The sequence below is a fragment of the Papaver somniferum genome, unplaced genomic scaffold (genome assembly GCF_003573695.1).
Source record: "Papaver somniferum cultivar HN1 unplaced genomic scaffold, ASM357369v1 unplaced-scaffold_19, whole genome shotgun sequence".
Classification (NCBI taxonomy): domain Eukaryota; kingdom Viridiplantae; phylum Streptophyta; class Magnoliopsida; order Ranunculales; family Papaveraceae; genus Papaver; species Papaver somniferum.
In genome coordinates this window covers 8,472,083-8,538,866 of record NW_020628818.1, presented here as the reverse complement: position 1 = coordinate 8,538,866, position 66,784 = coordinate 8,472,083, and the positions used below count along the sequence as shown (strand labels likewise).

General features: G+C 40.1%; 1 long non-coding RNA gene and 1 pseudogene across 1 annotated transcript; both read left to right on the top strand.

Annotated features, from left to right (window-relative positions):
- Positions 1-23,180: 23,180 nt before the first annotated feature.
- LOC113339113 lies at positions 23,181-23,280 on the top strand (annotated as a pseudogene).
- Positions 23,281-32,435: 9,155 nt separating this feature from the next.
- Positions 32,436-33,714, top strand: LOC113338683. The gene is made up of 3 exons (XR_003354818.1): positions 32,436-32,511; positions 32,594-32,725; positions 33,492-33,714. It is a non-coding gene; the product is annotated as an uncharacterized LOC113338683 (long non-coding RNA).
- The last annotated feature ends 33,070 nt before the right edge of the window (positions 33,715-66,784 follow it).

The window sequence follows — 66,784 nt, the reverse complement described above, 5'->3', positions numbered from 1 at the left end:
TGGTGCGGCAAGTCATGGCGCGAACGGCTTGGCATGGTGGGGCCAAGGCAATGGCGCAGTTTGGTGAGGGAAAGCATGCGCGGACGGCTTGGCATGTGGTGCCAAGGCATGGCACGGTCTTAGCGAGGCAAGCATGGCGGACGACTTGGCGTGGTGGGGCCAAGGCAATGGCACAGATGGTCTTGGCATGGTGATTGGTCTTCGCGGGCCCGATAGCCTCTTTTCCTTACTTGATTCAAATAAGAAGTCCTTTCCTTATTCAAACTCCCAAGTATCATGCCTATAAAAGGAGGCCCGACCTCTCCTTTTACTTCACACTTATATTTTTTTTATTTTGGTCATGTGGTAACAGTAAAGCGGACGAGCGAATCCCAGGTATCTCTTCCAACACTTCCTCTTTAACTTGCTTTTCTTGTTGTTTTTTTGTGTTAGTGCAAACCCTAGCTGTAGGCGTACCTTTTCATGAACTTGTAGAAATGTTGTTCTTCTGCGTTGGTATGAATCCTAGCAGTACGTATGCTTTTCACGAACTTGTAGTAACATTTAGGCGTGAATACCGTAGTGATGTTGGACGCCTCAATTACCGTGCAAAGTAGGCATGAATGAGGTCGTAATTGTCATTCCCTTCCCGTAAAACCTAGATTCTAGGGTTTACTCATTTTTCCTGGTGTGACAGTGTGTATGGTTCCCGTGGTGGGGCGCGCCTCCTCGGCCGGGCGCAAATTTCCCGCTGCAGGGTATGTTCTTGGCATAAGGTGGTGATGCAGGGTCTGTCAGTCCCCATTTCTCTGCCTATGCGCATTATGACTTTGAAACAAATTTTCTTGCGTCCAGGATGGATCTCCTGTGTATGATAAAATAATTTTCATGCACTTTCCATAATAATTTCTCTTCGTATTATTCCATTGTAGTTATTTCGAAGATGGAAGTAGCGTGAGAGAATTTTCGTTAGCATGTCATTTGAGAAAATTTCTTCCGTACCGAAAGATGTTGGCAATTCCAAGCCAAAAATAGATGATGAGTTCTTTACAACATCCGCCACGATTAGGAGAAATCATCCCAAGTATGTGTCAATTCTTCTGACTGGTCCGGAAAGTGAAGGAGAGGCCCGGTCGGTTTGGCCAGGAGGTGTAATAAGGTTTTGTCTTCATAGGAAAGAGTACATGCTTCTCTTATTGACTTTAAAATATCTTTGAGTCTGTTGCGTCCCTTTTATAAATGGATGCGATTCATGATGAGCCAGGAATGTGTAAAAGCCAGTTTGACCAAGGCGCGGATCATTGATGTTGTCGCAGCTTCCACAATACTTCAAATTAGGAAAGATATTCCAGGATTGGTTGATATTATTTCCAGATAGTGTCCAGACACTCACACGGCCATATGCAGGTGGGGTGAAATGACTATCTTCTTAGAGAGCATGGCCGTATTGCTGGACCTTCCTATAATAGAAAACCTCGATGTCAAATTGTATGCAGATGAAGAAGAAATGCGCGCCGCTCTGGTTGCGAAATCAAAATGATTCGTTCGGAAAGAAAACGAGACGAGGTGCTTCTATGGCTGGTGGGTGTCTCAGTGGTTTCCGATGAGTTGGAGCCGAATCAGAAGAATAGTACGCTTCATGTCGTGGCGTTCTTGGCTCTTTAGTTATCCAGAGATATTTTCAATGACGGCTCGGGTAAGAAGGAGATAAGACAGGAACTTATAAAGTTTGCCATAAAATTGGCAAAAGGTGTCGTTCTCTCTATTGGCGGCTTGTTTCTTGGTTCTCTGTACACACACTTGGATCAGCTGGTCGCGTACATGTGTGCTTCAAATGGTTACATGAAAGTGGATTCGTATATTCATGCCGCCTTTCTCCAAGCGTGGATGTGGGAGCACTTCGAAAGGTATGCTCCAAATCCGTTGGTCGTACTTCCCGAGTCTTAGGGTGGCTCTAGGATACTGCGCTGGTCGAATAAGCTCCCAAAGATTGGTTCGAACCTGGTTGAATTCCTTGACAACTCGCACAAGGTCAATTTTCTTCCATGGGTTCCGGTGCATGCGTTCATAACTCAGATCAGTACCTTTTCTCTTGCTCCGAGCATGTCTTTGTCTTCTATTAAAGAGGATATGAGTGTTGGAGAGATGGTGTTCATGTGAAGCTGCACGCCCGGTTATGTGATGTCTTTCTTTTGAGGATCTTGCAAAGCAGTCTCTTACAATATCGATAGGGCGGCTCGGCATATGGGTTTTGACCAAGGGGTCCCACTTGTTCGTCAGCCGGTTGTTCCAGAAGTCTTGTTGCCAACTGTTCTCGATGCTATTGTTCTTGTATCGGGTAAAAGTCTCCTTTTCCTTCTTGCGGAACGAAATCCATCAACAACCTCCAAATATAAAATATTTTGGCAGGATGAGTTTCTCATTTTCCATGGATTCGTGAATGATGTGGTAGAAAACTGTCGCGATAAGCCTTCTCCTGCGGTTTTAGCGGAGCATCCACTACTGAGGGATCCTTCTTCGCCCAAGCGAAAATCCGTTAGCCCGAATGCAGATAGTCCTCAAGTGAAGGAGCGAATATCTAAAAGCCGTGCAGATGGTCCTAGTTATTTTCGACATCCCTACCGACTTTCATCTCGTCCAATGTGTGGGTACGTGTGACTTTCCTCTTGACTTTAGTTAGATCGTGTATATCCTTGTTTCTTTCCTGAGTATCCGCCTTTGTATCTTTCCTAGGGTCTCAGCAGCGTGAACACCTTTACCAAACTTGCAAGCCATCATAAAACATCGCTTCTCGAGACGGAGGGTGGCGGTGTTGAGCCTATCCGTGGCGATGAGGAACTCGAGAAGGATGAAAGCTCAGAGTTCAGTGATGGTGAGAGTAGTTCTTCCGACAACAGTGCTGAATCTTCCTCTAGCCAGTCTGAAAGCGAATCAGTGAGTCTCCCGCATGTTTTTTTTTTGAAAATATCTAATCCGTGATATCATAGGGGGGAACCGTTTCTGAAGATGTCCCTGAGACGGAGTCTGGTGGTGATATAGCTTTGTCTCCAACTGTGGCAGCCACACCGGGCGACCTTGAAATGAATGTTGATCAAGATGAAAACGTCGTTGTGACTCAGACAATGGAGAGTACTCCAGTGTCCGCAGGTGCAATTTTCGTTAGGAATCCCTTGCCGGTTGCTGATGTATACGCGGGCACCACTTTCAACCCTTTGTACCTGGTTCCTTATCCGGATCATGTGTTGATCGGGAGATTTAGTGTGCCAGCCAAACATGCGGCGCTATACACCAAGATATGGGAAAGATACAGACATATTTCCACGACCAAGAAGGTTACTAGTAGATTTACGTTGGTTAAGTGTGTGGAGGAAACATTGTCTTCGATTGACGACATGTGCAACGTGACCGGTAATACTGTTTCCAAGGATGTAATCTCGAGCTGGAGGTTCCATCGTGACATGTGTATAAAATTCGAGTTCAATGTTCCTTGGTTCGTTGAAGGTTTCTCTGAGGTTGAAAAGTTGCTGGTCGAAACAGGCGAAGGATCTTCTGCGGATATGGTAAATAAGCAGGAAGCGGAAGTCAAAAAATTGTCCAGGAAGCTGAAGTTGAAGAGGGCGGATCTCCAAAGCACGAAGGAGACTCTTGCTAAGAAGATCAATCCATTGTTGAAAAACTTCTCTTGAATGTATTTCTGTCTTCTGAACTTCTTATTTTTAGGTTTTTTTTGGGAATGATGTTGTCTTGTTTACCATTGCAAGTGACGCAAACATCCCAGGAAAACCATGGAACCGTGAGCGTTGCGTGTCGGTAGATGACATGGGGTGAAATATAACATGGTTATCGGTTTCATCATTCCCGTGAAAACTTGAAATATCAAACCATGTATTTTGTCTAGGTAAGATTTAACCGGTTTTTCAGGTCTCCTGATGTAAACGGAATCTTCCGGGTGTAAGACCGAGTTTTACGGGAGGCACCGCCGTGATTGTGGAAAGTCCCAGTCGTCTCATCTGATAATCGAGTCGTCGATCCCTGGTTGGATCGTTCGCTTTTAACCTCTAGGGAGTCCCCAGTCATCCCTCGCCGTGTCAAGACTGATAATCAGGTCGTCTAGTAACTGAGTCGTTGATCCCTGAGCGGATCGCCTGCTTCTACCGCCTTGATATCTAGGTCGAAGCATGGGATCGATGGTAGAAAATTGACATTGTAACCGGAAGATCAATCTCCCACTGTGGTCGCCAATTGTTTGAGAGTGAAAACGGTTTCTGCTGATTTTGGTAATTTCAGGTGTGTGGGTGAGAAACGAATTTAAACCCTAAACAATGTACTGCAAGGGAGTACTTTAGATTCGAAAGATCAATCTGTACAAATCCAGCCTAAGCTAATAAATGGTCGTTCCAGACTTGCTTCGGTCACAAAGTGAAGGAGAAGGGTTGGTTTTGGGGAGGGAAGCGAAGAAAGTGTTGAGACCAGAATAGTTGATTCTGGAAGAGTAGTTGTTTCACGACTTGTACAATAAAGTGGGAAGCTAACAGATGGAAAGCTAGAAAATGTTTTCTGATTGTTGTATCCTCCTGACTTGAACTTGTCGTTCGGTGGAAATAGGTAATGCCTATTTATACAAGTCGAAGTGAAACGTACTCTGGTCTCATCAAGAAATGGAAAACGGGTGAGTAAATGGGAGGAGGTGGTAACCGGCAACGCTTGGAATTGATGTTCCATAAAAGAAAGCGTTTCACCATTACTCCCTGTATTACTAACCTCCTCATCCTTATGAAACTTTCTTATAACGAGCGTAATGTACGCCGCACGCTGTAAACCGCTAAACCAATACCGAATGAACATCTCCCAGTTTGTGACATGTGTTGATGTCTCGAGTGTTTTCGTGGAAAACATGTAGCATGTTTTTTTTGTCTGGAAAGTTGATCTTGGGAGACTTTCCGGCTCGGTGGTGACCTTCAACGGCCGAGATTTTGCAACCTTTCGTTTGATATCCAGTGCATGAAAGTATGATCAGTATGGCTTTAATATGGTCCAGTTTAGGCGCGGCCAAAAGTTAGGGTTTTGGCTTTGTTTAGGCGCGACCAAACTAGGGCCAAAGGTTTCCATGTGTTAGCTGGTAACCTTGGACGTCTAAGATGTGCATCTTAGATGAAAAAGTGGTCGTTGATTGTTGAAGGCCTTCGTTTTGGTAGCCGCATAGAGAAGGCCGGCATGGTTTGGCACGGCAAGGTGGTTGACATGCCATTGGCACATGTGGCATGGCATTCCTTGGTGCGGTTTGGCGTGGCCAAAACTAGGGTTTTGGGCCAAAGGTTACCATGCGTTGTTTGGCGACCTTGGACGGCTAGGATTTAAATCTAGGATGGAAGGGTGGTCGTTGATCGTCACACGCATTCGTTTTGGTAGTTGCATGGGGAAGGACGACATGGTATGGCACGACAAGGTGGTTGGCATGCCATTGGCACATGTGGCATGGCATGCCTTGGCGCGGTTTGGCGTGGCCAAACTAGGGTTTTGGGCCAAAGGTTACCATGCGTTGTTTGGCGACCTTGAACAGCTAGGATTTGCATCCAGGATGGAACGGTGGCCGTTGATCGTCGCACGCCTTCGTTTTGGTAGCCGCATGGGGAAGGCCGACATGGTTTGGCGCGGCAAGGTGGTTGGCATGCCATTGGCACATGTGGCATGCCATGCCTTGGCGCGGTTTGGCGTGGCCAAAACTAGGGTTTTGGGCCAAAGGTTACCATATTTTGGCGACCTTGGACGACTAGGATTTGCATCCAGGATTGAAGGGTGGCCGTTGTTCGTCACACGCCGTCGTTTTGGTAGCCACATTGGGAAGGACGGCATGGTATGGCGCAGCAAGGTGGTTGGCATGCCATTGGCATGGCATGCCTTGGCGCGTTTTGGCGTGGCTAAAACTAGGGTTTTGGGACAAAGGTTACCATGCGTTGTTTGGCGACCTTGGACTTCTAGCATTGGCATCTAGGATGGAAGGGTGGCCATTGATCGTCGCATGCCTTCGTTTTGGTAGCCGCATAGGGAAGGCCGACATGGTGGGGCCAAGGCCAATGGCGCGGATGGTTTGGCATAGTGGGGCCAAGGGTTTGGTACGGACGACTTGGCATGGTGGGGCCAAGGCAAGGTGCTGTTGGCTTGGCATGGTGGGCCAAGGGTTTGGCATGCCATTGGCGCATCGTGCGGCTAGCATGGTTGGCATGCCTTGGCGCGGTAGACGTGGCTGGCATGGTTTGCCATTGGCACGGTGGTGCGGATGGTATGGTTGGCATGCCTTGGGCGCGGTTGGCATGCCTGGGCGCGGACATGTGGTTGGCATGCCTTGGCGCGGAGATGTGGCTGGCATGGTTTTCCATTGGCACAGTGGTGCAGCTGGCATGGTTGGCATGCCTTGGCGCGGAGATGTGGCTGGCATGGTTTGCCATTGGCACAGTGGTGCGGCTGGCATGGTTGTTATGCCTTGGCGCGGTAGCATGAGAATTAGGGTTTGGCATAGATGATGTCGGTCAATGTTTAGGGTTCTGCCGTGGAACATGACACATAAAAAAAAGGTCATAGTTATAATGGTCATAGTGACGTCGTGTCAGTTGTACAGTTTTACGATTTTAACCCTAAGCTAAAAACCACCATCAACACCCAGGAATCACAGATCGGGCCCGAGAAAGTAAAGAAAGTATTACCGCCCAAACTCGGAGAAGGAACACCTTTTGGCGGGTTCTCTAACACTTCGTTTTTGGTGCCAGAATTTTTCCCAGAGAACGAATCTTCTGCTTCCTTCGGCTCCTCTTCCCAATCCGAGCTATCGGCCTCACCGTCCGTGCCAAAGATCTCCTCATCATCATCATACATTAACACAACCACATTGGTGTCGGAAATAATAACTCCTTTACCAGTAGGCAGTGCGGCCGATTGCAGTGGCACGTTCTCCCCAGGGGAAGACTATTTCCTTTTACCTTCAACCTTACCACCTACAATGGTAGATGAAACGTCAGAAGACTTCTGGGGAAACTTCTTCAAGAAATGAGATAAGGGTAGCCGATCATCGGGATCCTCACCATCTTTCGCCCAAGTACTTTCAACATCTCCTTTACCATCTTTAGACTTTTGCACAAGAGTCATCGTCAGATCCATTAAAAGCAACAAATATGGGAAAATACATATACTGAGAGTAGAGCAGTATATTTGTTACCCTCCCTGTCTCCTCCTCGACTCTTATGCTAGGACCTTTATCCCTCTTCCGAGTAGCCGGAACCTTAGGTTTCCCACCTTACGACTTGGGCTACAAATAAACGAAACAATTAAAACTTTTTTAAGTCGCCCGACCGCCCGATGAAGCAGAAATGATAAACCCGAATCGAGTAAAGTAAATTATGACCTCACCTGATCGGCGTTAACCATCCAGAACTGATAAGGCTCGGCAGGAAAACAGGGAGGTGGAATTTTTCCACTCAAAATAGGGCCACGAATAGCAAGAGGGACCCGGTCCCAGGCAGAATCACAAGTATGGCGGGCATGTTTTTTAGTATTCGTACCACCTTCAGGATCCTTATCCATCATCAACTTCTTAAAGCCACGAGTAGGAACCTTGTTGCGATGAGGGCTAGCAGCAAAACCGGCAAGGTCGCCATTAGTAGCTGATGAGCAAGAAAGTGCGACGCATTTTCACCCATAAATACATTAGCTGGGACTCATTTTTTCACTAATAAACTTGTTTGTGGGTGTTTTTGCGAAATAAGCTCTTATGGAGAAAGTTGCTCGAAAAGTGGTTTTTGTACCCCGAAGGACACATGCTATTCGAACCCCAATTTTGGATAAGGGGAAACTCAATTACTAAGGTGAACCCAGATGATATTCACATCCCAACTATTGGATAAGGGCTGACCTTCCTCTTCGTTTGAATTTCCTGTTTTGGCGGGAAATAGTGTTCATCACTAGCAGATATTAGGGTTTGTGTTTTGGAGGTGATTTAAACAGACTCAACGGATGAAATTGCTTGTGACGACTTGATTAAGATCAACAGGCAGGGTATGATTAATGGATTGGATTAGATTTGGCCGGAGTTTCAGATTGAAGAAATCAGGGACTTGCGTGTTTCTTAAAAACCCGACTTTACTATCTTGATTATGGACGACTTCTAGGGAGATTAAAACACTATAATATATTGGATTGAGCCTTTTGCATCTGAACAGGACTGGTAAGTCCACCAGAACTGGTAAATTTGGGCTACATCGTCGGAGAGAAGAAATTAAGGGAGTACGTGCTGAGAAGATATTCTTCATTAAACCCGAGCAGAGTTAGTGAGATTTTCTTTCCGTATTTGTTTGAGAACGAGTTGTCACAGTCAACAGAGTATGGTAAGTTGTGTAGAATCGATAAATAAGGAATGGTACGTGGAGTTTTCATTCAACAGATGGCTGGAGTTATTTTCTGTTATTTTTAGAAGACTGGCGTATGCTGTGAAGGAGTTGACTGGTTCTGAAACTTGTAAGAAACGTACTGGAGTGTGCTAGATAAAATGAAGTTGCGTGGAAAGAAATAAAATCCCAAAATTTACAGCTGTAGACACGGAAAATATTACCGAGATAACTATCATTACTGTGAGAATATTTGGGATTATTGTCGTGATATTTTGGCACTGCTGCAATATAAATAGGGGTTGGGAAGTCAGTAAGAGGAGATCGAGTGTTTGGGGGAGGCTACAGAGTGGAGAAAATTGCTGCATAGAAATCAGCAGCAGCAACAGAAAAAATAGTGAAGAACACGAAGAATAGACAGACAAAGATAGTCGTTAAACTCTGTCGTTTATGCTTAAGATATAAGACTGTCCGGTGCGACAGTTTACCCATTATTCTTTGTGACAGTGGGTTTGAAACGCTTATAAACGTTGCAATTCCCTGTTTTAATTGATTTTCTTTTTTCTCTTCTTTGTAAACACCATTTGAGCAATGAAATATTATTTTGAGAGTGTTTTCACCATGTGGAGCTAAACCCCTACACTGGGTCGACGGAGGAAACCAAAATTCGTCATGTACTAAATTCATTTAATTATTTATATGACTATTTGCATTAAATTAAAATTACAAAAAGATTTTTCTTAATTAACTGTCATTTCGTTTGATGGTTTATGCTTAGGATTAATTCTTTTGATATGCCATGCTTAAGATTTACAATTAATATTGTAAGAATCTACCTTAGGCAAAGAAATAGAGTCAAAATTCTTATTGAATGAGCTATAATGGTTTAGAATAAATAGGTGAATCGCATGAATTTGAATATTTGGTGGAATCCTAGTCCCAATAACTCTCGCCTTTGTTAATTATTTTATTTAAACTTTTAAATTTAATCTTCACAAGTCTTAGAGTTCGAATCCTATTTACTACAACAAATGAAAAATCACATCATTTTGGCGCCGCCGACGGGGATTTGTTTTTAGATTAATTTTTAGGTTTATTTTTATTTTGTACAGTTAGTTTTTTTTTCCTTTTTACGCGTTTCTTTTTGTATTTCTTTTCAGGGACTTTTTGTTAATGATGACTTCTTCTGAGGAGACGTCATCTACGATGACGCTGGCGGAATATAAGCTTAGAAAGTCAAACTATCAGGAAACCTCATCTGAGATGATGCTTGCTGAATATAAGCGTAGGAAATGGTATGGAGTTTCTGCTCCATATGAGGTAAGTGAAGAATCTCCTCTAATGATATATGAGAAGTATTACAAATACACACCACCTAGTTTGGAACAAAGATTGAGAATTCTGGAATGCCAAAAATTATTTAATGATGATGATGATCAGTCTTGTAGTAACTCTCCGTTCCAGACAGAATTTTTAGATGATCTTGTGGATGATTGTGTAGATGATTTGCCTAATTCCATAGATGATTCTATCTCACAAGATAATTCACCGAACTTATAGGTTGTTTCTAGACCCCTAGACTTCCAAAAGTTACCTAATTTAGGGTTAGAATTGTGTGCTTCTAAAATTTTATTGGAGTACTTTGCATCTAAATACCCAAAAGACTTGCCTATTCCTGATACAGTGCATGAGACGATTGATAATTCCCTAGTACCAATACTATCCCCATATTATGTTCTTTACACACTTCCTTGTGTTGTAAAAACTTGGTTTGGAGGTAAGTCTCTATTTTTGATAGTTTCAGTGTCTCTGCATCGTGATAACATAAGTGTGAATCTGTCATTTGTAAATGTTGTATTTTGGGTTGATCCCCAAATTTTCAGGTTGTTAGTTTATGGGGATCTTTTTTGTATATTCCAGTAGGTGTATTTTTTTTTGTCGTTTACTTTTTGCATATCCCATCTTAATATTTGCGTTGGATGACTCAATTATATTGAGGAAAATTTAATATTTAAGTGTGGGGGAAAGGTTAACTTTTTACTTTATTTTTTCAAGAAATTCCTTGCAAATCATGACCAGCTGTGTAGCGGGTCTTTTTTTTTCTTACATTATATGACCAGCTGTGTAGTTGGTCTAAAAAAATGATCAGCTGTTGAGCGGGTCTATTGTTGGTTTGGAGGTATATTATGACCTGCTGTGTAGCGTCTAAAAAAATATGAAAAACATAATAAAAAAAAATGAAAAAAGATTGTTAGGGTTATGACCAGCTGTCTTGCGGGTCTTTTTCTTTTCTTGCATGTTATGACCAGCTGTGTAGCGGGTCTTGTGTTTGGTGTTTGTCATGACCAGTTGTGTAGCGGGTCTTTTTCATCATTCTTCAAATTTTCATTGTATGACCAGCTGTGTAGCGGGTCTCTTTCTCTTATTTTATGATCAGCTGTGTAGCGGGTCAGTTTTCTGTTTTGCTCGAGGATTAGTAAAATGTAAGTGTGAGGGAATTTGATGAGAAAGAAAGTGCGACGCATTTTCATACATAAATACATTAGCTGGGACTCATTTTATCACTAATAAACTTGTTTGTAGGTGTTTTTGTGAAATAAGCTCTTATGGAGAAAGTTGCTCGAAAAGTGGTTTTTGTACCCGGAGGACACATGCTATTCGAACCCCAATTTTGGATAAGGGGAACTCAATTACTAAGGGGCACCCAGATGATATTCACACCCCAACTGTTGGATAAGGGAAGACCTTCCTCTTCGTTTGAATTTCCTGTTTTGGCGGGAAATAGTATTCATCATTAGCAAATATTAGGGTTTTTGTTTTGGAGGTGATTTAAGCAGACTCAACGGCTGAAATTACTTGTGACGACTTGATTAAGATCAAAAGGAAGGGTATGATCAATGGATTGGATTAGATTTTGCCGGAGTTTCAGATTGAAGAAATCAGGGACTTGCGTGTTTCTTAAAAACCCGACTTTACTGTCTTGATTTTGGACGACTTCCAGGGAGATTAAAACACTATAATATATTGGATTGGGCCTTTTGCATCTGAACAGAACTGGTAAGTCCACCAGAACTGGTAAATTTGGGCTCCATCGTCGGGGAGAAGAAATCAAGGGAGTACGTGCTGAGAAGATATTCTCCATTAAACCAGAGTAGAGTTGGTGAGATTTTCTTTCCGTATTTGTTTGAGAACGAGCTGTCACAGTCAACAGAGTATGGTAAGTTGTGTAGAATCGATAAATAAGGAATGGTACGTGGAGTTTTCATTCAACAGATGGCTGGAGTTATTTTCTGTTATTTTTAGAAGACTAGCGTATGCTGTGAAGGAGTTGACTGGTTCTGAAACTTGTAAGAAACGTACTGGAGTGTGCTAGATAAAATGAAGTTGCGTGGAAAGAAATAAAATCCCGAAATTTACAGCTGTAGACACGGAAAATATTACCGAGATAACTATCATTACTGTGAGAATATTTGGGATTATTGTCGTGAGATTTTGGCACTGCTGCAATATAAATAGGGGTTGGGAAGTCAGTAAGAGGAGATCGAGTGTTTGGGGGAGGCTACAGAGTGGAGAAAATTGCTGCATAGAAATCAGCAGCAGCAGCAGAAAAAATAGTGAAGAACACGAAGAGCAGACAGACAAAGATAGTCGTTAAACTCTGTCGTTTATGCTTAAGATATAAGACTGTCCAGTGCGACAGTTTACCCATTATTATTTGTGACAGTGGGTTTGAAACGCTTATAAACGTTGCAATTCCCTGTTTTAATTGATTTTCTTTTTTCTCTTCTTTGTAAATACCATTTGAGCAATGAAATATTATTTTGAGAGTGTTTTCACCATGTGGAGCTAAACCCCTACACTGGGTCGACGGAGGAAACCAAAATTCGTCATGTACTAAATTCATTTAATTATTTATATGACTATTTGCATTAAATTAAAATTACAAAAATATTTTTCTTAATTAATTGTCATTTCGTTTGATGGTTTATGCTTAGGATTAATTCTTTTGATATGCCATGCTTAAGATTTACAATTAATATTTTAAGAATCTACCTTAGGCAAAGAAATAGAGTCAAAATTCTTATTGAATGAGCTATAATGGTTTAGAATAAATAGGTGAATCGCATGAATTTGAATATTTGGTGGAATCCTAGTCCCAATAACTCTCGCCTTTGTTAATTATTTTATTTAAACTTTTAAATTTAATCTTCACAAGTCTTAGAGTTCGAATCCTATTTACTACACCAAAGTAAAAATCACATCATTTTTATGACCAGTTGTGTAGCTGTCACAATCAACAGAGTATGGTAAGGTGTGTAGAATCGATAAATAAGGAATGGTACGTGGAGTTTTCATTCAATAGATGGCTAGAGTTATTTTCTGTTATTTTTAGAAGACTGGCGTATGCTGTGAAGGAGTTGACTGGTTCTGAAACTTGTAAGAAACGTACTGGAGTATGCTAGATAAAATGAAGTTTCGTGGAAAGAAATAAAATCCCGAAATTTATAGCTGCAGACACAGAAAATATTAACGAGATAACTATAATTACTGTGAGAAGATTTGGGGTTATTGTCGTGAGATTTTGGCACTGCTGGAATATAAATAGGGGTTCGGAAGTCACTAAGAGGAGATCGAGTGTTTTGAGGAGGCTACAGAGTGGAGAAAATTGCTGCAGAGAAATCAGCAGCAGCAGCAGAAAAAATAGTGAGAACAGACAGGCAAAGACAGTCGTTAAACTCTGTCGTTTATGCTTAAGATATAAGACTGTCCAGTGCGACAGTTTACCGTTATTCTTTGTGACAGTGGGTTTGAAACGCTTATAAACGTTGCAATTCCCTGTTTTAATGATTTTCTTTTTTCTCTTCTTTGTAAACACCATTTGAGCAATGAAATATTATTTTGAGAGTGTTTTCACCATGTGGAGCTAAAGTCCTACACTGGGTCGACGGAGGAAACCAAAATTCGTCATGTGCTAAATTCATTTAATTATTTATATGACTATTTGCATTAAATTAAAATTAGAAAAAGATTTTTCTTAATTAATTGTCATTTCATTTGATGGTTTATGCTTAGGATTAATTCTTTTATATGCCATGCTTAAGATTTACAATTAATATTTTAAGAATCTACCTTAGGCAAAGAAATAGAGTCAAAATTCTTATTGAATGAGCTATAATGGTTTAGAATAAATTGGTGAATCGCATGAATTTGAATATTTGGTGGAATCCTAGTCCCAGTAACTCTCGCCTTTGTTTATTATTTTATTTAAACCTTTAAATTTAATCTTCACAAGTCTTAGAGTTCGAATCCTATTTACTACAACAAATTAAGAATCACATCAGTAGCAGTGCCACTTCGATAATCGCCGACAAAGCTGGCGGAGATATATTCACTTGCTTGAGAAGGATCATAGGTCGGCCAAGGGGTTGGAGAAAACTCACCCTTTCCTCGCTTCTCCCACTCTTCCATAAGGCGATAGGTATTACCATTTCACTGAGCTAAGTCCCTAGGGGGCGAATTTGAGACAATAATTCATAGATGAAAGGACGACTTTCATACAATGAAAAACGGAGCCCGAGCTCAAGTTGTCCCTCAGTAATAATAGTCGCCTTAGCCGAGTGAGAAAACTTTTCAACTTCCTCCTTCTTCAGAGTACCTCTCTGGCCCGATAAGAGTTGTACATCATAATTATGGAGGTTGTAATCTTCTTTCAGTTGGTTGATGAATTGTTTATTAGTTAAGTTCTTAGTGGTTTTCTTGTCATTCCTGCATGAAAACGAAGGAGAATCGTCAGGAAAGATAGAATCAAGAGCACGTTGATTGTGGTAGGAGGGACTGTCAACAATAAACAATGAATCCAAAGAAACACCATCCTCATCAGAAAAAGTATAACTCAAACACCTTTTTTCCGTTATGGAAGGAGTTGAAGAAGCCACTAAAGATTAAAGGAGAAACGTGAATCAGAAAACAGGAGATTAAAAGAAGAAAATGAGAAGCATAGACCGCAACAACAGCAACAACAAAGAAGCAACAGCAAAATCAGGGCAAGATACAAGAGTCTTAGAAAAAGAGAAGGGCAAAAACCGAACAAAAAGATGATAGGTAAAGGAAAATGATAAAAGCGGAGTTGCAAAGAATGTCTGTTCTTGAATGAAGGATGAAAAAAGAAACGAAGGGTTTATGGGTGATATTTATAGCTTGGACGGGTACAACCGGCAAAAGAAGTAACATGTCATAAAAGTGTAGATGATGGGGAACGATATGGTGGAAAAAGCATCATGCTCAGTGACTTGGGAGGAGAAACGATTTCTTCCACTCATGTCGGGCACACGAGTGAAAGAAGGGGAATAAATGTAGGAGTAAATAAATGGAAGGTCCTGGTGGAGAAATATTAGTCATGTATCGCTAAAAATTAAGGAGGGAGCGTAACACCTAATCATCTTTCAAATGCTTGGAACGAAGAAATAGATGCCTGGGAGAACCCGTGAGACAAGCACGTGTAAAGGAGAAGCTCGTATGTGATGTGGAGATGTCTGTCGGACATCAGAGCAATAAATGCACTGACAAAGTAGTTGGAGAAGATAAGAAGAATCTAGTCAAAGTAGGGACGAAGACTAACAACTTCAAGCTCGAGTCGGGGTAGAAGACGATATCGGGTCACATGGTATCAAGATATCAACATCGGGAAGAAGGATATCGGGAATTGCACTTAGCAAGCTCGGGCTAGATATCTCGGGAGAAACGCCACTTGCCATCCGACGGGAACATCAAGAAAGATACGTTCTGACCCACATTGTAACTTGGATGTATCAGCACGTTAGCTTATAAATAAGAGAGTCTTGTAAAGAGAGAAGGCAAGTAATCTGAGTGAGAGGGCGAGAATACTAAGAGCCTATTGGAGAGAATAGAGAGTTTGTTGGAAAGAATCACCATTTGTAACCTTGAATTGAGTAATAAGATCATCCTTTCACCCCCGTGGACGTAGGTAATCATGCCGAACAACGTATATCTTGTGTTCTTATGAGTCTCTTGCTTGTTTACTTATAATACATGTATTTGAGATCTGTTGGATGTAGTAGCAGGATTTTCTACATGTACATGTTTTTAGTAGCTCTTGAATGTAACCATAACAAGCTCACCGAATGTGTCAAATCTTAAGTTTCTCATACCACAGGTCAGGGGCATGATTTTCGTCTCGAGACTACACAAACGAATAGGGACAAGTACGCATACTAGCATGAAGCAAATTGTATTCCTTTGCACAGTCCCTTCAACAACAATCAGATAAGTACAAGATTGACGTCAGCTCGTAAGATAGCTGAGTATCATATATCTTGAGAAACTGTCTTATCGTGTACTTCATTGGTACATTTGCATGATCATAATGACTGTGGTGAACCTAGAATTCAACAATCTAACACGCCATATGATGTGATTTGTAGATAGTGGTAAAAAGTGATTCGATTCTCGAACTTGTGAAAGATAACTTTAGACTTAAATTCAAAACTAAATAGAAAACTCGCTAATAATTATAACAAACGCCGAAAAAGTTGGTATCAATATTAAAAGAACACTGAGGCTAAGATTCCACTATTTTCCAAGTTCAAAGTGATTTGGTCCAAATATTTATATTCATGCAATTTTCTCGTTTAATTTGATTCTAAAATATTGCAACTAATAGATTTTCAAAAGTAATAATTGTAAATACCAAGTATGAAGCATCAAGAGTCTATAAACTAAGAATACTCCATCAAAATAGATCACAATCACTCAAATAAAAATCATATTCAATAATAGTTCAAGGCAAATAATCATAATAATAATTGCAATAAATTAAATTAAATAGATTGTACCGCTTTTTGTTGGAAAAATAGCTTCCTCTATCGCCTCAGCAATGGGGTTTAGCTCCTCATATTAATCATGATCTCAAAATCATTGTTTATGGCTCAAAAGATGATTAAAAAGATAAAAAGTGATAATACAGACGATTCGCAACAGTTTGCTGGTGTTGCAGAATCACTGTTACAGGGAGAAATAGTAGCTAAAGACCTAATGTAACATCTGTGATGAACGACACATAGGTACTGCTGAGAAACAACGATAGTTTTCTGCGACATTTGCTTGTGCGTCAATATTCTTCGTGTTCTTCCTCTTCAGCAGCAACAACAGAATAAGGTATTTTCCTACAACTCGATCTCTGGAGCTCTGTGGTGTTCTCAACTTCTCTGAAAGGATTCATACCCCTTATATGACTTATCCCCTCTCCTTTTATAGGCCACAACTCGATTAAATCTCCCTCAAAATCTTGGTTTATCTCCACAGCAAGTTTCGGAGTTTTCTTTTAGCCAAACTCTCTTCACGCGTATTTGACCTCTCCCAATACTTCCAAACTCTTTATTAGATAACTACGAATGTTGGGGAAGCATTTCTAGCCTTTAATCTCCCTGAATTGTCGAAAAAAATATTCCAACAGCAACCCGTGACCACAACACCTCTGTTTCCTTCTCCCGGTCGATCTAACCCAATTCATTCGATCCAATCACATATACCGACCCTGTTATGCTCTAGGAAGTCCATCCCAACAAAACTCAGCCATTAAATCTCGTTATTTCACGTCAAACTGATGCTCCCAAATTCACGCAGGTAATAATATAGTTTCCCGACAAAATTGTGTTTGAACGATGAAGAAAAACGAGGCGCCCCCTATCCAGAGTAGGGGTGCCTTTAGCAGATGCCTTAAGGGGTGTACTGGGGGTTCCCCTTATCCAAACCGGGGGTCCGAATAGCAAGTATCTTCTGGGTGCTTTCCAACAACTTTTCGAGCCAATTTTTTCCCAAAATGTTTATTGGCCAAAAATACCTACAAATAAATAAAACACCATAATAAGTACAAAAATGAGCCCTAACAATATATGGAATCGAGACAAATAAAATAGAAATAAAATCCTAACTCATTGTCGCAGGCATCGTCGATTGCATTTAGCGTATGCAATAAGCCTTTAAACCCCTAGGTGTCTCTAGTGGCGGAGTTTTGTCTCCGGAGGGCTTACCAAAGGTATAACCACAAAACCTTTATACTCCAGACCCTAGATATCTACACAGAACCTTGGAAGGCACTAAAGAATCTCCTTGGTTGGCATACTTATTGACTACAGGAGGAAGTACCCTGATGCGAAATTCCAATTGTTGTACACGAGTTCGCACTCAAGCATACTAAAATTCATATAAAGTGACAGAGCTCTACTCAGATAGTCACATCCAAACACAAAATCAAAAAAATCACATGGATAGATTAAAAAGATGGATATAGAAAAACATAGATGGTTTTGATGTTGACTAAGGTGAACGGTGTTTCTCATATTTGTCTGAAGACCACTGCCATAATGAACCTATCCTAATGGACTGAGATACCGGTCTGACTAATATCAACACACTCGCATATACAAGGGTACCAGTGGTCGATAATCCTAACTCTAGGTCAACACAACTGGCATATACAAGGGTTCCAGTGGTCGACTTTATTGAATTTCTTCTAGTTGGTCTGACGGTCTGGTCTCAATTCACTCTATTAGCAATGGTAACAACTTGAATCGTGAGCCCCACCTAATCACTTAGAGAAACATATTTTAAAAATAAAAAATAAAAATAGAAGTGAAAAGGACTCAATGAGACATGGCGAAACTACCATGTTATTTCTAACACCTGAGCTCTGTGCTTTTATGAATAGACTCTTTAGATGTTTCCATCTAATCAGATTGGTCCCTCAACTCCTACAAACAAAATGCTTCCATCCACTTAGATTGGGTAGTGCCATCCTTAATAAGGATAAATTTCTAGGCTATGGAGTTTATTTATTGCAACAAAAAGGTAACAAAAAATCAAACAGTTCTATCCCACCCCCAAACTTAAATCTAACATTGTCCTAAATGTTTCTAATTAAAGAACAGTACCAAAATATAAGTAACATGAGGAAATAATAAAGAGAGAAGTCGGAAAGATAGTACCTGGGTGAAGAGTAACCAAAAAAACTACAAAAATAATATACAACATACAAAATTGCCTCGATGGTCAATCAAGGTAAAAAGGGTCCTCCAGAGGGACCTCCTCAACATCACCTGTAGGAAAAGGATCTATAAAGGGATTCAATCGCTTACCGTTAACCTTCGAAGAACTACTACCATCTGGTGTCTCAATCTCAACAGCGCCATGAGAAAAAACTGTACGGACCACAAAAGGACCGGTCCATCGAGAGCGCAACTTCCCAGGGAATAGATGCGACCGAGTGTCATATAGAAGAACTTTTTGACCTGGAGAAAATGACTTTCGTAAAATATTCCTATCATGCACAAGTTTCATTTTGTTCTTATACTCCTTAGCACTATCGTATGCATCTCTACGAATCTCGTCCAACTCATTGAGCTGGAGCTTTCTTTGAGATCATGCCTTTTCAATTGAAAAGCTTAAGTTCTTAATAGCCCAATAGGCTCGATGCTCTAACTCAACAGGCAGGTGACATGCCTTGCAAAATACTAAACGATAAGGTGACATTTCAATGGGTGTCTTAAACGCAGTACGGTAAGCCCATAAGGCATCAGTAAGCCTCGACGACCAGTCTTTCCTATTTGGATTAACTGTTTTATCTAGAATACGTTTAATTTTCCTATTGGAAACCTCTACCTGACCACTAGTATGAGGGTTATATGGGGTTGCTACTTTATGGGTAATACCGTATTATTTCATTAAAAGAGCAAACGGTCTATTACAAAAGTGTGAACCTCCATCACTAATTATAGATCGAGGCGTACCAAAAAGTGTAAGTATATTCTCTTTCAAAAACTGGACTACGACCCTGTGGTCATTTGTTTTACACGGAACCGCCTCAACCCACTTAGACACATAGTCTACAGCGACAAGTATGTAAAGATAACCAAACGAAATAGGTAATGGACCCATAAAATCAATGCCCACACATCAAAGACCTCAATCACTAAAATAGGGTTCAAAGGCATCATATTTCTACGGTAAATGGTTCCTAACTTCTGGCAACGCTCACAAGAAACACAATGACTATGGGAATCTTTAAACAACGAAGGACAGTAAAATCCACACTGCAAAATCTTAACAGCAGTCTTCTTAGCACTAAAATTACCCCCACATGCATGTTCATGACAAAAGAAGATAATACTAGAATGGTCACTCTCAGATACACATCTCTTAATAATCTGGTCCGGACAATACTTAAACATATAAGGATCGTCCCAAAAGAAATGCTAAACCTCGGTTAAAAACCTAGAACGGTCTTGCTTTCCCCAATGTTTTAGGCGTTCGACCAGTAACAAGATAATTCACTATATTTGCATACCAAGGTGATTGGGAAACAGAGAACAATTGTTCATCAGGAAAACTATCCCTTATAGGAAGGGAATTATTAGGGGAACTAACAACTAGCCTAGACAAGGGTCTGCTACCACATTCTCTACACCCTTTTTGTCTCTAATGTCTGGACAAAATTCTTGTAACAAAAGGATCCATCTAATAAATCTAGGTTTGGTATCCTTCTTAGACAAAAGGTATTTCAAAGAAGCGTGATCAGTATAGATTACGATCTTAGAACCTAATAAATAGGATCTAAACTTATCCAAGGCAAACACGATGGCTAGCAATTCCTTCTCGGTAGTTGTATAGTTCATTTGGGCATCATTCAGAGTTTTTCTAGCATAGTAAATCACATGGAGTAATTTGTTTTCTCGCTGACCTAGCACAACGCCTATAGCATAATCTGAAGCATCACACATAATTTCAAAGGGTAGGTTCCAGTTAGGTGCCTGGACTATCGGGGCAGTAGTGAGTAAAGTTTTATGCTTATCAAAAGCCTTTAAGCAAGCATCATCAAAGACAAACTTAACATCTTTTGCAAGCAAATTGCAAAGAGGTCTAGAAATCAATCTAAAATCTTTAATGAATCTACGGTAAAAACCTGCATTCCCTAAGAATGACCTAATATATTTTACGTTTTTTGGGACCTGTAGAGTCTTAATAAGGTCAATATTGGCTTTGTCTACCTCTATACCCTTTAAAAAAACGATGTTCCCTAAGACAATTCCTGATTCAACCATGAAAGGGCATTTTTCCCAATTAAGCACTAAATTCTTTTCCTTACACCTAGTCAACACTAATGTCAAATGATGCAAGCACTCATCAAAAGATGAACCAAATACTGAAAAATCATCCATAAAGACCTCTAAAAACCGTTCTACCATGTCAGACATGCAATGCTGAAAAGTCGCAGGGGCATTACAAAGCCCGAAAAGCATGCGTCTATACGCAAAGGTACCAAAGGGACAGGTAAAAGTGGTTTTCTCCTGGTCTTCTGGGGAAATAACGATCTGATTATATCCAGAGTAGCCATCTAAAAAGCAGTAGTGACTATGTCCAGCTAATCTCTCTAGCATCTAGTCGATGAAGGGAAGGGGAAAGTGGTCCTTCCTTGTGACCTTGTTTAATTTCTTATAGTCAATACACACATGCCATCCCGTGGTCACTCGGGTTGGGATTAATTCATTATTATCATTCTGGACTACAGTGATACCTGATTTCTTGGGGACAACCTGAACAGGGCTGACCCACTTACTATCTGAAATTGGGTAAATAATACCTGCATCTAACAAATTAAGCACCTCTTTTCGAACTACCTCTTTCATGTTAGGGTTCAGTCGACGTTGCATCTCCCTAGAAGGTTTGGAGTCTTCCTCTAAATGAATCTGATGCATACACACAGTAGGACTTATACCCTTAATGTCTGCTATAGTCCACCCTAAAGCTTCCTTATTGTCTTGAAGTACTTTTACTAGCCTACTCTCCTGATCACTATCCAAATCAGAAGCTACAATCATAGGTAAAGTCTCAGATGGGCCTAAAAACACATATTGTAGAGTATCGGGTAGTGGTTTAAGGTCCAACTTTGGGGGCTCTTCTAAAGAAGGAACTAGGGTAGTCTTAGAAACTGGTAACGGTTCGAACCTGCTTTCCATCTATCGGTGTCTAACACAGGGGTAGAATCTAATAGAGTATTCACTTGTTCAATAGTGCTATCTTCATCAAAATCTAAACCAAAATGCGATAGACAACTTTCTAATGGGTCTTCAAATAAGATGTTTGGTAATGACTTCTGAACTAAGGCTTCTATCATGTTCACCTCTTCAACACATGTGTCATCTAGCTCATAAGGTAGCTTACTGACATTAAAAATGTTCATCTCTATAGTCATATTACCAAAAGATAAATTCATCACACCATTTCGACAGTTAATGATCGCATTCGACGTAGATAAAAACGGGCGACCTAAAATCACAGGTATCTGGTTCTCTGGGTCAGGGACAGGTTGAGTATCTAGGACCACGAAATCCACTGGATAGATAAACTTGTCTACCTCAATAAGGACATCCTCAATAACACCTCGAGGAATTTTAACAGACCTATAAGCTAACTACAGTGTTATCTGAGTAGGTTTTATTTCACCAAGTCCTAGCTGTAAGTACACATGGTACGCAAGTAAGTTCACACTGGCTCCTAAGTCAAGTAAATCTTTTTCTACCCGGCGTTTACCTATTGTACAAGCAATGGTAGGGGAACCTGGGTCTTTGTACTTTGGAGTTGTAGTGTTTTGAATAATTGACGTGACTAACTAAAAAGGCTTTCTTATGGACGCTAAGTTTTCGCTTTCGCGTACACATATCCTTAAGGAACTTGGCATAAGAAGGAATTTTCCTAATTGCATCTAATAAAGGAAGGTTTATGGTAACTTGCTTAAAAACCTCCAATATGTCATTAAAGTTCGATTCCTTCTTTGTTGGTACTAATAGCTGAGGAAATGGGGCTCTAGGCACAGAATTTGACTTCTCAGGAACTGAGTTGGCATCATCATAAATTTTATCAGTTTCCTTAGCTAGTGGTCCTGAGGGGTGAACTACAGTATGTTCACTATCGGGCATGGTTACCTGATTGTCTACTACTCTACCACTCCTAAGGGTTCTAATAGCATTCAATTGATTCGATGGTTTTGTACCTACTTCATGAACTCTTCTAGGATTGGGATTAGTCTGACTAGGGAACCTACCATTATCTCTCTCACTTAAGGTCTTAGCTATTTGGCCGACTTGAAGTTCTAACTTAGCAAGGCTATGAGCATTAGTTTGAAAATTCTTCTTGGTTTCCTGTTGAAAACTAACATGGCTCTGTGCTAACATTTCCTTATTTTTTGCTAACATCTTAATAGATTCCTCTAAGCTAGTCGTTTTGTTTTCTGGGCCTGATGTATTCCTAGTGTAGCCAAAACCTGGGGGAGCATTAGAATTATTAGACTGACCCTGACTCTGGCCCTTAGACCATGAAAAGTTCGGATGGTTTCTCCAACCAGGATTATAGGTTTCTGAATATGGGTCAAACTTCTGACGATTATCAAACCTAGTGTTATTATATAGATCATTGGCTTGCTCTTCATTATTCTGGCCTTCCCAAAAAGGCTCCAATCTACCACTAGTGTTACCCACTTATAAAGCTTCTAACCTTTTCGCTATAGCAGCAATTTTGGCATCTGATTCATAGCCTCCTTCTATCCTATTAACGTTTCCTCTGCCAAGAAGAATTGTTTTCTGGGGTCCCCTACTACTTTCCAATTGTTGGGTCTTTTCGGCGACTTCATGCAAATATGTTATCGCGTCATCAACTGTTTGGTTCTCAAATCCACCAGTACACATAGATTCTACTGTGGTTGTGGTGGGATATTCTAAACCCTCATAAAGGATCTGAACTAACCTAACCTTCTCTAAACCATGATGAGGACATTGGGCTAATAAATCATTGAACCTTTCCAAATACCTATACAAAGTTTCTCCCTCCTGTTGAGAAAACGTGCAGATTTGCGTCCTAATAGACGATGTTTTGTGCCTAGGGAAAAACTTGTTCAAAAAGGCAGATGTAAGTTGTTCATACGTTTCGATTGACCCGGAAGCCAAACTATATAGCCACGATTTAGCTTTATCTTTCAGGGAAAAGGGGAATAACCTAAGTTTCAAAGCATCATCATCTAGGTTTCTAATCCTGAGGGTACTACAAATTTCCTCAAAGTCCCTAACATGGAAATAGGGGTTTTCATTTTCTTTCCCTAAAAAGATTGGGAGCAGCTGTAAGGTCCCAGGTTTAAGTTCATAAGTTGCTTCCGTCTCAGCTAACCTGATACATGAGGGACGAGTAGTCCTAGTTGGATTCAACAAAGCTTTCAAAGTTGCCATTTCTGGCGCTATCGGAGCAACAGGATTCTCTCCTCAGTCAAAGGACGTTCAAAAACAGACTCTTCAAAAGTCGACTCTCTAGATTAAGGTAATCGAGACGCTTCGAACTACTAGGTTTCTCTTTAACAAATCTACCTAGTGCGTCTCTTTTACGTTCAGGCATACAATAGAATTTTCTAAATTGGAAGGGTAAGCAAACACAGATCAAGGCCGACTCAACCAAATCAAACCTATTGATTTCTAGCAAACAAAAAGCATGATGGCTCCACTTAGATTGTTTCTAGACCAGCTTCTAATCCTTCGAACGGGAATTCGTTACAATTTAAGCAAACCCCTCTGGAATCAATCCGAGTTAACGTAAGTTGAATAGAGGCGAGGGAAGCTCGGTGGAGCTTTGATACCCAAGGCCTCACCGGTATTACAAGGCGGCGCAGTCACGCATTCAACTTACAGAAACCGTCAAGAACTTCGAAGTATGCTTAAAAGAGTAACCAATATTTTTCGAATGACTTTCCTGTTAAGCTCGTTACCCTATCGGTCTCGTTCTAGTCAAAATTTTAGGCTTAGGTTCGCGTAGGTTACGTTCCTAAAGCGGGCAAGAAGAGAACGGTGATGAAATCCGAACCCTTATCTTGTATGGCCAGGCCTTGCCCTTTACTAGAAAAATAAATGTCCGTATTCAGTCCTCAACATATATGCATACGAAGGAGTCCAGTAACTCGCTGACAGGGGATTCGCGAGTGTTTAGAATCTTACCTCCCGTTCCAGACGGGGGATGAATCGGTTGTAGTCGACTCGGGCCACTGACTCCGATGTCAAGTGTACGAACCCAAGGTGCAGAGACAATATCGTAATTGTCCTCCTTCTCTGCAAACAGTTTATATTTAAAGTACCCTTCCGTAGGGTAATAAAAAAAATAATGTCCCAAAGTCCAAAGTCCAAAAGTCCAAAAGAAAAGAAAAATTACAAAAATAATAAACCCTAATACAGTTTTTTTTTCTAAAAGAAAATAAACAAACCCTAAACTAAAATTGTCTAAAATAAAATTGTCTTCTTTTCTGTTCTTTTTGCTTTAATCTTTAGCTCCAAGTCTTTATGAAATCACCAAACTCTTTGGCTCAATTTTCTTTATGATCCAGAACCTGTAGACACAAGATAAATACCCAAAAACATAAAAGAACAAAAAAAAAAAAAAAAAAAATAATAAAAAAAAAAAAATCTAAAACACTAAAAACAAGTCCGCGTCGGCGGCGCCAAAAATTGATGTGATTTTAGATAGTGGTAAAAAGTGATTCGATTCTCGAACTTGTAAAGGATAACTTTAGACTTAAATTCAAAACTAAATATAAAACTCGCTAATAATTATAACAAACACCGACAAAGTTGGTATTAATATTAAAAGAACACTGAGGCTAAGATTCCACTATTTTCCAAGTTCAAAGTGATTTGGTCCAAATATTTATTGATTCTAAAATATTGCAACTAATAGATTTTCAAAAGTAATAATTGTAAATACCAAGTATGAAGCATCAAGAGTCTATAAACTAAGCATACTCCATCAAAATAGATCACAATCACTCAAATAAAAATCATATTCAATAATAGTTCAAGGCAAATAATCATAATAATAATTGCAATAAATTAAATAAAATAGATTGTACCGCTTTTTGTTGGAAAAATAGCTTCCTATATCGCCTCAGCAATGGGGTTTAGCTCCTCATATTAATCATGATCTCAAAATCATTGTTTATGGCTCAAAAGATGATTAAAAAGATGAAAAGTGATAATACAGACGATTCGCAACAGTTTGCTGGTGTTGCAGAATCACTGTTACAGGGAGAAATAGTAGCTAAAGACCTAGTGCAACATCTTTGATGAACGACACATAGGTACCGCTGTGAAACAACGATAGTTTTCTGCAACAGTTGCTTGTGCGTCAATGTTCTTCGTGTTCTTCCTCTTCAGCAGCAGCAGCAGAATAAGGTATTTTCTTGAAACTCGATCTCTGGAGCTCTGTGGTGTTCTCAACTTCTCTGAAAGGATTCGTACCCCTTATATGACTTATACCCTCTCCTTTTATAGGCCACATCTCGATTAAATCTCACCCAAAATCTTGGTTTATCTCTACAGCAAGTTTCAGAGTTTTCTTTCTGCCAAACTCTCTTCACGCGTATTTGACCTCTCCCAATACTTCCAAACTCTTTATTAGATAACTACGAATGTTGGGGAAGCTTTTCTAGCCTTTAATCTCCCTAAATTGTCGAAAAAAATATTCCAACAACAACCCGTGACCACAACAGCTCTGTTTCCTTCTCCCGGTCGATCTAACCCAATTCATTCGATCCAATCACATATACCGACCCTGTTATGCTCTAGGAAGTCCATCCCAACAAAAATCAGCCATTGAATCTCGTTATTTCACGTCCAATTGATGCTCCCAAAATTAGTTTCCCGCCAAAATTGTGTTTGAACGATGAAGAAATAGGGGGCGCCCCTTACCCATAGTAGGGGTGCCTTTAGCAGCTGCCTTAAGGGGTGTCCTGGGGGTGCCCCTTATCCAAACCGGGGGTCCGAATAGCAAGTGTCCTCCGGGTGCTTTCCGACAACTTTTCGAGCCAATTTTTTCCAAAAATGTTTATTGGCCAAAAATACCTACAAATAAATAAAACACCATAATAAGTACAAAAATGAGCCCTAATAATATATAGAATCTAGACAAATCGGACATAAAAATGTGTCTATCACCATACAGATAACTTGAATTATTTGCACGTACTATATTGATTCGCATCATGAGCCTGCATAATGAAGAACTTTGCAAAAAGTGGAACGATTATTTACAACCCTACAGTTGCATAATAACGAGTTTGACCATAGAAATGCTTCACCTAGAAGACTCTTTCTTTCGTGTCGAGGTTAAACGTAAACCTCTTGAGGCATAACATAAACTCTATGCAAAATAGTCGAAACCAGCTAGACTCTATCAAGGTGCTAAAACTATAGATTTTTTCAAAATCGCGCCAGGCATTGAATGTATTCTCTTAATATGTCTTTGTGAAAGCATGGTAGATTATTGAATTCGGATAACACTTAAATTAATAACCAGACCTAAGGCTGTCTTTTAACATCCTTACATCGGCATCATGTAATCTCTGAAATATTTAAACTTGCACGACATGGTAGAATCTTGTATTTGAATCTTAAATATTTGTGAGAATCTCTGCAATTACCACTCCTCTCCATAAGCAGCATGTACCGACGCTCTTCTAAAGAACTTCAACTACGACTCATCAAGAAATGAGGCCAACTGAACCATACAAAATTTGAGCATTAAGCACCAAGACGTGATCGCAACAACTTCGAGCACGAAGAATGCATGAGCAGACTACCTCGAGATCAATCAGTTTGGAAGCGCTTAAGGAAAAAGAATAGCAATCCAACTCGAAGCAAGCAGCGATTACCAAGGGAGACTGATAGTTCGGGGCATAGGTCACGGTCCAGTTCACAACTTTTAGCTAAGACTAGACAGTACAACCCGATGGCAACAGAGTTACAAGGAATTCCACGACACGACGACAACAATCATCAACCTTTAATTACTTCGAAATTTCTCATAAGAGAGTATGCATACTGTAGACGCAGTTTGTATTCTTCTGCTCAGTTCCTTCAGCAACAATGTAAATCCGTGAAGCTCACTGTAAAGTTCATCTGATGCACCATTAACTCAAATTTATCAACTTGCCCCAACAAAGGACCCACAAAAGAGGCAGAGACCACCAGACTCGTATCGGAAAAGGAAAACAATTAAAACCGAGAAAGAGCGACTCAACATTAGAAATTCTCAACAAGAATGCAACATTGAAGCGATAGTCAGGAGTGTTTGCACCCAGAAATATTTCCGGGCACTAAACACGATGATTTTGGTGTTGTTGATGAAAACAGGGTTAAAGACATGAAACAAGAATAAAGAGAGGAGACACAGGTTTTAAGTGGTTCGGCATGGTTTTCCTACATCCACGGACGAATTTCCTTTAGGGAGTGATTTTTTTATTGATCATCGAATTACATCACCCATTTTATGTATTGGTTCCTCCCTAAAATTATTCCTGTTTCTCCCTATTTATATAGTTCAATATCTAATTTCAATATAAAGTTAAATTGCATTAACTACTCATTCATGCCATCATCTTCAATTCTGCATGAAACTGCTGGAATTTGTATTGCATGCCTCCATGTTTAATTCTGCATGATACTGCTCATTCATGCTTCCATGTTTAATTCTGCATAAAACTGCTCATTTATGCCTCCTGAATTAATTCGCATGAAACTGCCTTTGCATGCTTCCTGAATTAATTCTGCATGCTGGCAGACTGGATTGAAAGTTGACAGGCATAATGGATGGCAATATAGATGGATGCTGGCTAGCAGACTGGATTGATGATTGAGAGGCATAATGGCTGGCAGTATAGATGGATGTTGGATGGCATACTGTATTGACCGGCTGACATGCATAATGGCTGGAAGCATGGATGGAGGCTGGCAGGCAGCACAGCTGACAGCATGGGTAGAGACTGGCTGGCAGTGCGATAGAGTACTTAGCTGGGAATTGGTTGGCAGCACCGCTGGCAACATGAGTGGGAAATGCATGGCAGCACCATTGGCAACATGAATGGAAACTGCATGGCAGCACCATCGGCAACACGACCTTGACAGTGACTGATGGTTGACTTTGACCATTGACCTGGCGTTGACTTTGACCATTGACCGGTTATTGAATTTATGTAATACTGGGCAGGTTGGTGGGATGATTCGGTTGACTGGTTATCGGACTTGGATGAGGGCCAAAAGATGATTCAAGTACCAATTTGGCCCATTATGTGGCATTTTTACTTATGGGACAAACAAGTAGCACTAAGAGAACTTGCCACGAAATTTAGACACAGTTGAATAGTCTCTTCGAATCATGGACCCTCTGCACTCAATTGCCTCAAATTCAACTCGTTGAGACATTTCAGAAACCATCTCGAACAAGAGTTAAAGCAGCTGTCCCGAAGAGAACTGCTACCAGCAAGGAATTCGAACTCCAGAGGCAAGCTTAAACTGAGCCAGAAGTATACCGAAGAATTTCAAATCAACTCAAAGTGAATAATTCTTACAAGATGAGGCAGTTGACTCCGAGACGATCATCTATAACAGCACGATTTGAACTCGTCTACAATTTCGATAAAAGCGAGAGCCGAGCAAAGAGAAAATAGGCATGCGACATCGAGTAAAGTTGAAACATACGAACCAATCGGGAAGTACAACAAGATCGGAACCGAAGACAGTGAAATGCCAAGTCGGGAGGCATGCTACTCGTAAGCCCATATTCAGACAGCCCGCAACCCAACAAAAAGCCCAAGTAGCTGCAATTTGAAATTCAACTAGCGACCAGTTTGGATAATGCACATAATACCAATAATCCAAGACTTGAATCGAAGGTATCAAACACAAAACACCAACAACGGCGCAGACGTAAGATCGGAAGGATTTTCTTAAGGCTTGCTATTCAAACAAACCTCAAGAAAAGGGGCATAAATGTAGTAGCAAAATATCTAAGGAACACATGTCCAAAGATTAGAGTGGGAGTAACTTAGTTGGATACATCCATGTATATAAATTGATACCTCTTTGCTAGATCTTATCCTAACTAGTCATCCCTAAGAGCACTATTGTAACTTGATATAAATCCTTACCCTTTATAAGGGAAAGTAAGATATGTTTGTAGGGATCCTTCTTCCTCCTCCCACAACTTAGAGCTCAATAAGAACTCCAATCCCTTTTAATGGAGTTTGTATGTAACACCTCTGATCATAGTGAAACCCCGTGGATGTAGGCTTCATTAATAGTCGAACCACGTAAAAAACCTTGTGTTCATGTTTACTTTGATGCACTTAATCTCTTAGTTCTTAGTATATCTCCATCTTATGTGTTAGATTCATAGAGGGTGTGGTTGTTATACTTTTAACAACTACATTTTAAGAATGTAGGTGTAGAAAATCCTACAACTACATCCAAAAATCCACATGAACTCATAGCAAACATGAGAAAGTAAGAGACTCATAAGAACACAAGATATACGTGGTTCGGCATGATTACCTACGTCCATGGGGTGAAAGGATGATCTTATTATTTCACACAAGAATACAAGGTAGAATTGTCTCCTCAATACTCTCTCTATTCCTCTTACTCACTTACATATTGCTTTCCTTTCTCTATTGACAAGGCTCTCTATTTATAGGCTAACACGCTCATACAACAGAGTTACAATGTGAATCACAGTTTATCCTACTTGATGTTCCTGCCGAGTGATGGATGATGTCTTCCCTGATGTCTGTAGCCCGATATTCATGTTATCCCGATAAGTATAGTTCCCGATGTGCTTCTCTCCGATGTTGATAGTCTGATATTCTTTGACCCGATGTCGCCTTATCTCCCGTCCCGAATAGGTACCTTTGATTTCTGGCCCCACCTTGACTAGATTCTTCAGTTTTTCCCACGTTCTCTTCAGTGTATTTATTACCTCGATTCCCGATGGTCATCTCTCCATCACATCCGAGTTTCTTCTTTACATGTGATTGTCCTACGGGTGCTTGATGGATATCTCTTCCTTGGGCTGATGTTATAGAAGACGATTCAGTGTTTCACTTAGTTGCTTCTTCAGTGAGTCGTGTCTTGTGATTTCTCCACCTGTATATATCACTTATTTACCAATATATTTATGCCTCTTCTTTTGCTCGTGTGCCTGACATGAGGGGAAGAAACTGCTTCGCCTCCCACGACTCTGTTCATACCGCGTTTTCCGGTATGCTGTTATCCCATTACTCCTCCCTTTATGCCCCGTTACCTCTTCTGCCGGTCATGACCGTATGGACTATAAATGCGAATGATAAGCCCTTGGGTTTTTGTTTCTTCTCTTATTCTTCTCTCTTTCTTTAAGAATATACATTCTCTACTTCTCCGCCTCTGCAACTTTCCTTCATTATTTGTTGTTATTTTCATCTTTGTTTCTTACTTCAACTTCACCCCCGTTTTTGCTTTGTTGTTGACCTTTTTCTTTGCTGTTTTTCCTTATCTCTTCACGCTATCAGTTCTTACTCCTTGTCTGTTCTCCATGGCTTCTCAAAATCCATCCATGACTGAAAAGAGGTGTGTAAGTTATACGTTCTCTGATGAAGATAATGTCCCTATAGATTCGTTATTTTCTCTTGATAGTCCTACCCTTCATGACCGGCATGCTCTTGATTCTATTTTTTCTGATGATTCTGCTCTTTTTTCCTGTAGGATTGAGAGGAAGACCTCTAAGTACTCCAACCTCACTGATGCTAAGTTTCTAGACCAATTGAAGGATGAGTACAATCTCCATGTTTATGATCTTGAACTGTTGTCGGGTCACAAGGGTCAACTGAAGAGGGAGTTGGTTGAGGGATTCTCTCATTCTCCCAAGGTGACCATTATTACGAAGGGGCAACTCGAACTCGGGTTGCATATTCCGTTGTATGATCTGATACGCCCTTTTTCCTATGAGGTTCTATCTCAACTTCATCCTTCCCGGGATTTGGCTCAGTGGAACGAAAATACATTCCGTCTTACGGCTGAATGGGAGAAGCGAGGAAAGGGTGAGTGTTCCCAGACTCCTTGCTTAACCTATGATCCTTCTGACGCGAAAAAACATACTTCGGCCAGCTTTATTGGAAATTATCGAAGGGGGACTTCTTCTCTTGGCTCTTTGGCTGGTTTTGCTGCTAGTCCTCATTGCCTCAATGTTCCGACCGGCGGGTTTGAGAAATTGATGTTGGATGAAGATCCCGAGGGCAGCACCAATACTAATAAGCATGCCCGACATACTAGTGATTTTATCTGGGATCGGGTTCCTCTGGCTATTCGCTGTCCTATTTTAAATGGAAAAATTCCCCCCTCTTGACTTTCTTTCCGATCCCTACCAATTCTAGGTGGTTAATGCTGATCAGGTAAGGCTTTCATCCTCTTGCTCCGCTCGGGTTCGTTATTTTTTTGATATCGGGTTGCCAGAAAAGTTTTTAACTGTCCTATTTCTTTGTAGCCCAAGTCTTATAGTAATCATCCCAAGGCTCAAAACACTCGGAAAAGAGAAAGAGGTTCTAGCACAAAGACTGAGGAAGGGAGAGTGAAGGTAAATATATATTTCTTTATTCTTAGTACATGTAATTGCCCCTATTTGTTGTCTTTAATGGGTTTGACGATGATGTTTGTGCAGAAGTCCAAGGCTGGTGAGGAAGGTGTTGAAAGTTCTTCTGGGAAGGATGGTGAAGATCCCGACGATCGGATACCCTTATCCTAATTCCCGAGGAAGTCTCCCAAGATGGCTTATGATTATTCATCTACCATTGTAGGTAATAAGGCTGTTGGTGGTGGGAAAATGAGCTAAAGGTGATGGGGCTTCCCTGGGGAAGAATGTTCCCCCGTCCTCTAAGGAGCCCCCTTCTGGAAAGGGAATTGCTCTATCGAATGATGACGTGTTTTTGGTGATGACGGATGACCATGACGATGATGAGTTATTTGGTTCCGATGATGAGATCGAAGGGTCGGGTGGTGGTGAGTAGCAGAAGGAACCCGAGATTCCTGCTCCCGAAGAGAACACTTTCTCCCGAAATGAACTGATGGGGAATGTGAACGAGAATTCTCCCAACGAGGGATCGATCGAGAGTTATGTCTTTACCTTATCAGGTCCCGTATGTGATTCTTTCAGTGCCCTTACATCTTCGAGTTTCGGTTCTCTATCCGATGATGATATGTTGAAGGTCGTTCCCTTGTACGGTTTTTCCATGAGGGAACCCCTTAACATCATGGTGAGCCGTTTCATTTTAACCGTGTAGTTAGTTCTAGCACTTCTGCATTCATTAGTGATTTGACCCGAGCTGTTCCTTGTAGGCCGCGAACCAAAGGCTTCTTGAAGCTTCTATTCGTCAGAGGGAGTTGGCGGACATGGCGAGCCTTCGGCTCAACTCCAAGGGGAGCAGGAGAGCGCCCGAGAACTCGAAAGGCAACTAGATGATTCTACAGGTAGCTTCGTCAAACTTTGTTGTTGTTGATTAGTAATGTAGTGCCAATATCATGAGTCTAGCGTTGTCTTCTTAGCCGAGATATCTAGCTTAGACCGAGACTTCGTTTTCGAATACCGTAATGTGTCCAAGAAGTTTAACATCGAAAAAGAACATGTTTCAACACTTCAACAAAAGATATATAACAAGGATGATAAGATTGACCGCCAAACTGCCGAAACTTAAGAGTCTCCAGGCCGAGCTACTTCGCTATCAAAGATTTGAGTATGTACCCTAGGAAATAGATAATCTTCGGGCCGAACTATCTCGGATTCAAAGAGTTGTTGCCTATAGAAAATTACTGATCGAGTCATTGGAGAGTCAGTGCAACACTTTGAGGTTTCAGAACAGAGATCTTCATGCCGATAGTAAACGTCTGTGGCAGTTAAGAGATGATGCCGGGAGATCCGTTCATAAGTTAGAGGATAAACTTCTCGGGTTTGATCAAGTATCACAGGACTTCGAATGGACATGATCGGCATAAAGCTTCTTGGGGTGAACATAAGAAATACTTCCCCTCCAATGAGTTTAACGAACAGCAATATAACGAGTTGGTATCAAAGATGTCTGAGCTTGAGATTAGTCTTTTTAAATCCGAGGAAACTTTAAGATTAGTTTTTCCTGCGCTTTCAGGTCTTTGTGCATGTCTTGAATTGTCTCGGTATTTCTCCTTGATTTATCGTGCCATTTTATATGATGCTAACTGATTGTTCTTTTTGTACATGCAGTCGAGAAAGGGAAGGTTTAATATTTGGAGGAGAGGATTGTCCATCTGGAGAACAATGAGGCTCAGCTGAATGCAAAGATTACCAATGTTGACGCTGCTACTACCAAGCTGACTCGTCAACTCGCCGAGGGAAAAGTTGAGAAGAAGAGAGCTCAAGTTTCTGCTAAGAAGTCAGGATCGGGATCGATTCCTCTGAATGAGTAGTTCATGCCTTTTGTAGTGTTGTGCCGCTATTTTTCCCCTTGTATCGAGATGTCATTTTTCTCTTCGCTTGAACACCTATAGTTTTTGGACGACTTATTTCATGGGGTACTACATCACCAATCGGTTTCGTTATTCCGATGTTTGTTACTTTTTGACAATGTTTCACGTTTGTTTACACTGTGCTTGGTCGTTCATAACCGGTAGCCTTTAAATTTCCTGCATTTTATATCAATATTTATATGTTAGTAAAAATTCCGTTCCTGTCGAACACACTCAACAGGGAGGGTTATCGGGCACAATGCTATATCCCGATCAAGGTATCTCATCACTGATATTTCGAATCAGTAGAAGTGTACTTATTCATTCCTAGATTCTAGATCCCGATTATCCCGGGTTAGTTGTCGACCAACTATCCCGGGCAAGTGAATCTGGTCACTTGCGATGGGGGAAAACTTTCATATGTAGGTAGGTTGCCTAGCTGTCAAGGACCTGCTCCTTGACAACCTTTGGTAACTGGTTTCCAACCACCAGAACCCTTAGACTACCTCGGCACTTGTACACTGTCGTCTCCCCGATTTCGAATAGACCGTCGAGTGTAAGTCGCCTCAGCACTTGCACATTGTCGTCTCCCCGAATTCTAAACGACCATTCGAGTGTAAGTCACCTCGGCACTTGTACACTGCCTTCGCCCTGAGTACGAATGACCATTAGACGCAAATGTCATTTTCCTTACCTATCTCTTGTGGATATTCAAAAGATTCGAATGACAGAGTATCATACCTGTTTATACACCTATCATGGGTCATAGAGTTTTTGATGTTGTACATTCCATGGCCGTGCTTCCGGAGTTCCATCAGTCTTTAGTATTTTATACGCTCCTTCTCCCACTTTCGACACAATGGTATATGGTCCAATCCATCTAGCTGCCAACTTTCCTCCCTCTCTGTCACGCTCGTAGCTGGGTAGTTCTTTCAATACTAGTTTCCCCGGGTAGAATTCCCTCGAGCGAACCCTTTTTTTTGTACTCGCGTTGTAACCGCCTTTGATAGTTCTCCATCTTTTGCAGAGCCATCTCTCTAGTCTCTTCCACATCATCAAGTTTGGACAAGATAAAATCTGACGATATATTTCGTCTCCATGCTTCAGTTCTCGTGGTAGGTATCATTGCCTCGGTTAGAAGAATTTCCTCGGTCCCATATGTAAGCATGAAGGGTGAGAGACCCGTAGCTTCCCTTTGGGTGGTTCTATAGGCCCATAGTACATTATGCAGTTCTTCACACCATTCACCATACTCCCCGTCTAACTTTTTTTTTTAGATTATCTGTTATTGTCTTGTTGGTCATCTCGGCCTGCCCATTACTTTGCGGGTAAATAGGTGTGGCCTTGCTTCTTCTGATATTATAGGTGTTGAACAATAAGTCGATGTTCTTCCATTGTAGTTGTTTTCCGTTATTCGAGACGATAGATGTAGGAATGCCGAAGCGACAAATAATATGCTCAAAGATGAACCGAAATACGTCATTGTCCCGAATATGCCTCAAGGGTGCAGCTTTAACCCATTTAGTGAAATAGTCAGTTGCTACTATTATGTACTTTCTTTGTCCTAACCTGACGTGTAGTGGTCCCACAATATTGATCCTCCACTTGGCGAAGGGTCATGGGCTCACTATTGAGTTCAATGAGATTGATGGTGCGTGTATCTTCTTGCCCAATTTTTGGCATTCGTCATAAATTAGTTCCATATGCTTTGCATCCTCATTCATGTAGGGCCAGAAATACCCCATTGTCTTGGCTCTGCCCGATAGGCTTCGACCCGAGCTATGATTTCCTGCAGCACCATAATACAGTTCATTCAGGATCAAGTGCCCTTCTACTTTGCTCAAACATCTTAGGAGCGGTCCTAGATAGGATCTTCTATACAAGATGCCCTCTCGTAACGCCTACCCCGCTGCCTTGCTTTTAATCTTATTAGCCTCGGCTTATCCTTTTGGTAATTCACCCGACTCCAAATACTGATGGATGGGCTTGCTCCAATCTCCCTCTTCATATATATCGGTTGTGGTAACTTCCACGTGTACTTCCGTGTCCCCTTCTTCGGGTATAGATGACATCAGTACTCTTCAAATTCGTATGTTTTAAATTCTCGGATATGTTAACATGGAGACAATATAAGCCAAGGCATCCGGATGTCGGTTGTCCTTTCTGCAAATATGTCGGAACTTGATGTTGGAAATTTGGTTGATGTAGAACTGTGCTAACTCCCAGTTTTTCTGAATTATCGGGTCATGAATAGCATATTGTCCGCTAATTTGTCGAACCACCAGTTGCGAATCACTGGTTAGTCTCACCTCCTGAAGCCTTAGCTCTATAATCAGTCGTAAATCATGTATCACTGCTTCATATTCAGTGACGTTGTTTGTCGCTTTAAATTCGAATCTAAATGAGTGGACTATCTTCTTCTCTTTCAGTGTTATGAAGACCAACCCTAATCCCGATCCCTCCTTGTTTGATGACCCATCAGCAAATACTTCCCACCGCGTTGGGCTGCAAGTCTCCAGAAGGTCGGGTGGATCGTCCCTATCTTCTTCCATGCCCGGTATATCCTCTACTTGTTCTTCCTCACTAAGGGGAAAATCAGCAAGGAAATCCGCTACCGCCTGTGCTTTTACTACTGTCCTCATTTCATAAAAGATGTTAAACTGCTTAATCTGGGCGCGCCACTTGGATATTCGTCCCGATCTCGCTGCATTGTCAAGTACTGTTGGAGTATTTTTCGTGCGGTAAATAAGAGTTCGTTGCTCGGACTTGTAATGATTTAAAAACAAAAATATATACAAAATATATGTCACAAGATCAAGAGACTGAGACTCAGGATTCCACCAAATTCCATGTGATTCAAATTATAATTCCAATCAATTATAGCTCAAATATTAGAAATACGAACTCTTATTCTTTGACAAATATAGATTTTTGAAAAGCAATGACTGTAAACCACAAGCATGATGTATCAAAAATACATAGACCAAGCATACATCATCAAACGAAATTACACCCATTCAATAAAAATCATAAATCAATTAAAAATCCATGCAAATAGTCATAAAGAATTATTAGAATTATCACATGCTTGAAAAATGGCTTCTTCCATCATCCCAGTATTGGGATTTAGCTACTCATATTAATCATGTTCTCAAAATACATAGTTGATGCTCAAAATATGATTAAAAGAGTGAAAAGAATACAAAGCAGTGAATCTACGACCCACAGAAGCGTCAGAAATCAACGATAAAAGCTTACTGCCGTCAACAGCGACACAGGTTGCTGCTGTTGGAACTGTTGAAGAACGACGTTTCAAAAGCGTCTGTTCTTCGTATTCTTGAAGGTCCTCCAATGGCAGCAGCAGCAGCAGGTACAAATTCCTTCCTTTCGTTCATGTAGCCTCCTATTCGCTCTGCTCGACCCCTAACTACTTGATAAACTTTCTATGACGTAAACCCATTCTTATATAGTCCTCAAATCCCCCAAAAATCTCTACTAACAGCGACCATTCTTTTTATTCTTCTCCGCATGCAGTTGAGAGAAAATCTCTCCTGTGACTCTCTACGCGTGTTGTTAGCTATGAAATAGCAACCAAACTCTTCTTAGGACTTTAACATGACCAAGTGTGTGTATTTCCAGCGTGAAAGTCTCCCAAAAATCTCTCACAAAATATTTGAAGCTAAACAGAACTTACATGTCCTGTTTGAGATTTGATCTCTTCTTCCGGCTTATCCAGCCCAATTGGTTGGGTTAAATTGCTTGTAATAGGCTTGTTTAGTCATATCACACCCAATCCAACCAAAGTTAACGATTGAATATCCCTAGAATCATGTCAGAATCCGATCTCCAAATCTGCCAGTTCTGTAACATGCTTTCCCGCCAAAAATGCATTTTTAAAAACGTGAAGAAATGTGACCTTCCCCTATCCAGTCCCAGTCTCCCTTTAGCATATGCCTGGAAATGGGTCACCCTTTAGTAATTAGGTTACCCCTTATCCAAAGTGAGAGTCCGTATATTTTCTCCCACGAGCGCAAAAACCACTTTTTAAGCCAATTTCTCCGCAAAAGCTTATTTCTCCAAAAATACCTACAGGGACATAAAAAGCCATAATAAATATAAAATCGAGCACTAATAATATATACAATTGAGATTATATAAGACACAAAAATGTGCCTATCAAATACCCCCAAACTTATTATTTGCTAGTCCTCGAGCAAATCAAATAGAAAATAAAATCCTAACTCACTGTCGCAGGCATCGTCAATTGCATTTAGCGTATGCAACAATCCTTTAAACCCCTAGGTGGCCCTAGTGGCCGAGTTATAGTCTCGGGAGGGCTTACAAGAGATATACTCACAAAACCTTAATACCCCAGATCCTAGCTATCTACAATGAACCTTGGAAGGCACTAAAGAATCTCCTTGGTAGGCATACTTATTGACTACAAGAGGAAGTACCCTGATGCGAAATTCCAATTGATGTACACGAGTTTGCACTCAAGCATACTAAAATTCATATAAAGTGACAGAGCTCTACTCAGATAGTTGCACTATGGACATCATATTCGGAGTCAAACTAATCACATGGAAAGATTAAGAGATGGATATAGAAAAACATAGATGTTTTTGATGTTTACTAAGTAAACAGCGTTTCCCATATCTATCTGAAGGCCTCCGCCAAAATGAACCTATCCTAATGGATTGAGATACTAGTCTGACTAATATCAACACAACTGGCATATACAAGGGAACCAGTGATTGATAATCCTAACTTTAGGTCAACACAGCTGGCATATACAAGGGTACCAGTGGTCGACTTTATTGAATTTATTCCTTTTGGTCAAACGGTCTGGTCTCAAAAAAATTTCATCTTTTTTTTTGTTTCAACTTTTTTTTTCCAACTTTTTTTCAACTTTTTTTTTTGGTATCTCAATCACTCTAATTCACCCTAGCATTGGTAACAACTTGAATCGTGAGCCCCACCTAATCACTTAGAGTAACATAGTTTAAAAACAAAATAAAATAAAAATAGAAGTGAAAAGGACTCAACGAGATATGGTGAAACTATCATGTTATTTCTAACACCTAAGCTCTGTGCTTTTATGAATAGACTCTTTAGATGTTGCCATCTAATCAGATTGGTTCCTCAACTCCTACAATCAAAATGCTTACATCCACTTAGATTGGTTAGTGCCATCCTTAATAGGCATAAATAGGCTCTCGAGTTTATTTATTCATACTGCAACTAAAAAGTTTCTCCCATACCCCCAAACTTAAATCTAACATTGTCCTCAATGTTCTAAAGATGAAATTAAAAGCATGAACAAGGAGAAACTGTTACCATTTGAAGCAAAAGAGATAAGGAAAGATATTACCGTGTTGCATGAGATTGGGTTACCTCCAAAGAAGTGCTAAGTTTAATGTCTTCAGCGAGACTTAGGAAAGATTAGTCACCTCGAATCATATAGTAACAGTCGAAATAATTGTGGGTCTTCAAAACCAAATAGAGATGACCAAAAGAAACTGCAATAAACCAAGAAAATGAACAAGACTAGCAACCCCTTACCTAGTTTCCTGATTAAGATATCTATATATAATTGTGGTTCAGGTTCAGGTTCTATAAAAGGGTCTAAATATATTTCTTTAGGCTGCTACTCCTCAAAATTGAGATCTGAATTATTAGGTCCTAGATTCTGTAAATACTCAAATAAGAACTTAGAAGCACATAATAATAACCTAAATAATTCAGGATCCTCTAAGTCAATCAGGTTTGAATTACATAATTGACCAAAATGAGAGTAGTGGTCATTCTTAAGCAAATGTGTCGATTCTAATTTCCTAAAGCATTTAGGTTTAGTCTCACAACTTAAAATTCGACACATTTGGAATATAAACGTTCCCACAGTTGGAAGAAAACTATTTGGTGGGAAAACAAAGTCAATCTGGGGATCAGAGCCTGGGAAAACCACATCAACCAGAGGATGGGTTTCTAACGACTGAACTTCTTCCTGGACATCATTAGGTTCGGGAAAACGAGTATGAAGGTAATCTTGTAAAATTGTCGAGGCAGAGATATCAAGTCCTAAGTGAAGGGACTTTCTGAGAGTTAAAGGTAAGGCACTAGGAAGGTGATAATCACCCCCAAACTTAGAGTTTTCAGTGTCTCTAGATAGACTAGTTACAATCTCCCTAATTTCTGGATCATTAGATTCTTGAAAATCGTCAATTGATTCTTCTAATTTATTATCAGGTAGTGCATCTTTACTCATCTCTACGGGTATATCTTCTTCATCTAATACTATTGTTTCTAAGTCGCTAGACTCTAAAACAACATTTTCGGAATAAACCCGTTCCTCTAAACCACTATCGGCTTCGTAATCAAAAGGAAAAACTACATCGTCTAAAACGGTGGTATCCCTAATCAAATACTCGTCCTTTTGAATAGGTGAATAATCATAAAAATTATTTGGATTTGAACTAGATAATAATCATTATAAAGCTCAATTGGATTAATAGATTCCTGATCACTATGCCTACATATTTCAGATTCTTCATTACTACTATCCTCATCATCATAATAGTACAAAGATGATTGCACCTTATCTAAATAAGTAATGTCTTTTATTCTAGCCTCGTCCTCTAAATTAGGAAAATATTCACTATTGATATCAAGGGTAGAATTAGAAACCCTATTTTGGAAATTTAGATTATTTCGAGCAGCATTAGCTAACTGTTCATTTTCTGCCTCTAGACGTGCCTGAATTTCACTGAGCATAACACTTATACGTTCACCACTCTCGTTTATCATCTCAGAATATCGTGTACACTCTTTTTTTGAACTATTCATTGCAACTAAACGTTTATACGTCCTTTCAATCCGTTGTTGGGTCTCTTCTAGAGATGGAACAGGTTCAGAAATATCATAATCAGGACTAGTTTCCAAAAACGAGTAACCAGTACTACAGTGTTCCTGATTTTCTTGCTCGTAAGACCAATTCGCGTGTGGATAGTAATTGGGCTCACCATGGTATGAACTATAACCTTGAAAAGGTTGGCGTTCCCAACTACTATTCCCACCATGGTCATAAAAATGATGATGTCCATATCAAATTCATATCGATACTCATTGTATTGGCTTCTATCATACCAGTTCGACATTCTTAATTGCAAGGGAATTCTACACAATCACAAACAAGGCTGACTCGACCAAATCAAACCTATAAAATCTAGCAAACAACAAGCATGATGGCTCCACTTAGATTGTTTCTAGACCAGCTTCTAATCCTTCGAAAGGGAATTCGTTACAATTTAATCAAACCCCTCTGGAATCAATCCGAGTCAAAGTAAGTTGAATTGAGGCGAGGGAAGCTCAGTGGAGCTTTGATACCCAAGGCCTCACCGCTATCACAAGGCGGCGCAATCACGCATTCAACTCACAGAAACCATCATGAACTTTGAAGTGCGCTTAAAGAGCAACCAATACTTTTCGAACGACTGTCCTATTAAGCTCGTTACCCTATAGGTCTCGTTATATTCAAAATTTTAGGCTTAGGTTCGCGTTTGGTTTCGTTTTCCTAAGGCGGGCAAGAAGAGAACGGTGATGAAATCCGAACCCTTATATTGTATGGCCAGTCCTTGCCCTTTACTAGGAATTTAAAAACAGTGCAAATTCGTCCTCAATCAATGAATCACCTTAAGGAATACAGTAACTCGCTTACACGAGATTCGCGAGTGTTTCGATGGACTTACCTCCCGTACCAGACGGGGGATGAACCGTTGAAGTCGACTCGGGCTACGAATCCTATGTCATGTACGAACCCGAGGGGCCGAGACGATATTGTGATCGTCGTCCTTCCCTGCAAACATTTTATATATTTTTTTTTATATAACCCTTTCGTAGGGTTTAAAATTAAAATAAATTGTCCAAAGTCCAGAATAAAGTCCAAATAAAAAGTCCAAAAATTACAAAAATTATGACAAATAAAGCCTATTTACAAATTCTAAAAATAAATAAATAAAAGCTATATACAAAAAAATAATAATAAAAATAAAAATTAAATCCTAAAAAAAATTATGTCTTTTTTTTTTCTTCTCTTTTAGCTTTAAGCTTTTTGTTCCCAAGTCCTTAGTATTCCACTTCGAACCTGTAAATCAAAGACACAAAAAGAAACGTAAAAAGGAACAAATAATAGTAAAAAAAAAAAACCTAAAAACAAGTCCCTGGCAGCGGCGCCATTTTGTTGGAGTATTTTTCGTGCGGTAAATAAGAGTTCGTTGCTCGGACTTGTAAAGATTTAAAAACAAAAATATATACAAAAGATATGTCACAAGATCAAGAGACTGAGACTCAGGATTCCACCAAATTCCATGTGATTCAAATTATAATTCCAATCAATTATAGCTCAAATATTAGAAATACGAACTCTTATTCTTTGCAAAATATAGATTTTTGAAAAGCAATGACTGTAAACCACAAGCATGATGTATCAAAAATACATAGACCAAGCATACATCATCAAACGAAATTACACCCATTCAATAAAAATCATAAATCAATTAAAAATCCATGCAAATAGTCATAAAGAATTATTAGAATTATCACATGCTTGAAAAATGGCTTCTTCCATCATCCCAGTATTGGGATTTAGCTACTCATATTAATCATGTTCTCAAAATACATAGTTGATGCTCAAAATATGATTAAAAGAGTGAAAAGAATACAAAGCAGTGAATCTACGACCCACAGAAGCGTCAGAAATCAACGATAAAAGCTTACTGCCGTCAACAGCGACACAGGTTGCTGCTGTTGGAACTGTTGAAGAACGACGTTTCAAAAGCGTCTGTTCTTCGTATTCTTGAAGGTCCTCCAATGGCAGCAGCAGCAGCAGGTACAAATTCCTTCCTTTCGTTCATGTGGCCTCCTATTCGCTCTGCTCGACCCCTAACTACTTGATAAACTTTCAATGACGTAAACCCACTCTTATATAGTCCTCAAATCCCCCAAAAATCTCTACTAACAGCGACCATTCTTTTTATTCTTCTCCGCATGCAGTTGAGAGAAAATCTCTCATGTGACTCTCTACGCGTGCTGTTAGCTATGAAATAGCAACCAAACTCTTCTTAGGACTTTAACATGACCAAGTGTGTGTATTTCCAGCGTGAAAGTCTCCCAAAAATCTCTCACAAAATATTTGAAGCTAAACAGAACTTACGTGTCCTGTTTGAGCTTTGATCTCTTCTTCCGGCTTATCCAGCCCAATTGGTTGGGTTAAATTGCTTGTAACAGGCCTGTTTAGTCATATCACACCCAATCCAACCAAAGTTAACGATTGAATATCCCTAGAATCACGTCAGAATCTGATCTCCAAATCTGCCAGTTCTGTAACATGCTTTCCCGCCAAAAATGCATTTTTGAAAACGTGAAGAAATGTGACCTTCCCCTATCCAGTCCCGGTCTCCCTTTAGCAGATGCCTGGAAATGGGTCACCCCTTAGTAATTAGGTTACCCCTTATCCAAAGTGAGAGTCCGTATATTTTCTCCCACGAGCGCAAAAACCACTTTTTTAGCCAATTTCGCCGCAAAAGCTTATTTCTCGAAAAATACCTACAGGGACATAAAAAGCCATAATAAATATAAAATCGAGCACTAATAATATATACAATTGAGATTATATAAGACACAAAAATGTGACTATCGAGTACTGACTCTATAGAAGACTTCGTGAGTACCCGAATCCTGTGGGTCTGGAAGTATATCCGCAATTTCTGTGTTGAAAATACCAACGCGAGTATCAATTGTTTAATTTTGGTGTAATTCTTCCCCGCCAGGTTCATGGTTTTGTGGATGAAGTATACTGGTTTTTCTTCTGTCCCCACGTTTTTGACCAGTACTGCACTGATATCACAGGTTGTAGCCCCGAGATACAAGGTAATCACTTCTTCGGGCTCGGGTCTTTGTAATACAAGTAAGCTCGCGAGATATTGTTTAATATTTTGGAATGCCTCCTCACACTCTTCACTCCATTTGAACATTTCTCCCTTTCTTAGGGCTCCGAAGAAGTCTTTACAATTGTTCGACGATTGCGAGAAGGATCGTCCTAATGACGCCAAGCTTCCGTTTAACTTTTGTACATATTTTACCGTCACAGGAGATGTCATCTCCAAGATGACTTTTGTCTTTATCGGTATCCGCTTCTATTCCTTTATTTGTCATTATGTATCCCAAAAACTTGCCCGAAGTTACCCAAAAAGTACATGTGGTCGGCTTAACTCTCATTTTGTTCTTCTTCATGGTTTGAAAAATGTTCCGAAGGTCGTTGATGTGGTTAGTTTCCACCTTAATTTTTACCAACATGTCATCTAGATATACCTCGATGGTGTTGTGGATTTTGTCGTTGAACATGTCTTCCACCAACCTTTGATAGGTCGCACCTGCATTTTTCAGACCAAACGGCATTTTGGTGTACAGTTTTCTAGGTGTAAAGAAGGATGTGTTTTCTTGATCCTTGGGAGCCAAAGGGATCTGGTTATATCCCGAGTACCCATCCATTAGTGTTATTTTCCTTATGTCCCACTATTGACTCTACCAGTTGATCGATATTTGGGAGGGGAAAGCTATCCTTTGGACATGCCTTGTTCAGGTCGCTAAAGTCGATGCATAATTCTAACTCCTCCATCCCTTTTAGGCACTATCACCAAATTCTAAATCCACTGTGGATATTGTGCCTTCCGGATGATTCCCGATGACTGTAACTTCTTCAGATCTTCCTCTACTGCCGCTTGCAACTCAGGAGCAATCCTTCGCATTTTCTGTCGGACCGACCTGAACTTTGGATCTATACCCAGGTAGTGGAATCACACCTATGGATCAATCCCTTCCCTGTCGTTCATCTTCCAGGCAAACGCGTCCATACGTTCTCGTAGTATATCTATTAATTGGGTTGTATGCTCCTCTGATAACAATGACCCGATATTTACTATCTTCGGCTCTTCTTTAGTCCCCAGGTTAACCTCTCGAGTAGAGTCTATATCTGTGAAGTTCTGTTTTGGGTATTTGATCGGTGCCGCTATCTTTGATTGCTATAATATTTTGTCCTATCCGGCTTCGTAGGACATAACTTCTTGTGAAATTAATTTTTCCAACTCCAGCCCGGCCTTGATTTCTTTAGCCTTATTCTTTTCTCGGCGCAATCGAGCTCGCCTATCTTCATTTGCTGGATATCTACTTGAATGCATTGCCTTGCGGCTTGTGGATCTCCCAATACTTCTACCACGCCCCTGTAGGTGGGAAACCTCAGTCTTTGATGGTAAGCTGATGCCACTCCGTTGATGCCTGCGATCCATGGTCTCACGATGATCTCCTCGTATGGTGACACAACATCGACTACGCAGAAGGTGGTAAGGGTATCTAGGTACCCTTCTCTGTACAAGACCCTGAATTTAACCTCTCCTTTTGGTATAGTCATTGTCCCGTTAAAACCATAAATTCTATTGGTCGATCAGGATATCGTCGGATAGTTTCATTCTTCTGAATGTGTCATTGAAGAGGACTTCGACTGAACTCCAAATGTCTACTAGTATCCTCTTCACACCCCATTCTTCGATCAGTAAAGTGATAACTAGTGGGTCTCCATGTACTTGGCCATTCAAAGGGACGTCTTTAGCTGAGAATGCGATCGGTTTCATCATCCATGTCTCCATGGGTAAGGTTCTGGCAACGCTAAATATCTCCTTCCCGGCTCGATATATCTTGTGGATTCTTGAAGTAATCCCCGCCCCTAAGTATATCCCTTGAGTCGCGGAATGTTATATTGTGTCCCACACGAATTGGGTTCCCTGATTGATCCTTACTTGATGTACTGGTACGTAGGGTGCCGATACTGTCTGCTTGACGAACTTCCTCAAATAGCCATCCCGAATCAGGTGTTGAACTATGTATTTCACTTCTCGGAAATCGTTGGTTGAGTGTCCTAGGAACTGGTGGAAATGACAGAACTCGAGATGGTTCTTTGTCTCGTCGAACTGTATCCCTCTAGTATCCGGGTATCTGATATCATTTCCCTTTTCTACCTCCTTAAAGATTTCCTCAAGAGGTGCATTTAAGGGTGAAATGCGGGGGCCTAACAACCATACCCAACAATTCGTTTGGTAATCTGAGAGGACTTACTCCAATATACTTTCTATAGAATCAACTAGACAGTCAGAATCAATCTAGAATAAAGTATCAAAGAGTTTAATAAATCTAACTCTTAATTCAATCCGCAATCAGCAAATAGAAATCTGCGATCCCGATTGAATAAGAGGAGTAACTTGAACGGTACCAAGGACGAATGTTCAAGTGTCAATCAATATAAATCAACAACCAAACGCACAACCTGTGATATTTCAATTATATAACAAAATATAATACGAAAAAGAAATAACACAAACACTAGAATTTTGTTAACGAGGAAACCGCAAATGCAGAAAAACCCCGGTACCTAGTCCAGGCTGAACACCACACTGTATTAAGCCTCTACAGACACTAGCCTACTACAAATTAACTCCAGACTGGACCGTAGTTGAACCCTAATCAATCTCATACTGATTCAAGGTACAGTTGCGCTCCTCACATCTCTGATCCCAGTATGATACTACGCACTTGATTCCCTTAGCTGATCTTACCCACAGCCAAGAGTTGCTACGACCTAAAGTCGGAGACTTGATAAACAAATTTGTCTCACACAGAAAAGTCTATAGTATTGTATAAATATGTCTCCCCACAGAAATAACCAAGAGTTTTTGTTCCGTATTTTGATAAATCAAGGTGAACAGGAACCAATTGATAAACCGGACTTATATTTCTGAAGGACAACCTAGTATTATCAATCACCTCACAATAATCTAAATCGTATGATGGCGAAACTAGATATTGTGGAATCACAAACGATGAGACGAAGATTTTTTATGACTACTTTTTTATCTTGCATATCGGAGAAATAAATCTCAATCCAATTTTACAATTGTACTCGTATGATAGAAACAGCAAGATCAGATCACACAACTACAAGAGAATTAGTATACGTCTGGCTTCATAATCCCAATGAAGTGTTCAAGTCATTAACCTACAGGGTCTCGAGAAGAAACCTAAGGTTAAAGGAGAATCGACTCTAGCAATACAACTAGTATCACACAGTAGGTATGGGGATTAGGTTTCCCAGTGGTTAGAGTTCTCCTTTATATAGTTTTCAAATCAGGGTTTGCAATCCAAGTTACCTTGGTATAAAAGAATTCAATAATCATTGTTAGATGAAAAACCTGATTCAACCAATCTAATATCTTTCAACCGTTAGATCAAACTTAGCTTGTTACACACAAATGAAATGTACCCTCATTTAGGTTTATGTGACCGTACCCAAACGTGTACACTCATGTTGGCTCAAATAGTTAACCAAGGTTAAACATATGTTTGCTCTCATATTAACCTTATTCATCTTAACCATAACTAGTTCAAATGAGTCAAATGAAACTAGTTAAAGAGTTGCTCAATTGTATAGAAGACACAATTGAAACCAAATCGGTTTGATTCACTTGAATCAATCATGAACATTATAGCCACGGTTTGCAAAGATTGCATTCCTTAAGATTTAAATGTTTGAGTTCATGAACAGATCGATTTGACAAAATAGCCATCTTAAGTATGTGTACAGGTATGCTTACTTAAGCAACCGGATTTGAGTTTGTTAAGTTTTCAAACTCAGCAGAAATTCTCGGCTCGAAAACTTCCGCCAGTATGCGTATGGGTACGCATACTTAATGTGACTAGTTTAGGAGTTTGTAATTCCCAGACTCAGCAGATATTTTCGGGTGGAAAGCTTCTAACAGTATGCGTATGGGTACGCAGACTTATGATGTCTCCTTCACCTATTTTGGATACACACATATGCATACACTTGGTTCCCGGTTTATGGATTTATACACTAATGTGCGAACACACTATATATGCTTATATCCAAAGATAGTTATACCATCAACTCTTAATTTCAATCATTGAAACTTTCTTAGAGGACGTTATATAGTTGTTGTTCACAAATTATTTTTCGTCAAAGCGATTTTCGAGTTATTGAAATTATCATAATGAAAATTCCAAGGCTACAACAAATGATTGTATCACACAAACCACGTTAGATGTAACTCGGTAATTTTCATATGATCTTATTCGGACTTTCTTCACGAATGTAAGATGAACATGGCTAAAGTGAAAGCTTGCCAATACATATTTCGAGAAATATATAAGCGAGATAAACTCAGCTCGAAATCTCAAATGTGTATAATAGAAAACTATATCGTAACACGACTTATGTATCAATTTAGGAGATAAAGTAGAAATAGAATTTCCAAGTGATAGATGAGTTTAAGTCTCCACATACATTTTGTTGATGAAGTTCCACAAGCTCCCCTTAGTAGTTCTTCTTCTTCAAATGATGAATGCCGAGAGATCTAAGCTCAACTGAACTATCTATGTCTTAGTCCGAGACATCTATAAATAGGCTAGAAATCAAGACTTATAGTTTTGATCACTAACATTGACAAACATGCTTGAGATAACAACGCATGCGAGTTCCACCGAGCAATGCTCTAACAATCTCCCCTTTTGTCAATTCTAGTGAGAAAATTATCAATACATATGGATTACAAAATAAATAAAAAAGTGAAGCTTCATCCACATGCTTGATATCCTTGGCATCTTCAACATGACTCGAAATCTTCGTCACTTCCAGGTACTCCAATGATCCCAAAGTTTGTAAGTTTAATCTCACAGTTGTTGAAGATCCGTAGCTTATAACAATGAGAGAAAAAATGCTCTCAATCATTGTTATACAGTGTCACGGTATTATTAAACAGTATCAAAGTTAAATTGTATCACAACTTTGACAACAATACTATGGTGATATATATAACTCCCTCTTAGTCAATACTTTATCTCAACATGAAAACCACTCCCTCTCACACAATGATCCGCAAACTATATGTATTTTTAGTATGAACTACACATTAAATCTCCCCCTTTTTGTCAATAAAATTGGCAAAGGTACGAAAATTAGTGGGATCCTAATGACCAAAAGAGAACAACATACCAACAAATTTTGATGCAATCATAAAGCCGAAGATAAATGCATTCATCAAGGAGTTTATAAAGATACAAGATAACCCCTAAAATATTCCACAGCTGCACTCCCCACAAAGATATGGCGATTAAGCATAAGTTCAAAAGAATTCTCCCCCGTAAAATGTCATTCCCAAGGGAACAACAAAGGCGACCTTACTTTCACAAGAAAATAAGGATTTCTTTGGTCATAATCAAATCACATGATAAACATGAATTTGAATCCAAAGTATTCAATTGAATTATTCACAAAATAATTCATGATTAATCCAATCGAAATGCACAATTAAATTAACCACAAGAGAACCCATGATTAATTCAATCGGAATTACACAACCAAATTAACCACAACATGATCAATTCAATTGGTCATGCTCGACATAAGAGAGCTTACGGAGCAACAACTAAAATAACCACAAGAGAATGATCAATTTAGTTGGTCATGATCAAACATAAGGAACCTTACAGAGCAGCATAGTATATGCACAAAAATGTGGGTCGGAGATCGAGCAATACTGCGGAATATACAAGGATTCATTCTATCTTTCATCACTATTTGCATAATGACATATAACAAACTTAATCCTTGTGAACAAAAGTTCTATCCTTTCTCTTATCAACTAGTGACATAAAAGGCTTTAACTTTTGTTTGTCAAAAGTTCATTCTAGCTTTTATCAATACATTCATATCAACATAATAGAGATAACTTTTTAACAAGTATGGGAAAATCATAGTTCACGGACGCAAACACACATGTCCCATAACAATTTGCAAAACCATAAAGATTAAAATTGCAAACATCATCTTCCAAATGACTTAGAATTTAAATAAATAAATCTAAAAACATGAAGATGAAGACGTTTGGAACTAGCTGTCTGTAATCACAATAATGGCTATTCCAAACCCTAGTTATTCTTCTAAACAAAAACAAGAATAAAAATTCTGATAAGAAGATTTACTAGACATGATCATAGCTCTTTGAGAACCTCATACCTTTCAATGGATCCTTCATAGAAGGTATCACTGATTTCCTTGATTCTCTTGACTGTGGATACTCCATGTTCGTGAGTTAGGAAACAAACTTTATGATCAACAACCCGAGCAAGTTGTCTATCCTTGACATAGTCCACGATGAGCTTCTTCTGATTCCGTATTAGAATGTTCTAATTAGCAAGGATTCTTGCCTAACCATCTAAAAGTTGGTTTATTTGCAGAAGGTTTGCAAACTCGACCTTGGAATCGTCCTGAAAACGAGTTAAATCCCTAACAGATTCATCAATCCAGGAGTTGTGCTCTTTCCTTGCAAGCATCTTCTTCAGAACCAGGTCTTGAACAGAATCACGTCCTTGAGTGTGCCCCCCCCCCCCCCCCCCATGTCAATATACACAATCTCTTGAGATTTTGTTGAGTTCTCCATATAATTTTTTGAAGGGATGGAACAAAACAATATATATGTAAACAAGAAGAGACTTCTTGATAAGGAAACCCTATGAACTCGTTAAACATATGGAGGGACACGGACGTTCGTGGACCGGTTGCAAACTAAGATAGATTAGAATAAAATCAAAGTAAAACACGAAAATGGCTCAATAATTTAAAGATAAACTCTCAAATTAGAGCCAGAGATCGATATCAAAATCGAAGACTCGGAAAGTTAATGAAAACATATAAAGAACATACAACTAGTCTTGAGACTCCCACAATCATCATCCTTGTACCTCTCAAGATAGATTCAAGGATGATATTACCTAGAATTAGGTAAAGGAGTGAGAAGTAATCTCACTGCGAATTGTGGGAGAAGGGTTGTACAGGTTCTTTGAGTGTTTAAACTGTATATTTTCCTATTTCCATAGATTATGACTTATTCTAGAAGAATTTGTCATAAACCTTTTTAAATATCCATCAAAAGGAATTTTCTGAGGGCTAAGTCTAGGTCCTCTAGAAACAGGTTCCAGAGGAGAGGAGAAAAAGGATTTCCGTCTCCTTAACTTAGACTTACCAGACACATTCTTATAAGTGCATGAACACTGTTCATTAATGGCATAAGAGTTTATACCAAACATAGGAACATGAATCCTGTGATGATTTATCGAAGAGCGATCATTCTTATAAGAGTTCTGGTTTTCTGAAGGGAAGAATTTCACTGAAGAGAATGTCAGACGACTTACGAAGATGTGAGATTTGTTTCTTGATAGCAAAGTAATGAAGAGCATAGTGATTCTTTTTCCCACAGATGGAACAACATCGTGGATTAGAGATCTGCTTTCCTTGATCCATAACTTCTTCTGCCACATGAAAAGTTTGGAAGTGATTGTGGATAATTCTTTAGAAGAACTATTCTTCACACTAGGTAAAGCCTTGTGAGAAACATAAGAAGGTGCAGGAGATGACTTATTCATCAAAACAGAGTTTTCTCTTTTTAAGGAGTTACACTGTTCTCGAGCATATTGAAGAGATGCAACAAGACTCTCTTTTTCAACACGACAACTGTTAATTTCTGATGAATGAGTCTTGACTAAACGTTCTTATCTAGCTAAGTTTTCTCTGATAGTATTTTCAAGCATACTAATCTTTTTGTGTTGTAGAGTAGTTTCTTGAGCCAGTTTTTCGATACTGTTAGACAGAGATTCAACGTACCTATAGAGTTCACGTTCCATGTCAAGAGATCATTCTTTTCTTCAAGAGGCTTGATTTAGCCGCTTGACAATCAATGATTTCAGCAGATTTTTTTAATGTTCTGGTGAGCTCCATTTCTGATTCAGACACCATCTCACAAGTCTTGTTTTTCCCTCGGGATTCGTAAGAATCTTCTAAGGAGTTATCCTTTGAGCAAAACCTGAGATTTTTGGTGTAATCAGAACATATGGAGGACATCTCTATATGTGCTAAACAAAGAGATACTCAAGTCCACCGAAATCAGATTACTACAAACACAGGCTAATAAGGTCTTTAACGTGTTTGCCTGCTCTGATACCAATTGAAAATGCGGGAGTCTAACAACCACACCCAACAATTCGTTTGGCAATCTGAGAGGACTTACTCCAATATACTTTTTAGAGAATCAACTAGACAGTCAGACTCAATCTAGAATAAAGTATATCAAAGAGTTTAATATCTCTAACTCTTAAATCAATCCGCAATCAGCAAATAGAAATCTATGAGCCCGATTGAATAAGAGGAGTAACTTGAACGGTACCAAGGACCAATGTTCAGGTGTCAATTAATGTAAATCAACAAACAATGGTTGGATATTCTAATTGATTGATCTTAACGCACAACCTGTGATATTTCAATTACATAACAAAATATAATGCGGAAAAAAAATAACACAGACACCAGAATTTTGTTAACGAGGAAACCGCAAATGCAGAAAAACCCCGAGACATAGTCCAGTTTGAACACCACATTGTATTAAGCCGCTACAGACACTAGCCTACTACCAATTAACTTCGGACTGGACTGTAGTTGAACCCTAATCAATCTCACACTGATTCAAGGTACAGTTGCACTCCTTACGTTTCTGATCCCAGTAGGATACTACGCACTTGATTCCCTTAGCTGATCTCACCCACAACCAAGAGTTTCTACGACCCAAAGTCGAAGACTTGATAAACAAATATGTCTCACACAGAAAAGTCTATAGGATTGAATAAATCTGTCTCCCACAGAAATACCAAGAGTTTTTGTTCCATCTTTTGATAAATCAAGGTGAACAAGAACCAATTGTTAAAACCGGACTTATATTCCCGAAGAACAGCCTAGTATTATCAATCACCTCACAATAATCTAAATCGTATGATGGCGAAACTAGATATTATGGAATCACAAACGATGAGACGAAGATTGTTTGTGGCTACTTTTTTATCTTACCTAACGGAGAAATAAATCTCAAGCCAATTTTACAATTGTACTCGTACAATAGAAACAGCAAGATCAGATCACACAACTACAACAGAAGTAGTATCGGTCTGGCTTCACAATCCCTATGAAGTCTTCAAGTCGCTAACCTACATAGTCTCGAGAAGAAACCTAAGGTTAAAGGAGAATCGACTCTAGCAATACAACTAGTATCACACATGAGGTGTGGGGATTAGGTTTCCCAGTTGTTAGAGTTCTCATTTATATAGTTTTTAAATCAGGGTTTGCAATCCAAGTTACCTTGGTAACAAAGCATTCAATAATCACCGTTAGATGAAAAACCTGATTTAACCAAGCTAATATATTTGAACCGTTAGATCGAACTTAGATTTTTACACACAAATGAAATGTACCCTCATTTAGGTTTATGTGACTGTACCCAAACGTGTACGCTCATGTTGGATCAAATAGTTAACCGAGGTTAGCCATATGTTTGCTCGCATATTAACCTTATTCATCTTAACCATAACTATTTCAAATGACTCAAATAAAACTAGTTAAAGAGTTTTTCAATTGTATAGAAGAAACAATTGAAACCAAATCATTTTGATTCACTTGAATCAATCATGAAGATTATATCCATGGTTTGCAAAGATTGAATTCCTTAAGATTTAAATGTTTGAGTTCATGAACAGACCGATTTGATAAAATAACCAGCTTAAGTATGCGTACTTAAGTAACCGGAATTGAGTTTGTTAAGTTTCCAAACTCAGTAGAAATTCTCGGTTCGAAAACTTCCGCCAGTATGCGTACGAGTACGCATACTAAAGGTGACTAGTTTAGGAGTTTGCAATTCCCAAACTCAGCAGATATTCTTGGTTCGAAAACTTCCGCCAGTATGCGTATGGGTACGCATACTTATGTTGTCTCCTTCACCAATTTTGTGTACACACATATGCGTACACTTGGTTCCCGGTTTATGGATTTATACACTAATGTGCGAACACACTATATATGTGTATATCCAAAGATGGTTATACCATCAACTCTTAATTTCAATCATTGAAACTTTCTTAGAGGACGTTATATAGTTGTTGTTCACAAACTATTTTTCGCCAAAGCGATTTTCAAGTTATTGAAATCATCATAATGAAACAGTTAAAGGATACACCAAATGATTGTATCACACAAACCACGTTAGATGTAATTCGGAAATTTTCATATGATCTTATTCGGACTTTCTCACGAATGTAAGATGAACATGGCTAAAGCGAAAGATTTCTAACACATATTTCGAGAAATATATAAGCGAGATAAACTCAGCTCGGAATCTAAAATGTGTATAATAGAAAACTATATCGTAACACGACTTATGTTTTAATATATGAGATGTAGTATAAATATACTTTCCAAGTGATAGATGAGTTTAAGTCTCCACATACCTTTTGTTGATGAAGTTCCATAAGCTCCCCTTAGTAGTTCTTCATCTTCAAATGATGAACGCTGAGAGATATAAGCTTAACTACACTATCTATGTCCTAGTCCGAGACATCTATAAATAATCTATAAATCAAGACTTATAGTTTTGATCACTAACATTGACAAACATGCTTGAGATAGCAATGCATGCGAGTTCGACTGGTGTATATGCTTTTAGTTTGCGTTGGGGTTTCTTTCCCTTTTCAACGCACTCCTTCTCTCCAGAAATTTTGTCTTGTAGGACCGATCTCTTCTCAGGTCGTTTTGAGATCTTTTTGGGAGTTACTTCTGCCGCTGCACTAGCTTCTTGCACTCCCCTATCCTGTGCTCCTTCTTATATCTCTTCCAGAGCGATGTAATGCTCTTGCATTTTCCTTATTTCCTTTAATGTATGCAGATTTTCAGTGAACATGGCTATCCAGATGGGTTCTGATTTTCCGAGGGAGTTCTCGAACCCGAATATCTGTTGGTCAAGTGGTACTTTCCCGATATCGGTGCATAGCTTTCTCCATCTGTCGGTTAGGGATCTCAAAGGTTCTCTAAACCTTCTTTCCAAAGTGAACAACTTGTTTACTTTGGGTCTGGAAATGCTGTTGTGCATATATATTTCGAGGAAAGTGTCAACTAAGACTCCATAGTTACTGATAGACCCTTGTGGTAGGGTGTAGAACCAGTTCTTGGCTTCCCATTCTAGGCTAGCAGGAAAGAACTTACACATGACTACATCGCTGCTCTTCCACTGGAGTAGCGACATTATGTACATATTTACGTGTTCCACCGCGTCTCCTGTGTCATCGAACCTTGATGGGAACATTGGGAGCGTACACTTTGGGGGGAACGGTGCTTTCTCTAGTTCTCGGGTGAAGGGAGTCTTTTCAGATTCACTGATTACTTCCGCTAACTTGTCAGCCTCGCCATCTCCAACAAGTTTCTTAACCATTTTTCAAGTTGTAGCTTCAGTTGCATTATCTGACCTTCCACTTTGCTCGGGTACTTCTTTTTCGGTTAATGAATTCTCGGGGAGACCATACCCTCCTCTTGTGTGGTTTGGATCGGGTACACGTCCTTGATGTGGTGGTGGTGTTCGGGTATACCCTGATTGAGTTCGATTTCTTGATGTTCCTTGGCTTGAAGATCCTCGTGATCTGGGCCCTTGATTTCGGAGTTGGTAATTCTCGTGCTCGAGTGCCAAGAATCGCAATCAATGTTGGGTTCGTACTCTCATGAATGGAATAACCATTTAAGTGGTTTCCTGGTGCAACCGGTGGTGAGACTGGGGGTGCAACAGGTGGTGCCACTGGTGGTGCAGAAGGTGGTGCAACAGGAAGAAGATCTCGGGTTCCATTTCTCCTTCCCAGTCAAATTTTTCTAAGTATTTTTCTTCTCGGTCCAAAGAATTTTGATACTCAGCGTGCTGCCTGGCTCGCCTGCGGTCCACATTCATCATAATTACCTCCTCATCGTCCTTAGTGTTTGATGCTGTCAGTTCGATGATCTAGGTTGATTTCCTCATTAATAGTTGTCATTCCTCCCGCATGTACCAGATTCTGCTCGGGTTGACGTCGACGATCGCTCTCCTGTCGTGGGTCTGTCACTCCCTCCTGCATGCTGGTTCCTGCTACTTTTCGATTCCTCAGAATCCTACCAGTCCCCGAAGTGCTGGCCATCAGGTCGGGTCCACTTTATCCTCCGAGATCTTGACCTACGTCAGTAAACATACAACACCTCACTTTGAACTGTTTTCGAAAAGGTTTTATAAGTATAGTATAAAGATTTTTCCCTTTTGACGGAGATCAGGTATGATTCCTTCACTTTTGTCACGCTGATCTCAGCAAACTAGTTTGTTTGACTACTAGGATATTTTTTATGAAAAATGGTTACCATTATGTCGCTTGCAGTACCCTCGCTAGGCATTAATCATTGTTTGTCCTAACATTCCTTCTATCAGATGTCATTACTTAGACGTACTGGTGTTCAGAAAAGTAATTCTTTAATCGAGTTTTAATGTGGTGACTTCCCTCACTGAAATTGACGGTATCATCACACACATATGATGTTTGAGGCATGTACTGAATCATAACTTTCCTTTTTCTATGGGTTTCCTCAAAATCCCTTGATGCGTGTCGTAACCACAACAAATTAATCAAGATATTTCCCACTAATTAACTGGTAAAATAGCGGTAGTAAGGATCGTCCCCACAGAGAACTGTGTAATTGATATGTTATTTGATTCAGCAAAATAATAAAAGACAAAGGGTGATTGTTTTAAAGTGAAATAAAAAGAATAACAAATAAAAGAAAGATATGATCAAGGAATCCTTCGCCGTTACAAAGCGACAACTGGATTAGTATACTTATCTATCTTTCGTTAGAATCATTCATCACCAACCGTAGAACAGCAGCAAGCTCAGTGCTATCCCTAAAACTCCTTTTACCACGGATACGGAAGCTTTCGAATATCAGATTGTATCCAACCGAACCACCAAGTAGTAGCTCACTCAAGGTGTAATCCGATTGAACGCTTAGGCTTTGTGAATTAGGTTGATCCCAGTAGTTAAAATCTTAGATCAAGGTCCACTTGATGGTGTTATCTTCACTCGCAATTGCTCCACAGAATCCCTCTGCAAGATCTCGCGATTTCTACTTGTGTATGAATTATTCGACGATTACTTATCTCCTAACTCAATACTAGCAATAGAATGATCAAAAGATTAATCTAGCATGCACTCTAAACAATCTAATTAATCAGTCATAAACCCAAAAATAGTGAAAACAAACGATGATGTGATTAAAACTCTGAGCAGACTTATATAATAATAGAGCTTCACGCTAGAACATTGAATTCATCCTTAACCAATAAAAGTTTAGCCTCTCATGTTTACACAATTACCCGGTTTCCCCCTAAAGGGGTAAACCCTAAAATTTTAATGAAGAACAAAAGTGTATTCTGAGATGTAGAATTATGATATTTAGGTTAAAAAGTCTTCTTTTATATGTCTCCGAATTGTAGAAGTGCCGGTACGTTGAATCCGGTACCAAACAGGTTGCCAAAAGTCGACAACTTCCCTAAAGCAAGTCACTTCCGAAGCTGGCCGTGAATCGTACGGTTCTCAAAACAGATAACGGGCTCTAGTCAAATGCCAAAGTCCAGCCCATTTCATTGAATTTGGCTTGTCAGTTTATAGAAACTGACAGGCTATTCTTCTTCTCTTGTCACGGCCAGGAATTCCCATACGTAAGTTCCCCTGTAACTTTTCTTGGTTTTTCTCCTTTCAATTACGTCTGGCATTTTCAACCGTAAAATATCCTGAATGTTTAACTTCCTAACTCTAGCATCTTCCTTGTATTCTTACATGACCACCAAACTCGAACGTTCAGTCCATATATTCCTTCTTCCTCTACAGCATCACTGCCATGCATGAACCACAGCTTTATCATTCGCTGGACTGCTCGGTCCCTATTCTTCACTGTCATTCCTTGTTGCCTCTCGAGCTCGTCATCAAAACATCACACCAGCCAGCCTTTTTCCATTAACCACCATCGTTTCCGGCATTCACTGCCATTATCATTACTTCTATTCCCTGTACCTTCCTTCATCTACTTCCGATCGATAATGACAGCAGCTCAATACTCATCGACAATCCTCACAACCAATGGCAACAACAGCAACTCATTCAATGTCCTTCTCGATCTCCAAGCTTCTTCTTTCCTTCTCAGTCACGACCACCATCTCCCTGATCTTGCTCGTCAATGGCAGGAGCAATCATATTCCGATCATCATTCATCCATTACCGAGATCATTCTCTCACTGCCAAACTCCCTGGTTCATATAAACTCGAGTTTCATTCTCATTCATGGAAGCATCCATTTTTCCCGAGCATCACCAGCATCAATAACACTCCATCTATGTATTGTCCCTGACTCCCATCTTCTCCATCATGATCATTACTGTCACTGCCATTAATGGCAGCAGTCCCTTAAACTCAAGCTCACCTTAGTTTCTTGATATTGCTCAACTTCGAGAGTCAATGGCAGCAGCACCACTGCATCACAGCATCCACTGATAACATCCATCAATCTCCAACTCCTTTATGCCAACAGCAGCTCCACCATCTCAATTCCCGATCAATCACCAGCCCTTGAATAATGGACGCAACACCTAACCCATGATAGTCAGCATGATCATCATCGTCGTCACCTCATTCTTCTCTGTCTGTCTTCAATCGGATTCTCGCCTGAGAACTTTAATTCGTAACTCAAGTTTTCCTGGGAGTCGGAGAAGATGATGGCAGCCCGTAGTAGGTTATTCGGTTGCCTTTAGTGACCCTCCTTAGCCTGTCAGTTTTGGAAGACTGACAGTGCAATTCCTTGCTTCTTTCTTAGTTAACTGTCAGTTCTGTGGAACTGACAGGCTTAACCTCTTCTTTTGCTTCTAGCTTCCTCATATGATGTCGGAATGGGCTCGTTCTTTCGCCGATTGCTTCGTATTTTCGTCCTCTTCGAGATGATATCAAGGACTCCAAGATTCGAACGAGTTCCATTTGGTTTTTGGCCCTTCTCCGTTTGCGGCTAACTTCTTTTATTGCACATTAAGTGTCAATTCAGTTCTTTTGGATGATTCACCTAGCAAAACATAAACAAGAGAAAACAAAAGTAATATACGATAATTCGCAAGAATATATAGCAATTACCAGCATGGAATTGACACCAAATATATGTGAAATATGCACGTATCATCCCTCAAGGATAGTTTTACCTTGGGATTCTTTTGGTTTTCCATTTAATTATGCACTCTTGAGAGTTCGATAGGAGAAGATAAATAAATCTGTACTCAAAACACTTAAGGAGCTGTCTTGAGAAATTGTTCTAGCAACCCAACTCACTGATTTTTGAGCTGATCTACTAGCCGTGATGTAACATGACAACACTATTCTTACGAATTTCAAAGATTTTAGAGCGTAACGCAAATTTTCTCGACTAGTCCTTTGTTAGACAGTGAGAAGAAGTTTTCATATAGCTTCAACCAAACATCAGGGATGTTACTTTGGGAGATTTTCAAACTTTCTAACAACTCAACTAGCGAAAGAACTTTAGAAAAATAACACTTTTGAACTAATTTTGATAAACCCGAAACCCTAAATCAATTTTTTAAAAGAAATGAACCGTCACTTTTCGAAAGTAAGAGAACGAACTCATGATTTCTACAAACCCATGGTTAGAAATACTCGACTTATCTACCAATTTATAAATCTAACCACAAGAGTTCCTCTCTTAGATTCTACTAACATCATATAAAGATGATTAGGAGCTTTGGATTCTACTCCTTTTGGTGTCTTTTTTAAGGTATCTAAAGATGTTACTCGGTCCCCTTAGTCGGCGCCAGAATGTAAGTGTAGAAAATCCTACAACTACATCCAACAATCCACATGAACTCATAGAAAACATAAGCAAGTAAGAGACTCATAAAAACAAAAGATATACGTGGTTCGGCATGATTACCTACGTCCACAGGGGTGAAAGGATGATCTTATTACTTCACACAAAGGATGATCTCTCCACAATACTCTCTATATTTCTCTTCCTCACTTACAGATTGCTTGCCTTTCTCTCTTGACAAGGCTCTCTATGTATAGGTGTTGATACATGAAAATAATTAATCCTAAAAGAGGTGTCCCCTTAGCTTACTAAGGGTTCCTCTTAAGAAGAAGGAACTTTGGGACTAGGACTAGCCCATTGGAATGGGGCATTTATAGTCCATCCAAGACCATGTCAAGTTGGATGGGCTTTAACCCTAGAGGAAAGCCTCTTAGGGTTTAGTATTAACCTAAGGAAAGAGAAATGGTAGTTTAGTAATATGCTAATCTTATGAGCACTTACTCATAAGATATTCATTATAAAATGGAAAGAGGGAACACTTATTGGGATCATCATTAACCCACCGTTAATATCCATAAGCTCCTTGGAGAGTACTTTTTGTGATTAGGGATAGTTCCTCCATCCCACTTTCTACCCATCAACATTGCGACCACAATGGGAGGTTCTTAGCTTCTTTTCCAGCATGATACTCCCAGGTGCGGGCCAAGAGATACCAGTGGGCGGAGCACTTCCTAACCCGTACCATGTTTCTGTAGAAGACGTGCAAGGAGAAAGTGATGAAGAGATACATTTCCAAGCGGTGGTCACTACGCCTATTATATAAGGTGCAGGAGTGTCTCAAAAGAAAGAAGAAATGCTTAACAGAAAAGCTACGGCTGAGACGAGCGAGCAGGATATGTCTGAAATACAAGAGGAGCTAGATGCATCCATTAAGAAACAACAGGAGATATGCGGACGTATTAAGCGAGCAATATAACAGAACGTGACAACCACTAAAGCAGTCAGTATGAGAGGTACCGTTCTGGGTATGACGGAAGACGCGATTGCAAAATACTTGGAAGCTAACTACCGAGTGACAAGGCACGATGCTTATTACTCGCTAGAACCCTCATATTCGGCAGAAGTTTCTGATTACCTATACTCTGAGGGTTATACATCGCCAAAGTTTAAAACATATGGAGGAAAAGGAAATACGCGAGAGCATGTCAGTCGCTTCATATCAGCAATGAATGAGTACGCTCAGGATGAAAGACTGTGTATGAGAGAATTCCCAAAATCACTCACGGATAACGCTTTTACCTATAACTTGAAAACTGGTAGCATTACTTCATGGTCCTCTATGGTGCAACTCTTATTGAAAAAGTTCTATTCGGCGCAAAAAAAAAAGTCACATCAATAGACTTAGAAAGATGTACCCAGCGGGTAGGGAAGAAATCGGAAAGTATATCACTCGCTTCCGGGATTTCACACTAGAATGTCATGAAGACATCCCAGAAGAGCGATTAGTGGAGATCTGCATCCGAGGAATGGATGCCATTTTTCGGTTAAACTTGACGAACTTCAAATTCCAAACCTTTGTAGAAGTTGAGGAAGCTGCGGTCCGGATCTCAGATTGTGCGGACGTTATGAATTATAGGGAAAGCGGTCATACTTGGCAATTTCACTCTGTTAATACTGCATCTGCACCAGCTCTTAACGATCAAGGAAGCGATGGAGGAAAAGGAGGGGCTGCGTTTGGTTCTTATCGTGGAGGACAGTCTGGTAGAAGAGGAGGAGGAAGATCCAATCCGCTACCATGCAGCAGAGAACAAATAATAGGGATTCTGGATCAATGGGTGGAAAATAAAGAAGAAACCCTACCGCCCGTACCCACAGAGCCTACCACGACAGATAAAATGCACGAGCGATATTTCCATTATTACAAGAGAGTTCATCATCCGACTGTGGAGTGTTTCTCCTTACGCTACATTGTGCAAAGGAAACGATCTAGAGGCGAGTTGGAGATAGGAGAGCAAAGCATCAAGAGCGACACGATTCCTCAACATCAAGTTATGATGATTTCACACGAGCCTACGGAGGGAAAAATTGGAGACCTTGGGAGGAGGTGGAAGAATAAGAAGCATGTGAAGTTTCCGAGATGGATGTCTTCCCAGATACTAATGGAATCGCTAGAAAATTCGCTCAAACTGTTTTGGCTCAATAGTTCTTTGATTCCCTCGGTTTCAATGAAAACCAGATCCGCGAAGCATCCAAGGCTATCACCGCAATCGCCTCCGGAGAGCACCTTCGTCCTCTATATCTGATATCTTTCATTAATAAACAACCTCTCAAGCGAGCTTTCATAGATGGCGGAGCTTCCCTCAACTTAATTTCACTACACACATTGGAGTCCTTAGGAGTGTCAAAGACAGCAATCAAGATGCGCTCGACGACTGTAAGAGGATTTGGAGGACATACTAAGACAGCGATTGGGATAATGCATCTGATGATGAAAATCGGGCCCATTAGAGAACTCACTCCTTTCTATGTACTTGAGGACGACACTACTTTCCATAGGCTACTAGGGAGAGGATGGCTTTTGAATCACAAGGTAGTAGCGTCGACATATCACCAATGTGTCAAAACCAACATCGAAGGAAAGAAATTCCGGATCCCAGCCACAAGCAACCCATTCGGACTGGAGGAAGCTTACACGACAGATGCGGTCTTCAATACACAGCCAGTTATGGATCAGGAAGAACATCTGGAGAATCTAACACCTCTCCCAAAATGGGAAGAATTCCAACCTGGGGAACAAACAAAATGGAAGGCTAAGTCAGTCTTTAGTCCGTCACGAATGTGACTTGTCACAGGAAATAAGAGAGTTGTAGCCGAGATAAAGAATATTCAGTTCAAAAGTTTCTCACGTCCAGAGGGTGGACATGTCTATCGCTTATAGAAGTTAGTTGGGAAAGCCTCTAAATGTCAACATGATGTTGTTATGACATTAACGTATGAAGAAATGATGTAGGCGACCCCAGTAATTGAGGATTTGCAGGAAAAGGTAGAGCCTCTTGTCTCGGAAGAGGAAACAATAGACAATTTTCCCGAGGAAAAGGAAAAAATTGATCCAACCCTCGACGGGTTAGAATAACTAAACCTTGGCTCAGAAGGCGAACTCCGTTGTGTATGCATCAGTAAACACCTGGACGGGAAAGAGGAGTACCGGATGATTAAGCTACGTCGTGAATATCGAGATATATTTGCATTCCCGTATGACGAAATGTCAGGTCTCGATAGCAATTTGATTGCTCACAACCTCAACGTCTCACCCGAGTACAAGCCAGTTAAGCAACGAAGCCTTAATTTCCCGGAAATAATAGAATTGACGATCAAGGAAGAGGTGGAGAAGTTGTTGAAAGCCAAATCCATTAAACAGATCCAACATCCCATGTGGCTGGATAATATCGTATCATTGGCAAAGAAGAATGGAAAGGTCAGATGATGTGTCGACTATCGAGATATGAATCGAGCATGCCCTAAGGACGACTTCCCAGTACCAAACGTCGATATAATGGTGAATAACACATGCGGATATGGTATGTTTTCTTTCATGGATGGTTTCAACTGATACAATCAAGTCGAGATTTCTGCAGAAGAGGCACATAAGACAACCTTCCAAACCTCGTACTGTAATTTCTATTATGTTGTGATGCCATTTGGGTTGAAGAACGCGGGTGCAACCCAACGGGAAATGGTGGCTATCTTCCACGACATGATGCATCAAATTATGGAAGTTTATATAGATGGGTAAAACACCGAGCACGAGAAGCCCATCTCGACCACTTAGGGCGTGTTTTTAACAGATGTAGAAAGTATCACTTAAAGATGAATCCTCTCAAATGCACCTTCGGAGTCACTTCTGGAAAATTCTTAGGGTTCGTTGTTACAGACAAGGGGATACATATTGATCCGGACAAGGTTGAAGGGATAACCACTATGAGGTCACCCGCAAATGTAAAAAAGTTACAAACTTTTATAGGAAGAGTGTCTTACGTCCGGAGATTTATCCCTGGTCTGGCGCACCTACTGTCTTCTTTCACACCGCTATTGAAGAAAAATATGCAATTCGAATGGGGAGATGATCAAGAGAGATCCTTTCAGAAGCTCAAAGAATGTCTAATCAGCACGCGGGTCCTACGTCCCCCTGACAAAGGCAAACCCCTCTACCTATACACAACATTCACTAATATGGCGATCGGAGCACTGTTGGATCAATACCTCGGCAACGACCAGCTATGCCCGATTCACTATATCAGCAGAGGGTTTAAAGATGCGGAGTTCATATATTCTAAAGCAGAGCAAGCATGCTTAGCGCTCATATATGCCACACAAAAATTACGATCTTATCTGCTCCCTCATGAAATCATAGTTGTAGCAACCGCTAATCCGATCGCTTATCTGGCAAAAAAACCGGTGTTATCCGGCAGGACATCCCGCTGGCTACTACAACTATCTGAATTTGATCTAAAGTTTCAGCGGTCTAAAAGAGTACGCGGGAAAGCATTTGCAGATTTATTGGCCACATTCCCAGGAATGGATATGACGGAAATAAGCGACGAAATACCTGGAGAAGTTGTTGAGGTCGAGGAGGAAAAACGCTGGACAATGTTCTTTGATGGTTCATCGTACGGATCTTATGGAGGATCGGGGATAGTATTTGAGACACCCAAAAAAGAATTTTTATCATTCACTTTCAAGCTAAACTTTGAATGTAGCAATAACGTGGCAGAGTATGAAGCATTGATTCTCAGATTACGAATGGATGAAGAGCTCAACTTATGGGCAATCAACATCAAGGGAGACTCGAAGCTAGTCATAAACCAAGTATCGGGTGACTTCCAGGTAAAAGAGGCACACATGGAACCATACCGAGCGGAAGCCCAAGAATTGATAGAGAGAAGAGGAAGCACCGTTATTGAGCATACTGTAAGATCCACTAACAAACATGCGGACGCGTTAGCTACCTTAGCAGCAAAGCTACAATTGAACGAAGCTGAGGAAGGAACCGTAATGGTGAAAAGAAGGTCATTACCCAGCACATGCAAAGAAAACACATCCTTAGAATTGAAAGATGATTGGAGAACAACATATATCGAAGATTTAACTAGATAAGTGGATGACCAGTTATTTCTTATTAAAGTGCCAAAACAATTTCTTGTAGTCCGAGGAGTGTTATACTTTCGAACATCCAGAGGTGATTTATCGCGGTGTGTAGCAAAGATAGAAGCGCAAGAAATAATGAATCCCATTCATGAGTAGTTATGCGGACAGACAAGAGGAATCCTGTTATACCTCCAATTACAAAGGATGGGCGTATACTGGCCGAACATGGCATTCCAAGAAGCAGTAGTCCAGGATAAATGTTAATATTGTCAAGCCCCCCCACAACAAACATAAGTATGTAGTGTGGAAGTAGAGGACTCGAGGCAACCTTACATAGATTTCCTCCAGCATGAACGCTTGCCGCTGAACAGACAAGATGCGTTAAAAATTCAAAGGAAATCCGAGCGATTCTTTTTGAGTGAGGGCATCCTCTATAGAAAGAGTTTTGGGGACAAGATACTGCGATGTTTGTCACAAGAAGAAGCGAAGACAGTTATGGCTACGACTCACGATGATGAACACCAAGGTATGAGAAAGCTTTTCCTACAGTTGTACGAAGGGGGGTTTCACTGGCCTACGATGGAATTTGATACAACCGAACATGTAAGGAAGTGCCAGCAATGTCAAAGCCATGGATCACTAATCCGCTCCCCGCATACCTTGCTGCATAGTGTCGTCACCCCTTGGCCTTTCCATAGCTGGGGGCTTGATATTATTGGGCCAATAAGCCCGACTTCATCCGGACAACATAAATATATCATTACTGCGACTGAATATTCTTCCAAATGGGTTGAAGCCATTCTGCTCCGGGATTACTCCAGTGCCACGATCACTGCATTCATCAAAGAACATATCATATGTCGATTTGGCGCACCTATGATTATCCGCTAGGATAATTGTACCTATTTTGTTAATCAAACAGTGAAAGAATTGTTGGATCAATATGGAAGCACGTTTCATACTTCGACTGTCTACTACCCTCAGGGAAATGGACAGGCAGAAGCGACTAGCAAAACTTTGCTAAGGATATTAAGCTGCACCGTACATGATCACTATAGGAGTTGGCATGAACAGCTACCCCTCGCGTTTTGGGAATATCGCATTTCTAAGAGAAGTTCAACTGGTGCCTCTCCTTACTCCTTGGTGCATGGAGAAGACGCAATATTTCCAGCAGAGATTGCAATTCCTTCCGCGCGAGTAGCCATGGCCAGCCTCACTACCCCGGATGAGGTCAGTCGATTTTCCCACCTTGATACCCTAGAAGAACGACGAGCCAAAGATGAACGTTTTGCAGACAAGTATAGGCAAAGGACGACAAGATATTATAACCATAAAGTAAAGGAACGGACTTTCAGCATAAACGATGTAGTTATAAAGATCGCACCACATGTCCAGCGGAATGAAAAGGAAGAAAAATTTTATGCAAATTGTCAAGATCCCTACGTGATTAGCGAAGCTGCAAAAAGCGGATATTACTATCTCAAGCGGATGAATGGCTCAAGCATCAACACTCCTATCAATGGTAAATGTCTTAAAACTTATTACGCTTAAGTAACTAAATGTACGCCGGATGGCTGAGGAATAATAAAACAACTATCTTATGTTATACTTTGAGTCTCTTTAAAATATATAACTAAAAACTCGCTGACGGCTCAATGAAATGCGCCAATATCCCCAGAAAGGCCTAGGCTCCGTTCATGGCTTAATGAAGTGCACCAATAGTCCCAAAAAGGACTAGGCTTCGTGCATGGCTTAATGAAGTGCACCAATATTTCCAGAAAGGACTAGGCTCCGTGCATGGCTTAATGAAGTGCACCAATAGTCCCAGAAAGGTCTAGGATCCGTGCATGGCTTAATGAAGTGCACCAATAGTCCAAGAAAGGGCTAGGCTCTGTGCATGGCTTAATGAAGTGTACCAATAGTCCCATTAAGGACTAGGCTCCGTGCATGGCTTAATGAAGTGCACCAATAGTCCCAGAAAGGACTACGCTCTGTGCATGGCTTAATAAAGTGCACCAGAAAGGACCAGATTCCGTGCATGACCAATA